The sequence below is a fragment of the Chenopodium album genome, chromosome 20 (assembly GCF_948465745.1).
Source record: "Chenopodium album chromosome 20, dcCheAlbu1.1, whole genome shotgun sequence".
Taxonomy (NCBI): domain Eukaryota; kingdom Viridiplantae; phylum Streptophyta; class Magnoliopsida; order Caryophyllales; family Amaranthaceae; genus Chenopodium; species Chenopodium album.
In genome coordinates, this window is record NC_137853.1 from 28,086,651 (window position 1) to 28,158,739 (window position 72,089).

General features: G+C 35.7%; 5 protein-coding genes and 1 long non-coding RNA gene across 6 annotated transcripts; 4 read left to right on the forward strand and 2 right to left on the reverse strand.

Moving 5' to 3' along the window:
* Positions 1 to 14,424: 14,424 nt before the first annotated feature.
* On the reverse strand, positions 14,425 to 14,847 carry LOC145596963 (uncharacterized). The gene has a single exon (XM_081653150.1). The coding sequence runs from the start codon at positions 14,845 to 14,847 to the stop codon at positions 14,425 to 14,427; it is 423 nt and encodes a 140-aa protein (XP_081509276.1).
* A 2,061-nt stretch (positions 14,848 to 16,908) lies between these two features.
* Positions 16,909 to 18,414, reverse strand: LOC145599279 (uncharacterized). The gene is made up of 2 exons (XR_014103719.1): positions 18,224 to 18,414; positions 16,909 to 17,406 (listed from the first exon to the last, which is right to left on the reverse strand). It is a non-coding gene; the product is annotated as an uncharacterized LOC145599279 (long non-coding RNA).
* Positions 18,415 to 27,311: 8,897 nt separating this feature from the next.
* Positions 27,312 to 28,983, forward strand: LOC145596964 (uncharacterized). The gene is made up of 4 exons (XM_081653151.1): positions 27,312 to 27,486; positions 27,622 to 27,756; positions 27,860 to 27,992; positions 28,053 to 28,983. The coding sequence occupies exons 1-4, from the start codon at positions 27,312 to 27,314 to the stop codon at positions 28,981 to 28,983; spliced, it is 1,374 nt and encodes a 457-aa protein (XP_081509277.1).
* Positions 28,984 to 29,007: 24 nt separating this feature from the next.
* LOC145596965 (uncharacterized) lies at positions 29,008 to 31,729 on the forward strand. Its single transcript, XM_081653152.1, has 6 exons — positions 29,008 to 29,164; positions 29,334 to 29,484; positions 29,578 to 30,973; positions 31,049 to 31,159; positions 31,298 to 31,362; positions 31,648 to 31,729. The coding sequence occupies exons 1-6, from the start codon at positions 29,008 to 29,010 to the stop codon at positions 31,727 to 31,729; spliced, it is 1,962 nt and encodes a 653-aa protein (XP_081509278.1).
* Positions 31,730 to 33,918: 2,189 nt separating this feature from the next.
* On the forward strand, positions 33,919 to 35,652 carry LOC145596966 (replication protein A 70 kDa DNA-binding subunit D-like). The gene is made up of 8 exons (XM_081653154.1): positions 33,919 to 34,171; positions 34,278 to 34,377; positions 34,459 to 34,589; positions 34,652 to 34,739; positions 34,854 to 34,917; positions 35,041 to 35,166; positions 35,256 to 35,423; positions 35,518 to 35,652. Exons 1-8 carry the CDS (start codon positions 33,919 to 33,921, stop codon positions 35,650 to 35,652), a joined length of 1,065 nt encoding a protein of 354 aa, XP_081509280.1.
* Positions 35,653 to 59,209: 23,557 nt separating this feature from the next.
* Positions 59,210 to 62,247, forward strand: LOC145597871 (lysine histidine transporter-like 2). The gene is made up of 7 exons (XM_081654129.1): positions 59,210 to 59,511; positions 60,369 to 60,752; positions 61,077 to 61,470; positions 61,549 to 61,654; positions 61,744 to 61,835; positions 61,924 to 61,992; positions 62,097 to 62,247. Exons 1-7 carry the CDS (start codon positions 59,336 to 59,338, stop codon positions 62,193 to 62,195), a joined length of 1,320 nt encoding a protein of 439 aa, XP_081510255.1. The 5' UTR covers positions 59,210 to 59,335; the 3' UTR covers positions 62,196 to 62,247.
* The last annotated feature ends 9,842 nt before the right edge of the window (positions 62,248 to 72,089 follow it).

Sequence of the window (72,089 nt, forward strand, 5' to 3'; positions counted from 1 at the left end):
GACCATGACAACCATCAATTACACCGTGACAACCATAAATTACCCAGATCTAATCATTTCAAGGTAGAGAAAGGCGTGAGAAAGAGAAACAAGTAGAAGAGAAGAAGTAGAGGAAAGAGGATAGGAGGGCGTGAGAAAAAGAAAATCGGAGTGGAAGATAGAGAAAGAAGAAGGGAGAAAAGAGGAGGAAAAAGTAAAGGAGAGAGAGAGAGAGAATAGGAGAGGCGTGAAATCTGAGGAAGAGGAGGAGAGAGAAAGAGAAGATAGGGTTTTGTTCTTTTTTTTTTTAAAGAGGAGTGAGTGCGTGATTTTAAAAGGAGCAGGAGAAATTAAAAATATATATATATATTCCGACGGAATTTTCCGTCGGGAATTTCCGGCGGATTTAAATTCCGTCGGAAAGTTAAGTTACGACGGAATATTCCGTCGGAAAATGCATATATTCCGACGGATTTATTTTCTTTCCGACGGATTTTTGACGGATTATTTGAATTCGTCAGAAATTTCCGACACAATAAAAATCCGTCGGAAATTTCGAATTTTCCGACGGAATTATGCGTCCGTCGGAACCAGCCCGTCGCTATTTGCCTGTTTTCTAGTAGTGTTTTGCGATGGATGATCATGTGAAAGTGGTGTTTGCTGGGGTGGACGAGGGTGTGAAAAAGCCTAACTTGGTAGCGCAGAACGTCTTCCCTGCTAAGGATGTTTATCCTTCCACCATCACGAAAGAGGAAGTTCAGAACATCACTGCTATTGCGCGATTCCCTGATAAGGTTGTGGTGAAAATCCCATCTTCTAGGGAGAGGGCTGACTGGACTGCCCCTGGTTGGGTGTGTTTCTTCGAGTATCCCTTTGTGATTGGGCATACTTTCCCTTTTTCTTCTCTTGTTCGTCAATTTCTTTCTAGGGTTAGGGTTTCACCTTGTCAGTTGTTGCCCCAAACTTGGAGGGTTTTGAGAATTTTGGATTTGCTGAGTGCAAAATTGGGTATAGAACTTGATGTAAGGGACTTGTGTTATCCTTACACTATTAGGACCAGTGGTAAGGGTCGGGTTGGTCTTCGCTTGAAAGATGGTTTTGGTCCTTTGGTGACTGACTTGGAGAAGGCGTTTGATAAGAAGTGGTATCACAAGTTCTTCTTTGTGAGGATTGATTCGTTGGGTGATGATTGTGATTTTTTTATTGACACTGTTGAGGCTGAAGGTATTTTGTTTTCTTAAATTCCTGTGTTCTGCTCTCCTTCTTTGTTGATTTGGGCTTATTTGCTTGATGGTTGCAGTGAGTAAATTGAAGCAGCGCTCTCAGTCTCCGTCCCTGATAGACAAGTTGTACGAGTTAAGTGCAGACGAGAGATCCTTCGTCAAATTGACGCAGCCAGAAGCAGTTATTCAGATCAAGTCTTTGGACGATTCTGATTCTGAGCAGAAAGTTGCCCCAACTATGTCTCAGGGTTTGTTTTTCTTTTTTCTGATGTGTTTGTGATGTTTTGCTGTATCAATCCTTGTAGATGTATTTAGTTGTTGCAAGTCTGTTTTGCCTTAGTTATGAATTTCGTTGGTTTCCAGTTTGTTTGTCCTTTCTGAGTTAGTTATGTACCTTGTTGAATATCCTTGTTGTGTTCCTTGCTGAGTATGCTCATTGTGTTCCTTGCTGTGTTCCCTTTTGAATTCTATCATGTTCCTTGTAGATACTTCGAGGTCACTAAGGTGTCATGACCTTCTTAGCTCGTCCTCTATCTTAGGTCGCCTTAAATCTCGTTCTTCTCCTCAAACTTCTGAGAATGTTCCCATCAAGATGGTTGTTCCTCCCCCACCTCCACTTCGCACTAATCTCAAGAGGAAGCTGGAGATGCCTATTGATGTTGATGCTGCTGGCTTCTCTTTTGATTATCTGGCTCCGCATGTGGACACTCTATTGTTTCCATCTTTCAAGGATCGTCAGTCATCGCTGACTTTTGCTGACCTTTCTCAGGAGGCTGCTGTGCAGTCCTTCCAGGTATGGTATACTCCAAATTTTTTTTTGATAAAACGACATTATTGAATTATGCTTCCCGTACTTAACTTCTTGTTTTGCAGAGCCTTCAGTCTTGCCTGGGTGTACTGGGTAAGGTGTCAGAGTTTACTCGGGTGTACGAGGCTATGAAGAAGGAACGTGATGCCCATTCTGTTAAATACAAGGCTGCTACTGATGCCCTGAAGGCTGAACGGACTAAGCATAGGGAGTGCATTGTTGAACGGGATGGGCTGAAAGGTACCTTGAAGGAGGCTGCGAATGAGGCTGTTGATGCTACAACATACTATTATGGGAAAGCACGTCTTGAAATGATGAAGGAGTTTCAGCAGGAAAAACATGAAGCCTGGGATTATGATGCTGACAAGGCTGCCTTTGAGAAGGCATTTCCTGAAGGGACTGCTGCTCCTGGCTCATTGTTGTTGAGCTTTGCTGATGAGGAAGTGAACTCTCCTCATAATGATGAGGTCAAGGATGCCCTAGAGAGCATGAAGCCTGTTGCTGAGGAGGTGGTCCCTGCTGATAACATGGGGGAGAATTAGCTTCAATGGTGCTGTGTCACCTTTAAAAAAAATGTTAAGTTTGAAGGATATTTGTTTTTACTGCCTTAGTGCAGCTGGATAATTTTTATTTTGTCTTTGTGCTACACTTTTGTAGCTGGATAATTTGTCTGTTTTGTTGCTTTGCAACTAAGTAATTCTGCCTCTTTTGCTGTGTTGACTTGTGTTTATGTTTCGTTTTGTGTCATTGTTGTATTACCGTCGTATTGCAGTTGTATTACAGTTGTATTACAGTTGTATTACAGTTGTAGTATGAATGTAGTGTTGCTTACATGTGTTTGCTTGTTAGTGAGGACAATTGGTTTGTTCCTTGCAGGAATGACTAGTCACTGCTCTGTGATGACCTGTTGCGCTTTTGCCTAGTAATGTAGGTATTGTTCCTTGCAAAACAGTATAAGGTGAGGGGTGGCCGTGGGTTTCCCCAACGGCCCTCCGATGCCAAAGTCAGTACTCGTAATGATCATAAATCAAATTGACAAAGTGTGAGTAGAGAGGAGTACCTTTCGTGCTGATTTTGGCTGTTGGAGATTTTTGTGTTTTTCTTCTTTTTTTTTTGGTTTTTTGCTTGTTTTTCTGTTTTTTTGTGTGTGTGTGTGTGTGTGTGTGTGTATGTGTGTGTGTGTGTAGGGAATATTTCAAGCATTATGATCCCAAGCTTGAACCCCACTGTGATCATACACTAAATTATGGTGGCGTCCAAAGGGAAAGAAAAGAGAGCAAAAGAGTCGCCAATAAGTTTTAGGAACTTGTAAACCAAAAACGATCCAGGAGATCGTCAACTCCATAAGGTCTTGAACCAAACAGGGTTCGGGGATGAGGGTACGAATCCAATTTATAAAAGAAAGGACCCGCCCTATAAAATAGGTCTCTACTTTGTTTTACTCGTATTCATGTGCGCTTTTCGACTAACATGCAAACATTATATTAATCCTAAACCTGTTTATCTATGTTGGTTGAATATTAATGCACAAATAAATCTATTATTGGCGATCACTTGTATTAAAATCATATTAGCCAAAACCAAATATTAATTATCTTATTAAGCGTGATTTCAAGTACAAATTCCTTTTAACAAGCATAAAAGGCGTGATCAAGCAATAACAACAAAATATAATATCAAGAAACATAAATCATAATCATAAATAATCATAATAACAATAACAATCATCATGTTAATAATAAAGCTAACATGGCACTAACATGCTATTAAAAATAATAAAAGGCATCCTAAACATGATACTAGAAAGCAATAAAAACATCCTAACATGATACTAGGAATTAATCAATAATAAACATGCTTTCTACATTGTGAAAGAAATAGAGAGTAAGCTAATCTACTTAATTTGAAGCCTCGTACCTCTTTCTAATAAAAAAATACACAAGTTAGTAAACTTCAATGAAAATAATAAAGAATAATTAAAGAATTAAATTGAAATCAAATTAAAGTTTTGACTAGATTTGGACCAAACCCTCAGAAAATATCAAACCTTGCACGTCTAGGGCGAAGGCAACTTCGAACTTGGCTAGGTGATTCTAAGTCTTGTGAATACGGTATATTGTTTGTAAAAAGGTTGGTTTAGAAAGAGGGAGAGAGAATAAGAAAACATATATTGCTCAAGAAAGAATAGAGAGAATTCATCAATAAAAAAGAGGTCGAGGACCCTATTTATAAGAAAACAGTCCGGAAAAACATAGAATTTGATAAGGAATAAAACTCCACTCTGTCGCTAACAAACCGACCTTGTCGCCAGAAATTTATCTTGTCGCAAGGCGACAGGGTCTGTCGCAAGGCGACAAACCTGTCGTTTGGCGACAGAGACAGTTTTTGCGGATTTTGTTTTATCATATCTTTTGATGTAGAAGTCCAAATAAGTCATATAATATGTCGTTGGAAAGCTCTTGAAGTCTACTTTCTAATGCAATTATAATCAGATTAAAATATTGTGTAGATAAAAAGATATGGCCGAAATAGTGAAAGGGTGTCAGTGTTGGATAAAGTTTCGTATTCCTTTCATATCTTTTTCGTTATAGCTCGGAATTAATATTATAATATATCATTGGAAAGATAATTTCAAGATCTATCCAACCATATTAAAATTTGGATAAAATATATGAGGCACGAAAATAATATGTGACTGTCTTTGAACATGTTTAAATTCAAATAAAATTAGGACTTTAAAAAAGGAAAGTTTTATTTAAATTCAAACTCTATGATCTTATCTTTTCAAAAAAGGATAATTAAGATATTTTAGAAATTTATAGAAGCTTCTAATCAATCCTAATTACTTTAGGAATAGGATTAAACCTTTGGACCCTCCTCATGATCATTGGGTCGTAGATAAAATCCGGTTTGGGCCCAGTTTAGTATTTTGGCCATAACTTCCTCATTATTCATCGGAATTGGGCATATAATATATCGTTGGAAAGGTCTTTTAAAGCCCCATCCAACTACACCATTATTGGACCCTTATCATGGACCAAACTAAACAATATTGGACGTTTTCATAAAATAGAGTGGGTTTTCGAAAGCAGAAAGAAGGATTTTAATAAAAACTAACCGCAACACTTGACTTTTCCACACTTTCACCTCATTCGATTATGGTTCGACGCAAAAGGTATTCATCACTGGGTTTGGTTTTGGGGATACACAAATGGGTGTCTACAGAAGCCCCCACTTTGACTGAGTTTGGAGAAACTTAGGTTTCGAAAACAAAAGTCAAAGTAGCGATAGGGACGGAAAATGATTCAGAACGTTCTGCGATCCCAAATCATTCTTATAACGCCGATACCTGTAAAACAATCATTAGTTAAAATAGATAAAAGAGTTAAGAAACGCGTATCTTGCACCGTCGAGCACACTTCTCTGAGGTAACCGTCTTGTTGTTGCATTTTGCTTTGACGACCTTCCACAAGCTAGAGAACGCCATCTTTGAAGGTAGCATTCCGTCGTCATCTTCAATATTTCTTGGTGACAATCCTCTACAGTATCTCGGGAACATCGTCGAAAATAACTGTACGTTGTTATCTTCAGGGTTGTGGCAGTATGTCGCCACGGTAGTACGTCGTCGCTATAGACAATCTCTTCTTTACCTTGAGGGACCGTTGAAGGTGACCATATCTTGTCATCTTCAAAATTTGTGACAACTCTCCACATCCTAGGGAACGTTGTCTATCATTGCTGCTACATCTCGAGCTTTTCTTTAAATCATGGTGACAACTTTCCCAATCATAGCGAAATGTCGTCGAAGACCGCCTCATCACAAACCGCTCTTCTCAAATATAGGTGACAACTTCCACAATCTTAGCGAATGTCGTCGAAGACCGCCTCATCACGAACCGCTCTTCTTAAAAATCGGTGACAACTTCCACAATCTTAGCGAATGTCGTCGAAGACCGCCCATCTCGTGCTATCTTCTCAAATCTTGATGACAACTTCCACAATCTTAGCGAAGGTCGTCGAAGATCGCCCATCTCGTGCTATCTTCTCAAATCAAGTGATAACCTTCACAATCTTAGCGAAAGCTATCAGAGACCGCTTCATCTTGAATCGTTCTTCTCAAATCTAATAATAACCTCCCCAATCATAGTGAAAGCTATTGAAGGTCGCTTCATCTTGAACCGTCCTTCTCAAATCCAAGTGAGACCCTTTAAATTTTAAAGCCCCCCTGTTGAAAGCTTCGTCTTCTTGAATCTTCAAATCTTCTTCCATCCTAGGAAATCGTTGTGAACCGTTACATCGGTGCTTGCGATGAGCCAATGCTTAGGCGCTTTAAGCTAAGTGAGACGATCTTTTGTCAGGTTGATCACTCATTGCGATTGTAATCGAGCCGACTACTTAATCATATCAAATTGCTTAGAGGGGCTAACTGGCATATTAAGGAACCCGAAATTGCTGAACCAGGTCTATATGACCACATCATGAAGCCACGTGAACTGTCGCCACACCAGCGCAAGCCAAAAGTGCTTGTCGCCACAATATCGCTCTGTCGCCAGGCGACAACCTTGTCGTTTGGCGACAGATTTCTTTTTCAATTCTGCTGCTGCTGTTCATTGCCTGGTTTCGCTCCGAACTTTCAATTTGGCCGTTTCCTTACAACCAAATCTGCTCAAATCTTTTGCAAATTAAAGCTCTTCATCTCCATATAATTTTGCTCAAACTTCTCTCATCTTGAAAGAATCTCATATATCTATATTTGCGATTTTTCGAAAAAATCCGGGAATATTGCTGCTCACTGTAATGTACCTGCATTTATATTTCAGACTATAGGACTTTGCTAATCTTTTATTATCTTAGGGTTGACCTAAGTCTTAGTGTCGCTTGACTCACTAACTTGACATGACTCGACTCAAAGCGTTTGACACATGTGTTAGACTCAACTCGATGTGATATGACACGACATGACTCAATGTGTGCGACTCATTAAAAATTTTCCGTCATTTTTGTGGAGGGTACCGACTTTCTCCCGAAAAAGAAAAACGTGATAAAGAATCAAAGTGTTTGATGGTGCATGTCGAATAAGCTTAGGCAAGTATATGCGTTCGATATTGTCCCTCAAGGTGCAAGGATTAATTCATCCTAAACTATCTTAGTTGACTCGATTATGAAAGCATTTAGGTAACTTAGGCACAGAGGCTAAGCACTTCATACTTTGATACAATGATGATTATAAGTGATGAGTGATGTGATATGACAAAGCATGCTTTAACGTTATGTTAAGATTTCATGACGAAAGGTTTCTAATTGGAAGTGTATTTGGTCATGTATCCGTGATGTGTGTGAAAGTGACACTAAGATTAGGCTGCAAAGGCTAACGGTGTGGAAAAGTATTATTTGATAAGAGTCAAATAATGATGACTCTTAGGCTAGGTAGGCTAATGATGTAAGGATCAAGCCCCCAAGTCTAGCTCTAAGTAAATAGGGATGAGCATAGGAAATCCCTTGATATGATCACAGTGTAAGTGTGTGAATGTGAATAAAAATGCATTTTTATTATGGCCGCACCCCAATATGAGGTTGCCTACGTATCCGTTAGGAATCAGGCCAAACGTAGCTCTAGCCGAACCTCGCACAAGTGTGTGTATACCTCAAAAAGATCTTTTAAGGGTTGTAACGTGGTTAGGCTAAAGGTTAGAGAAGAAGGGGATAAAGGCTCAAGACCCTAAATAAGCCCCCAAGGTGTGCAACCTTGCTTTTGAATCTTTTTTATTTTTATGCTTGAGTTTTCTCACTTTTGAGCTCTCTTTCTTTTTTTTTTTTATTTTTTTTTGCTCTTTTTATTTTTTTTTGCTTTTGCATTTTTTCATATTCGCATTTTTTTATAAGTGGGGGCAATCTCGATCATGCGGCTTATCACTCACTTGGCATTCATGTTTCTCAGGCACGGTACCGAGCACTCGATAAGAGACGTAATCTGAGACGTGTTCTTATCAAAGATATTTTTATATCAAAGACATTGGAACACTTGCCCTTTTGTACACTTTTATTATTTTTATATTTTTCACTTTATTCTTTTGAGATTACTCAAGCTTTTCATATTTGTAAATTGCATAAGTTACACACCATCCCATCCCAAGATGAGGTAGATGTGGGTTGAAGAAAGAAAGGTCTATCGTTAGACGAGGCTCAAAGTATTTTATCAAAAACGGATTGTATATTTGAAGTGTAAAAGGTAAAAGTGATAAGATATGGCTACAAGAGGTGCCTAAAATCATTGGTATACCTTGTGCTTAGTTCGACCTTGATTTTTTTTTTTTTTTTTTTTTTTTTTTTTTGACAATGCAATGCAATGATCATATGCAAGAAAATAAAATGCTCATTTTATTAAAAGGAAAAAAGTAAATGAAAGTCCTACAAAGTAAAAACTAGGGGAAAATGAAAGGTGCCTATGCTAGACTTTATTGGGGAAAGAAATAAAAAAAAGAAATAGAAAAAAGAGGTCACGAAATCTTGTCGTTGAAGCTCGCCTCTTGTCTTGTGCTTTATCATCACCCGGTCTTCTTGCCGACTGGAGGTATAGGAAGCTTGTTATTGTCGATCAAATATTGGATGGCCTCCTTTAGCTTCCAACAGCTCTCAGTAGTATGACCCCTACCTTGATGGTACTTACAATGTGCATCTAGATTCCAACTAGGCAATCTCTTTTCAGGTGCGGGATCTTGAATAGGTCCAATGGGAGTAATGAGCCCCTTAGTATGGAGTCGATCGAAGGCAACATCATAGCTCATCCCAATAGGAGTGAATTATTTCCTTAATTCTTTCTTAGATTCTTGGTTATTCATGGCTAAGACTTCATTGGGGTCAAAGGTACTAACATTGTTGCTAGAGTGGGTGTTTTCGGAAGAAGAAGGATTGTCGTTCTTCTTTCCTTTCCAGCCACTGTGGTTACTATTGTTAGTAGCTTTTTGTTTTGCAAGGTCATCTTCAATCTCTATGCCTATGTCGTAGACTGCCTTGAAAGTGTTCAAGTTGTGTTGATATCTCAAATGCTTCGAATACTTCTCTTATAAATTCTTGATAAACAACCTCACAGACTCCTTCTCAGTAGGGACTTCAATCATATTAGCGGATGTTTCCCTCCACTTGTTGAAAAAGGAAGTGAAACTTTCATTTTCTTTTTGTCTTAGCATCTCAAGCTGTCTATGGTCAGTTTCAACTTGAATGTTACATTTATATCTATTGATGAAAGCATTTTTTATTTCTTCCCAATTGGAGGTCTTCTCTTTGTCAAGAGAAAAGTACCACTGTTGACACACAACTTCTAATGATAAAGAGAATAAAGAATGAAATGCCTTCTTATCCATTCCCTTAATATTCATTATGGTTTCAAAAGCTCTTAAATGAAAATAAGGGTTGTCCATAGGCTTGAATTTAGGGATGTCATTGGCATTGAACTTCTGCGGAAGAAGATCCTTATCCACCGAGACCCCTTGTGAACTAATGCCCTGGAACCTATAATCATTAGATAGTTTACTCAAAATTTCCTGGATAAGGTTCATTTGTTGTTGTTTTGCAGGGTCATTAACTTGAAGAGTTAAACCCTTCAATATCTCAGCCAAGTTAGCTACCTCTCCCTTAACTTCATTGAGTTCTTCTTGACTTGCCATTATCTTCCTAGCTCTCTTTTTCCTACCAATGGGTTTGTCAAAAAGTGCTACTTGAATGTAAGTGTTGTCCTTTATTAATCGCCCTTCTCTCCTTGACCAAGTACTGTAGAAAGGGAAATTAGGGATAAGTTTTATACCAATTATTTTGACTCAAGCTTTATTCAACATGCAATAGATGGGAAAAGATTATGGAAGAGTGAGAAGTATGATATGCATGGGGAAAGAATTTAGTGAGTGGGAAGATGATGGAGATGGAGAAATATGGAAGAATTAGGAATAGAATGGACCACCAACTCAAATGACGGAAAAACGACTCATGCATGAACCTAAGACATGGTCATGGTGATATGTACAAAGTGTGTGCTAAGACTAATGAGTGTTGGTGACATGTTAAGACTTGTGTCATGACCATGTGGCTAGACTATGTGACTAGACTTAAGCAAAGACTAAATTAAGATTTCACGTATATGCATTAAACTGGACAGGCTGTGGTATTTTAGTCATAACTTTTAATCTGTGACTCTGATTGGGACGAAACCAACGCCAAATTAAAGATAAAACTCGGGGCTACAGATCCATAGGTTATACGACTCATGGTTCTTCTTAGAACTTCGGATATGACCAAAACAATTTGACGCATGTGCAGTATACGGGAATAAAAATCCGGGTTGACTAAAAGGAACTATGACTCGATTTTAGGCTTATTCATTAGTTTAAATTAATTAATTAATTAATTAAACAAAGTCTTTTAGTCATTAGTCAATTTTTTTAGTCTTAATCACAAGTCAAACAAACGGTTAGCACATATATAGTATGCACAAGCAAGGATGCACAAGTAGTTCACATAGTCACAAAATGATGCAATGAGTTTGCAACCTAACCATGGCTCTAGTTCTCTAAAGTTCAAGGATATGGGTTAAGTAAAAAAGGGTCCATGGTTATGAGTCCGGATGCATCGTGCACAAGCCTAACTGTGAAGGGTTGGCGCGGATGGATGGGACCCCGCGAGTTCGTGATGAAATCGAACTCGACTCCATGGTTTGGTGGATTCACAAACTTGCATGTACCCGTTGTTGCACATATAGTAGATTCAATTTGGCAGATGAAGCGTGAAACCCCAGAGGGTTATGTCCATATGTAGAACACATATGGGTTCAGAAAAGTGAGAAAAGAACTCAATCAATAAGTAGAATCGAGCCAACAGTACTAGAAATGGTCAAAACAAGAAGGCAGATCCCTGGCTCGGTATTGGAAGAACTTGGCGCCAGACTACAGGGACTGTCGCCGCAAAAGAACCCCTGTCGCCAAGCGACAGAACTGTCGCCAGGCGACAGAAGCTCTTTACAGGCGACAAGCCCTGTTTTCTAGATGCTAGTTCCTACATGCCTTGGCAAGTATCTGTGTTCTTAGAATTTTCCAGATTTCGCAGCGTTATTTCAATTCTAGTTGTGAAAGAAATTTCTCAAATTTCCTACGTGTAAAAATTCTATGTTTTGACTCATTGGTCTCCCCCAATGAGAACCTTTTAATGCATATGACAATAATGTTAATCAAATTACGCACATGAAATTCTTAGAATTTTTCGAGTCTCATCCGCTCATTCTAAACAATTGCCAAAATAAATTTCAGGAATATAAATAGAAATCCTCCCCAGTGGAGTCGCCAAAAACTGTAGGGAATATTTCAAGCATTATGATCCCAAGCTTGAACCCCACTGTGATCATACACTAAATTATGGTGGCGTCCAAAGGGAAAGAAAAGAGAGCAAAAGAGTCGCCAACAAGTTTTAGGAACTTGTAAACCAAAAACGATCCAGGAGATCGTCAACTCCATAAGGTCTTGAACCAAACAGGGTTCGGGGATGAGGGTACGAATCCAATCTACAAAAGAAAGGACCCGCCCTATAAAATAGGCCTCTACTTTGTTTTACTCGTATTCATGTGCGCTTTTCGACTAACATGCAAACATTATATTAATCCTAAACCCGTTTATCTATGTTGGTTGAATATTAATGCTCAAATAAATCTATTATTGGCGATCACTTGTATTAAAATCATATTAGCCTAAACCAAATTATTAATTATCTTATTAAGCGTGATTTCAAGTACAAATTCCCTTTAACAAGCATAAAAGGCGTGATCAAGCAATAACAACAAAATATAATATCAAGCAACATAAATCATAATCATAAATAATCATAATAACAATAACAATCATCATGTTAATAATAAAGCTAACATGGCACTAACATGCTATTAGAAATAATAAAAGGCATCCTAAACATGATGCTAGAAAGCAATAAAAACATCCTAACATGATACTAGGAATTAATCAATAATAAACATGCTTTCTACATTGTGAAAGAAATAGAGAGTAAGCTAATCTACTTACTTTGAAGCCTCATACCTCTTTCTAATAACAAAATACACAAGTTAGTAAACTTCAATGAAAATAATAAAGAATAATTAAAGAATTAAATTGAAATCAAATTAAAGTTTTGACTAGATTTGGACCAAACCCTCAGAAAATATCAAACCTTGCACGTCTAGGGCGAAGGCAACTTCGAACTTGGCTAGGTGATTCTAAGTCTTGTGAATGCGGTATATTGTTTGTAAAAAGGTTGGTTTAGAAAGAGGGAGAGAGAATAAGAAAGCATATATTGCTCAAGAAAGAAAAGAGAGAATTCATCAATAAAAAAGAGGTCGAGGACCCTATTTATAAGAAAACAGTCCGGAAAATCATAGAATTTGATAAGGAATAAAACTCCACTCTGTCGCTAACAAACCGACCTTGTCGCCAGAAATTTATCTTGTTGCAAGGCGACAAACCTGTCGTTTGGCGACAGAGACAGTTTTTGCGGATTTTGTTTTTATCATATCTTTTGATCTAGAAGTCCAAATAAGTCATATAATATGTCGTTGGAAAGCTCTTGAAGTCTACTTTCCGCAAATTTTTTTTTTTGGGTATTAACAACTATTGCCACCGGTTAACCGGTGGCAATGTACATGTAAATATATTTATATATATATATATATATATATTTTTGCTTTTATTTGGGTTTAGTATACTCAGAAATATCATAATCAAAATGTACCAAAAACACTCAAAATCAACAAAAATATAATTTTCATTTAATTGTTATTGTACAATACCAAGATATAAAAAAAATTACAAGACATAAAAAAAATTACAACATAAAAATCGAACAATAAAATTACAACTCAGAAATTAAAAAAAAAAAAAAATTACAACTTAGAAATAAAAAAAAAAAAAATTACAACATCAACATAAAAAATTACAACATTAAAAAACAATATTCCAAAATCAATGTCTTCAATCCTTGTTGCATCAATTAACACCTGCATCAATTAAATCCAGCAATTAATAAAACTCACAAAAAAATGCGAAAAAAACCACATTTACGAATTACAAAAAAATTTCGACAAACCCAGAAAAAACAGATTTACGAAACCCAGAAAAAACCCAGAAAATTTTCGAAATCAATCAAACACAGAAGATTTTCGAAGATTAATTAACCCCAGAAAAATTTCGAAATCAATTAAACTCATAAACCTAGAAAAATCCATTCCAATTTTGGCAAAATAACAAAAACCCACCCACCTTAAACCACCACCAAAAACCACCACATCCCACGAATTGGATTTAAAAAACCTAGGAAAATTCGATCTAAAAAACCCAGAAAAATTCAATTTAAAAAACCCAGATAAATTTGTTTTTTAACCTAGAAAAACCAAGAAGAAATCGAATAAAATCGATTAAGATCGAATAAAGATCGAATTTAAATCGATTAAAATCAAATTAAAATCGATTAAAATCAAACACTAACCTCGATTAAAGTCGGTTTTGCTCATGCATGTGTTTGTGGTGTTATTATAGCAGTGGTGGTGTTATTGTTTCGGTGGTGGTGTTATGTTGCGGTGGTGGTGGAAAAATTGGTGGTGGTCGTGGTGGAGAGGGTGGTGAGACGAGACGAGGGAGAGGAGATAGAAGGAGAGACGAGGGAGAGGAAAGGAGAGATAAGAGGACGGCGGTGAGACCGAGAGATGGAGAATGGAGAGGAGAGAGGAGAGATCGAGAATGGAGAATGCAGAGGAGAGATGGAGAATGCAGAGGAGAGATCGAGAATGGAGATGGAGAGGAGAGATGGAGAATGCAGAGGAGAGATCGAGAATGGAGATGGAGAGGAGAGATGGAGAATGCAGAGGAGAGAGGAGAGATCGAGAATGGAGAGGAGAGAGGAGGCTGCGTGAATGGGCTAGGTAGGGTTAGGGGGTTTATATATGGGTGTTTTTTTTATTTAATAAAAGGCCATCGGTTTGAACCGGTGGGAATAATGGGTTTCCCACCGGTTTGGTTTGAACCGGTGGCAAAAATCACCCATCAAAATCCCGCCTATTTTTCTCCCTATTTTCCCCACCGGTTTTTGAAAACCAGTGGCCTTAGGGCGGTGCCAATCTTATTTTTTCACCTAGTGTTCATTAGTAGTGTGGTCGATATCTGAATGGAAATCACACCATCTGGACGGATCTTTCTTCTCTCCAGGCTTGTCACTCCTCCTGGGCCATTGCACAGTATCTCCTGCAGATATGTCAGGAACTTAGGTGGGAGTTCAGAATCTTCCCTCCAATCAGAAAATTCTCCTTCGACAGCATTGACTGATCCCTCATCAAAGCGTGAACGCTGATACGACTTGAATCGATGATCTCTTCTAGGAAAATTGTTGCTCCTTTCATGGCTGGCGATCTGGCTCGGGGGTCTTTCTTACATACGCGTCTTCCTCGAATCTGACTTGAGCCATAGCTTTGGCTTGCACATCTTCAAAGGTTGTACAGGGATATTTGGTCAACTCCTTGTAGAGCTCACTATGGTCTAGCAGTCCTCTTCTGAACACTTCGATTGTTGTGGGAGCATCACACTTGTGTATCCCAATCTTTTCCCTGTTGAACTTGTTGAGAAAATCCCTCAAGGATTCACCGTGTCTCTGCACAACACGGTATAGATCTGAAGATTGCTTCTCTATTTTCTTGCTGCTGGAAAACTGGATCTTGAATAGGTTCACCATTCTTGCAAAAGATCGGATTGTTCCATTATCTAAATTAATGAACCAAGTTAGAGCTGTACCTGATAGTGTGGCTCCAAAGCCTTTGCACATGATAGCCTATCTGATGTCTCTAGGGATTGAGCTTGTCATCATCTTCTGCTTGTAAAGGGACACGTGCTCATCAGGGTCTGTTGTTCCGTCATACATAGCCATGTTGGGTGTGTTGAATCTCTTTGGCACTTCTACCATGGCAATCTCTTCTGAGAAAGGAGACTCTATATAGCCATCAGACGCCTCTTCCTCCATGGGCTTTGGCATTCTAGGAATCTTGGTGATCTTGGCCTCAATTGCTTTGAGGTACTCTTTGACCACCTTTTCTATCTTCCCTTCCTTGGCTCCTTCCTGACTGTTCTTCCTGTGAATTCCTGCATCCAAAGAGTCTAGATCCAGGGCTGTTTCCCTGGTGTTAGATCCTTTTTTCCCCGTTAGGGGTATGAAAAGTTCTTGACATATCAAGCTGCATGGCTATACTTTCAGTGCTCTTTCTGGTGTTAACGGTTTTAGATGCAACTGATTGTATTTGGCTACAGAGGGCTTCATTTTGTTTGGTGAGACTGGTAAGTTTGGCTTCGGTTTGAACCTTTTGGGCCAACAGTGTTTCAATTTGGCTTTTTTGCTGGTCTAAGGTTTGACGGAATGCATTCATTCCCTCATTGATTTCGGCCATGGTAAATGGTACTTAGTGCCCAGTCATGGTGTTTGTCTTGGTTTTTGGCAAATTGGTAGGTTAATTGATTATCAGCCCCACGGTGGGCGCCAAATTGTTTAGGCAAATCTCAGTAAGGGCATCTAAGAATTTGCTAGGATTGAGGGGTAATAACAATCATTCTACCAATAGCATATAAAACAACTAAGAACGATGATAAAACAATAAGTAATCAATAAGTAAGCAGTAAATATTCAATTATATAAAGAAGATGAGTTTAGAGATACAATACTGAGTAAGGGCAAGCCTCCTTGTTCAATAGGGATGCAATTCCGTAGATAAAAGTAGAGTAATTCGCTTATATTTAAGTATGTGCGTGCGTACATCAGTGCTAAAATGCCTAATTCTGCTTATTTATACCTAGGGATCTCTAGGGTTTACAAATATATTCAGAATATATTTGAAATGTATAAGATTTTCTTGATTTATCTTGTTCCCTGTTCTATAGGTGTATCTTTGGCAACTGTCTCCTTGATTGATATGCTTTGGTGCTGCTTTCCTTGTTTATTCCAGTCAAGCCGTTTTGCATATTCTTGCTGATATATTGATCTTGGACTGATACCCTAAGTATAATGGGTCGTGTGGTAATACGGGCCCAACACAAAATAACCATGATCCACCACCACGAACACCACGCGCCACTAAGGAAGGTGCGTGGATCTTAATTTAATCTACATTTAGAAATATCTTGTTTACTTTAACTACTTTCAATCTATCTTCCCCCCTTCTCTAAACCTTGCAAACCCCATATCCCTTAATACTTTCGTTCATCATGGACTCCTCTCTACCTTAAACCCTTTGCCATCGATGCCACTACAACAACCAACACAACATCAACGCTGCTAGCAGCACCCCTTACTCTCCTCTCTTCTAAACTGCACCACAATCTCCTCCTTGTAGCCCCACACATCTTTGAAAAGGACATTTTTTTCAAGATTAATGGAAGACTTATAAGAATAGCACGCATAGATTAGAATTCTTCTGTGAAAAAATCAAACTTATATACTTATATGAAATTTTGATCTACTTTACATAATTCAATAATGGAATGCAGCTCGAATTTGGTAATATCACGTTATCCATGAGAAACTGTAACCAGGAAAACAAATGAGGATAACTACAAAATAGCATACATCTACATTATTTACCCATCCATTCTTTATTGGTATATAATTGGTACTTTTGCCGCATTACTCAAAACAACAGAATGTAAGTGCCATATTCATATGAACAAGATGCTTGGTGCTTATGCTAGTAGTATGTGAGTACTCATATATCATAGACATTAATCTCATGAATCAGAAGCCAACTATATATATATATATATATATATATATATATATATATATATATATATATATATATATATATACACACACACGTGGTGGTTCCGCTGAAAACAGGGCTTATGCTGAAAACAACAAATCTCAACCATTCATTATTAGCACAAAAGATCAGACGGTTTAAAAGGTCACTATACACAAAATAAAGGTCATTATATACAAAAATAAGGTATCTACATGAATGTTACAATATTTAAATTAAGATTGCTATATACACAATAGTTACGCATTCCTGCAACAACCAACAGCCACCTTCATTCACCTAGCCAGCCGTAAGCACTCCTATTTACCACAAGATACTTATCAAGCATCGATCACAATTAGCCTTAAGCACTCCTACTGTAGGTGCCTTCTAGCTCTTTGACTTACTTCTAGGAGAGGGTTTTCTAACCCATAAATCTTATCAGAGTACTTATCAAAATCCCCCACAAGTCGTAGGGTTCTCTCAATAATAACAGGATGATGAGGAGTGTCCTTGTTATTGAATATCTTATCATTCCTACAACCCCAAATATACCACATTAGAGCCACGCCTTTTCGCACCAATTTGGGATTAAATTTCTGCAAGAAAACAGAAAACAATCATGTTTTGCTCCTTATGACAGCCAAACAATTGTGTGTAATTAGCTGCATCCCACAAGTCTTTGACAGCGACACAATCAAACACAACGTGTGTGTGTCTAATTCTGTCATTGCAAGCTGCATTTTGTCCAATTCTCCATTTCAATTAAAATCAACAAAAACAAATATGCTCAATTCAAATCAATCAAGCATCTTAATATCAAAAATTAAACGTGATTATCTTAATTTAAACTATTCTCATCATAATCAAACATCCATTTTACTAAATTTACCCAAACTTAATTTAATAAAATCAATAACACAAAAATCGCGTTACCAAGAAGGTGAAGAACAACAACAAGAGTAGAATTTCGAGCAAAAATTACACATAAAAACCTAATTTACTAAAATCAAGCAAAATTAAACAAAATACAGTTAAAAAATACTCATATAAAATTGAAACATCCAAATCAAATTGAAAATTTCTCAATAAAAAACGACCTAAATTACACAAAAATCATTAGACTAAACTCAAAATTACATTTATGCATCTCAAACTACTTCGACAAAACTAAAATTTAAATCGAAAATCAAAATTCAAATCGTAAAATCAATTTGATATCAAACAATAAATTATAGAAAATAAAAAATTTAAACGGAAAACCTAAATTTAACATGATAGCTCAAATACAATGATAGGAAGAAATTAATGAGATTACAAACATAAATTCACTAATTCAGAGCTAAAATAAAGAAAATTCACTCAAATGAGGCTAAACTGATAAAAGAATTAGCAAAATTATAAACGATTACTCACTTGAATTGATAGATAGTAGACGATAATCAACAAATTTGATGAAGAATCGAATTAATTACAAGATTTACAACTGTGATTTGAAGAAGTAGAATGTAATTTGAAGAAGAATGGGGAAATTAGGAGAGAGAAAGGTTGCGCATGCAAATGAAGGAGGAGAGAGAAACTATATGCTTTAGTCTGAAATTGTGGGAAAAAACCCATCCGTAAGATATGATTAGTCAAAGATTGATTATAATCTACGGTCAAGATTTGTTGTTTTCAGTTTTCAGCTTAAGTTTTGTTTTCACATGATCCACTCCATATATATATATATATATATATATATATATATATATATATATATATATATATAGGAAGGCTCATGTAAGAACCATCCTCTTTTATAAGAGTTAAAATTTAGAACATAAAGAGTGTTCTCACATAAGAAAAATTCTCACATAAGATAAATTCTCACGAGAGCCTCTCGTGAGAATTTTTCTTATGTGAGAATTTTTTCTTATGTGAGAACACTCTTTATGTTCTAAGTTTTTACTCGCATGTTCTAAGTTTTAAATCTAGTGTTCTAAACTTTTCCTTAGGTGTTCTAAATTAAATCAAATGTTCTAATTTATTACTCACATGTTCTAAATCATAAATTAGTCAAGTTTGATGTCATAAATTTTAAATAACTTCGTTCCAAAATTTTAACTTATATGTTCTAAATTTTAAAACGTGTGTTCTAAGATTTTTAATTATATGTTCCAGATTTTAAAGCGTATGTTCTCATTTTTTACACGTATGTTCTAAATTCTTTACTCACAATTTCTATATTCTATATCAATTTGTTCTAAATTTTTATTCACATGTTTATAATCTTAAATCAGATGTTATAAATTTTACTCATATGTTTAAAATTTCATAAAACAAATTTTATAAATTTTTAATCACTTGTTCTAATTCTTAAATCAGATGTTCTAAACATATTACTTACACAAATGTTCTAAATTATTACTCATGTGTTTAAAATTTTAATTTGAGTCACGTGTTCTAAATTTTAACTCGCATGTTCTAAATTTTTATTCACATGTTCTAAATTTTAAATCAGTTCTCATATAAGTATGAATTCTCACATATGGACCTATTCTCACCGGATCCCTCCCCTATATATATATATATATATATATATATATATATATATATATATATATATATATATATATATATATATATATATATATATATATATATATATACATATATATATATATATACATCTTTTATGAGTTTTTTTTAGCAGTTTTCTTCCATATTTTTTTTCTATCCTTTCTCGTGATGAGTGGGTGGTATATATGTAGGAGCAAATGGGAGCTAAAATACAAAATACAAAGAATATACTGCTTATACGAAATAAATACACAAGATACAGGAGTTAGGTAGAAATTGTAACCAAATTTCGTCTTAATGAGGTAGAGGACAAATAGAATTAGCCTACTACTTCATGCAAAACTTAATTATTAATTGACTAAACAAACAACAATATTATTAATGACTAAAAATGATTAAAAGTACTAATATAATTTTAATACAATTATTATTTGGTACTACTTTCCTTTGAAGAGTGTATTTCCTTGTACTTACTCTTCGTATTTCAAACTTACCATAGCCAAATCAGACTATTACAAAACCCACTTATTAGAAAATAATTAGGAGAAAATGTTGTTTGCCATTGATTGTGGATAGTCATATCACTTTACCTTTTGGGAAGAAACATAGCTCAGTGATACAACGTATTGCCATATCACACCATTTTCTGATTTTCGTTGCTAAATTACAACCATGGCTTACCATTTTCTTCCTCTGCATGGATTTGACATATCAAATGAGTGATAATGGCAGAGGCATCTTTGCTTAGAGTCACTCTTTTACTGTCGAATATTGTCGTCATTGCAATAATCAGGAAGAGAAATAGCATGCATACCTTACACTTATTATTTCTGAGTGTATGGAACAGAGAAAAGATGAGTCATGAAGGTATAACTGTAATGGTGTTTTGGTGAGGATTTGAAAGGAAGGAAGAAGATGAAAAATGAAGTAGTAGTACGTTAATCACAAAATTCCATCTAATAAAAAGACATTTTATGAGTAAAAGATAACAAATTAAATAAAAAAAAATTAAATAAAAAAATTGGGAGTGGGGGAGCCGTGACTTTAGTTAGCTTTGGTAATTGAATTTGTATGCATGCATTACATGCATGCTTTGATAATGTAATGCATGTTGTTTCATTATCAAAGTATGCTCATTTGTCCTTTATGGTTTTTGTTTTGAAACAATTTCCCTTTTATTTTTTTTATGTATCCCTAAACCTAAAAAAGCACCAAGCATCATTTTTTCCCCCTCCTTATGAATAGTGTTCTGACCATATTGCCCCTGTATTTGTTCTAGAAATTCCTTATTTAGTGCGTTCCCCAAATTACCCTCATAAATATGTCATGTGCTGCTGAACATTTCTGCCCAGAGTGCCCCTGCTTTTGTGTGAGGACTTTCTTTGTCAATAGTGTCATGCCCACATTGCCCTTCTGTATTTGTGCATGTGAGGGTGTATGTGGTCCCTCAAAAGTGTCCACGTTATATTTCTAAATCTAAAAGAAAACACGTGTTGCGGGCTGCGTCAGCTGTCTTCTTCCTCAGCCTGACAATGGAGGTTATTTGGAGTTCATAACTGCTTCTTTGAGGGCGAGATTGCTAGGGAGAGCAGGAGGTTAGTCTTAAATTAGTTATTGTGCGGAATAGCCGTGATAATTATGAAGCTCATTCTGGGCGCAATTTTGCTATTTCCAAGTACACGGGTAGTTGATGCTTGGTGAGAAATTGGTGGAGTAATTAGGAGTTAATTCCTTGATTAGTTTTGCGAGCGTTGTTGTTGAAATTTACCCAAACAATTGCGAACTTATTATGTGCGCAATTCTACCATTATGCAGGCCATGTTCAGTCCACTTATTGCTGCTTTCTAGCCTTCTTCATTGGTTGTCCAATTTATTCAGATTTATTAGTGCATGTCCGTTTATAAGTAAGTTCCCAATTGCTTAGTGACCCATTCTTTTACAGCTTTGTTAGGTGTTACTCTGCAAAAGTGGGTTGCTAATGTGCTGCTTGATTAATTACCTGTAACTTGTTTAACTGTGTTATTGGTTTTGGAAGGGGTTAAAATGGGTAATTGATAATTAGATTATTTAAATACTTATTAAGTTATGAGAGTGTTCAGTTAATTATTTTAAATAAGTAACACTGACATTTGATTCTGCCTGTTCAGCAGAACATTCTTTGGACCAGTGGGTTTTCGATACTCATTTTACTTGGACTATGAAGCTGAAGCATTGCATTACACACTGGTCTGTCTTTGTTTACAATGGGTAAGAGCATTACTCTTTTAAAGAAGCTTATTTGGTTTTGGGGCAGTGGGTCTGGCTGCTTGTTTAGTGATAATGAGCTTGTAAGGTTGTCATTAATCAACGCATGCTTACTTTATTGTAGGCTTTAATAGGTGAACTCAATTACCTGTTGTGTTTTGCTGAACCTTTTTCTCTTTATTTTGTCTTCTACTGCTTTGCTGGTTAATAAATACAGGGGGGTTTATTTGGTTTCCTGCATATGCATTATACAGCTCAGATTTCATGGGGATTGTATTAGAGGTAATGCAGAAATTAGATCTACAATTTGCTTGTGTTGGTCAAGAGAACTACAACATCCAAGATCTGACTATGAAAACTGAACAATTAATAACTTGCTTTGGAACATTGATCTTAGATTATGTGCACTGAGAACAGTTACCTTGACTTGCTATGCTATCTTGGTTGGTGGTTCACTGATTGTTAACTATTCACCCCAAAAATTGAATGTTGGACTTGCAGAAACTTACTCGTAGATCTATTTTTTGTGTAATTGTAATCTTATTTTGCTAAAGACAATAATTGTGTGGGTACAAGATTGGCTACCATATGCTACCATATGTTGTGCTTGCCTCTTGATGAGTTATTATGGCCTTGCTAGGGAACAATTACAAGTTTACTGTTGTTGCATATTTTTTACAAATATCTTTTAACTTAATTGGTTATTATTTTATTTTGAGAAAAAGTTTTTTTTTGGAAAATAGATCTATGTTCATGCATGGATATAGATCTGCTTGCAAATTTGTTTAATCGGTCAAATTAGTTGAGAAAATTAAAGAAGCAGTAAAAGAGTTTGGGAGAATCATGAGTTAGAGTGCTTGCAAATTGTGCATTATTTAACAGTCTTTATAGATTATTTTGATGAAATGCTAAATTTCCTGTTTTGGTTGTGGCTTCATCTTGTGTAGAGTTATGACCTTGCAATGGCTGCAGATGAAGTTCCTGTTGTGAGTATTTCTGAAACCTTTCTATGTATACCTGATTTGGCTCATGTGTTTGTTTAGTTGTTGTTTTAAGCTGATGCTAAATTTGCTATGTTCATTTCACATTTTTTCACTTGTTAAATAAGCTAGCAGTATGCCTTGTATGAATGTGGTTTTATTGTCCCTATTGATGCATTGTGTGGGTTCAAGATTGGCTATCATGGGTTTGTTGAGGGGATGCATTGTGTTAGCAAAGTGATGCTAAGATAGGTAGCTTGATTCTGTGTTATGCTACCTTTATTGTTTTTCCTTATTTGCTGGATCATGTTGCATGTCTTAGCTGCTTATAATTAGCTGAATATATATGAGGTAGCTGTTTTTTTTTAAAAAAATGCAGTTCCTTTGGCTAGTTTAGCATGATACCGTGTTCTTAGATGCTTTTATAAATTGCGTATGTGCTTAGTTTATTATGGCTAGGGTATAGCATTACAGTGTTCTTGTGGAATGTGTTTGCCTTTTAAAAAATGTAGCTTAGGTTATTAGATGTCTACGCTAGAATCAGTTGCATACGTACTTTTCTCATGTCATGGGTGTGCACACAGGTGGGTGGGCATGAAACTCGGAAAGTTTCTATTTCTTTTACCCACCTCCTCCATCAGGTTGTTGCGTACCTGAAACTTCCTATGCCAGCTTACTATTTGGTGGATGTGGGGAAGAATGCTGTGAAGATTGTCATGGAAACTGATCCAAGTTTAGGTCCTTCTGTGTATGAAGGCGGTCCTGCTACAACAGTAAGGGAATCCCGGGAAAAGGCTGCTGAAAATGTTGTCCGTGCTCTTCGGATGGAATTCAGTATTCAGGTTGAGGACTTCACTTCTAGGAAAATCAGAAGACTCGAACGCGCTGAGTTTTTGTATCAGATGAAGCGTATTGAACTAGAAGCAATTGAAAGAGGGACAGGGCAGGTTCTAGTGAAGTGGCCGGCTGTACCTGATCATAAGCGTCGAAAGAAATATGTTTGCATTTATTACATGGATGTTTTGCACACCCTGTCTTTCGAAACCAAAGCACGTATTTCTGAAGTTGACACTTTTAATGTTGGCCCTGGAAAATTTGTATCATGGGTGACAGTTTTGGATCTTCTGTTGCTACTGGAGTGGAGTGTTTCTTTAGTGCTGTGCGTGCTAACTTGAAAGCAACTAAGCAAGATGCAGCTAGGAAGGCTGTTGATTTCATACGTACTGCATAGAATCTTGACATGGTTGATCTGAATTATGGAAATGGGATTTATGCTGGCATAAAATGCTCCCTGGCTAGAGAGAGCTATTTAGCAGCCAAAGAACGTGTGTTGGGAATTCAAGGTGCTCTTCAGTTAGCTCCTTTTTTAGTCGAGGAAAGTTGTGTTACACCTAAGTCTGCTGTCCATAGGATTCCAGCACTTACTCTTCCTCCACCGCCACCTCACAAGCCAAGATCAAGGCCATCCTTCAGCGCTCGCTATACTAGCCATCTCTCACCTACACCAGCTGAGTTAGACAGCTTCTTCAAGCGTAGAAAGTTTGAATAGTGTGCTGCTGCATTTCACATAGAGCATAGCTTTGCATTCTCAGTTTTTAAGTACGCTTTGTTTGTTAAGGTTTATAGTTATGGTCTGATTCTGTTTTACTGTACTTCTGTGTACATGTAGTTGGCAAAGACTGGTATTCTATCATTTTACCATTAGGTTTATAGTTTAAATTGCTCTATGTGTACCTGTAATTGGCAAAACTGTTGTACTGCTTTTGCTTCGTATAATGTATTGCAGACTTTTGTGGTTAATCAATGATATAAATTTGTTTTGCCATGCTTTACAATATTTGAGTGCTTATTTTAAAAGGTTACCAGAGTATTTGTATTTAGTACTTTGCTGTTTATGTTTTTGGTTTGTTGCTAAACCATAATACGCAGACACTGGTTTTGGCCAAAATAGATGGCTAATGTGACCAATTTGCATTTCTTCCCAATCCCAGGTTTAATTAGGTGCTTTCCTTCCAGCACAGTTTGTTTGCTTCGCAGCTAAACTCCTGCTTTCAACTGTTTGTGGTGCACCAACCTTTTACTGCTACCATGAGTACTATTGCTATCTCTTGCTAAATCTGATAGTTATTTATATGCCTACACCAGCTCATCAATAAGACAATACACCTAGAAAGAGATTTTTTGGGGAGTGACTCTGAATATCTTAAATTGTATTACAGATCGCTGCTTAGTTGGTAAGAAGGGTCCTGCAAAAACTAGGACTAGCAAACGTTTACAGGGCTTACAAGCTCTGTCTGGGACACCTATTTCAATAAGGTCATTTGTTGTTCTGGTTGCAAATCTACCCTGCTAATTTACTCACAGTGTTCGTTCAAAATTTTTTCCCCATTCATTTAAATTCCCTATTCTCTTGTATCATACAGAGAACCTAATGAGGCATGCTTAGCCAGAGGTGATCAATTGTCTGCCGGGTTGCTGAACAGAGGTAAAAGTAAGCACAATTATATATTTCTTGGATACGTGCTATGGCTCTGAACTGTAAAGATCTTAGATTGATACTCATAGGACATGCTAAATGAACACTCCTAACTATAAACCACAGTCTTGAATTATGCATTGCTTTATTGCTGTACTTAGATAACATGGTCTTTTGATTACAGGCCCTCATGTCTTGCCTGTTAATGCACCTGAATTGAATAGTGCACAACCTGCCAGTGAGGTTACTGGGAGGCCACTTTTAGACCGGTGCATGCTGTATCAGAATACTACTAATAATCCGAGAACTAGCAAACGCAAGCGAGCAATTGCTTCTATGTCTGAACCACCTGTTCCTATAAGGTCTCACTGCTTCTATTTGTCACTAAGACACATATTTTTTTTCTATTTAATTGTTAACAACAACACTTCTTTAGCATTGATTGGTTGCTGTGAATATAGGGAAATAGGTGAAACTAGTGAACAAGGCAAAACAAGGAACCCACAGTTGAAGAGATCACAAACTAAGACAACCAGTAAGTGTGCATGGTATAGTTCAGAATAGCATATCATATGGACTTAATAATAACCTCTTCAGATTTGCATTTGTGCTGTTACAACAAATCGAACAATTTTCTCCTGGCAACTCTATAACCCAGCATCATCAAGATCTAGAGTAGAGGCTATTCATACATTATAAAGTAGCAAAATCTAAAATGGCTTACAACATAACAAAAACAAGCTAAAATTAAGAGTGCACAATTCCCTGCCAACATTAAGATCATAATAACCATTCTTCATTGTTAAGGCATTTACATGAAGATCCCATAAAATTCTTTTTTTGTGTACTATATCACTGTTCGCTTCATTGGCTTCGGCAATGTCTTTGTTCACATTTTCCTGAGCTATTCCAGCATCCTCATCATTAACAGCAATGGTAGCATCTTCATTGCAGCTTCTGTTCAGCATTTCGCTATTTCTTATCTGCACAGCAGGTGCAAATTCACCAGCTTCGCTTGCAGCATTCTTTCTAGCTTTTTTCCCTTTACCAAGCTTCCTGATCTTTATAACCTCAGCTGATATCTCATTTAATTTCCTCTTTAGCTTTGTTATCCTCTTTTCTGCATCAGAATGAACAGACATGGCATTAGATAATTTGCCCTATATATTAGCTTCCCTTAACTCTAGCACTCGAAGCCTAGCTTCAATATCATGATTCTGCATTATTGGAAATTTATCCCCATCTCCTTCCATATTCATTTTAATTTTTTTTTTTTAAAAAAGGGTGATTTTAAATCTACACCACAACTAGCTCAGCCAAAGGTCAGTAAGTTAGCCTGTGGAAACAAAATACAATTTAAAGTGACATCTTCCCTTTTATAATGAAATTCATATTAGGTGTTAATACTGAAAATAGACTTCTGCAGTATAGCTTTTTAACAGCAAGCTAAGCTTTGACACAACAGCTATTTAATGATTGTTGTCCATGAGACAAAAGGTTGACATACAAACACTTTATATATGCAGTGACCACTATTAATGCTATCTTAACAACAAAAATGTACACATCACCTTTTCAGTTAGTTTTTAGATGCCTAATTGCTTAGACCTTGCTTCTGACATTTAAATTTCACAGAAACTGCTGCTGATCTTTCTCAAAAGAAAGTGGTGAAGAAGCCCACTGTTAAGAAGACAAGTAGGTTTTCCTGTCCATATCTTCTTAATTTTTTTTTGTACTGTTACAAACCAATACATTGATGTGGCAATTGCTCCATGCATAGCAGAACCCCCAGCTTCTATGGTTGGTCTCAAATTACCAACTGCTCCTCTGAAGCTTAAAGCACCTAGGTATTGTGGGCACTGTAATGCAAAAAAATTTCAGCATGAGTCACTGCATTTCTGTTGTGGAAATGGATCAATTGAATTAGCAGCTAATGAGTATCCTCCTGCATTATATAGACTCTTAACATTTGATGAAGATGATGCACAACACTTTAGACAATATATCCGCTTATATAATAACTTATTTGCATTTAGCTCATTGGGTGGCAAGTATGATGCAGATACAAACAAAGGAATTTATGTCTTTAAATTGCATGGCCAGATTTACCATAACTTGCCTGATTTTAATCCCTGGCGATAAAGGCCCTAGATATTTACAACTCTATTTTTATGATGGCCAATTTGAAGCAACTGCTAGGAAAGACTGTTTTAAACAAATTAGACAGCATATTATAAATATACTTATGGAGGTAACTGAGCATAATCCATACGCTCGTTTTTTCAGATCTTTGAGAGAAATTGACATAGAAGAAGACACACAAATTTTGATCAACAAAAACACTGTTGTAGACCAACGCACCTATAATGCTCCTACAACAGATGAGGTGGCTGTGATCTGGCCTGACGATACATCGTCAAGTGAGTCCAGCAGCCCATACATTGTTGTCAGAGGAAAATCAAACGATCCTCATCGTATATACCATCATTACGGATGTTATGATCCTCTGTAGTACCCACTGTTATTTCCTTATGGTGATTGTGGTTGGAGTCAAGGTATAGCTAAAGGTAGAGGCGCATCTCAGGAGCAAGCAAACTCTGCTATGGCTTCCGCAATACATACAGAGGAACATGTGCTCGAACAGGCTGCAATACACACAGAGGAAGATGTGCTTGAACAGGAAGCAACACGTAAGCTTTTAAAATAAGTGATAAACTTGCTTGTTTTCATCATACCTCTTAGCCTATCATTGTGTGCCTTATCTGACAACCATTGCAAACATCCTGATTTCAGGTCTGGCAGATGCAAGTGGCACTTCAGCTAGGCATGTTTCACCTCGTGAATATTATGCTTACAAGTTGCAATCTCTGACAAACAACATGCTTCTTAGAGCAGGCCAGTGTCTTCAGCAATATATAGTTGATATGTATGTGAAGATTGAAAATACTCGCCTAGATTTTTTCTGACATAATTAACATGCAATCAGAGCTGATTTGTACCAGGGGATCTTAGACTCAATTGAGAGTGGCGAAACAAATCCCATGAATGTTGGCCGGCGAGTTATATTACCTCCAACTTTTATTGGTGGTCCACGAGACATGAAGTGCCGCTACTTAAATGCAATGGCTTTGGTTCAGCGATTCGGTAAGCCAGATCTATTTGTCATAATGACTTGCAACGCTAATTGGCCGGAGATTAAGGCAGAACTGGCTCCTGGGGAAGCAGCTCAGAACCGGCCAGATCTTGTTGCTCGTGTTTTCCGGGCAAAGTTGATCTGCTTGAAAAAACAAATAATGAAGAAGCATATTTTTGGAAAAGTTGCGGCTATGATATATGTGGTTGAATTCCAAAAAAGGGGACTGCCTCATGCACACTTTCTCATTATCTTAAAACCAGGCTGCAAGATCCAAAATCCTACGGATTTTGATCGCTTTGTCTCTGCAGAGCTGCCACCTCACAGCTCCCCAGAACTTCGGAAGATTGTGGTACGGCATATGATGCATGGGCCATGTGGAGAAATTAACCCTGAATGTGCATGCATGACTACAAAGCTCAATTCTCCCCTGTCTTGTAAATATGGTTATCCGAAGCATTTTTTACATGAAACAACGAATCACGATGATGGATATCCCATGTACAAAAGAAGAGATATGGGAGAAAGTGTCCGAATAAGGGGTGCAAGCCTTGATAACCGCTGGGTCATTCCATACAATCCATACCTTTCAATGTTATTTGATTGCCATTTGAATGTAGAAGTGTGCTCATCCATTAAAGCTGTGAAGTATCTGTACAAGTATGTTTATAAGGGTCATGATAGGGTTTCTTTCAATGTAGTTGGTACAGAAAAAAATTCTGAAGATGAAATAGAGAGGTTTCAGTCTGGCCGATGGGTGTCACCATGTGAGGCAGCTTGGTGAATTTTTTCTTTTGATCTCTTTGAGATGTACCCACCTGTGCAACAATTGGCAGTACATCTGGAAAACATGCAAACTGTTCAGTTACGTGCTCATGAACAATTAGATTCTGCTATGCTAAATGAACGCAGATCAAAGACTCATTTGACAGAATTTTTTAAAGAAAATGCAGCTTCTCCTCAAGGTACATGATACCTTTACAGCGAATTTATAGAGCACAACAGATGGGATACCGGTAAGAAAAGATGGCTTCAACGGCGAAACAAGAAACTTGTGGTTGGTCGGCTGGCAAGTGTGACACCAGCAGAAGGAGAGCGATTTTTCTTAAGGTTGTTGCTGATTAATGTACGCAGCCCTAAGTCATTCACTGGCCTTCGTACTGTTAATGGAACTTTGCGCCACTTTTCACGAGGCAGCTATTAAACGAGGCTTATGTGAAGAAGACAATGTTGTTCATGCATGCTTGGCTGAAGCAGCAGAAATACACTTGCCAGGAGCCTTACGGCGCTAATTTGCAGCTGTTTGTGTGTTCTGCAACCCCACTGACCCAAACAGACTGTGGCAGCGATTCTACAATGACCTATCTGATGATTACAGGCATGCTGATCCTGGGAACGAATTCCGTGTTAGGTTGCTGACTATACAGTCAATTGAACGACATTTAGAGTCTATGGGAAAATCATTAGCTCATTTCCAGCTTAATCACTTACATGAAGAGCTGCCAGCAGACCTGAACAGAACAAAAGACATCATTGATGCCTTAGATGCACCTATTCCTCAGGAATGTATTGATTGTAGAGGCAAACTGAACTCAGCTCAGCAAATTGCATTTGACAGGATTATTTCTCAAGTCCAATCAGGAAAGCCTGGTTGTTTCTTTGTTGATGGTCCTGGAGGAACTGGCAAGACATTCTTATACTATGCATTATATGCAGAGGTCCGCATGTCAGGAAAGATTGTTCTGCCAACAGCTACATCAGGGATTGCTGCAGCAAACATCCCTTCTGGAAGAACATCACATTCAAGATTTAAGATTCCCCTGGATTCAGAGACATCTCTTGCCTGTGATGTTCCCAAACAAGGTAGCCTAGCTGCTTTAATCAGAGAAACAGCTCTTATTATTTGGGATGAAGCTTCAATGGCTATAAAAGAAAACATTGAATCAGTTGAGCTTTTGCTTCGTGACCTTTGTGACACAGAACAACGATTTGGTGGAAAGGTTATAGTTTTTGGGGGAGATTTTAGGCAGGTTTTGCCAGTTGTTCCTCGCAAAACTCAAAGAGAAGCTGTTGCAGCAAGCCTGGTAAACTCACATATTTGGCCTTGGCTAGAGAAGCTACACCTAACTGAAAACATCAGAGCAAGAGAAGATCCCCCATATGCTTCATTTCTGCTGAGTTTGGGCAATGGCCAGCTGCAATCTAATGGAAATGCTTATGTTCAGGTTCCTGCTCACATTGTGAGTTATTATCATGAGAATGATGATCCTATCAATCACCTAGCTACTACTGCATTTCCAGAATTAGAACATGCAGCATTTTCACCAGATATCTTCATAGAGAGAGCAATTCTTACACCATTAAATGATGCAGTTGATGCTATTAACACAGTTCTCATAGACAAATTTCCAGGAAACTCTGTAATTTACAAGAGCTTTGACAGCATGCTAGATGACAATTGCGCCATTTACCCTAAAGAGTTCCTAAACCAGCTAGCCCCTGGTGGTATGACTCCGCATGAACTTGTTCTTAAAATAAACAGTCCTGTGATATTGCTCAGAAACATTGATCCAGCAGATGGGCTTTGCAATGGAACGCGTCTTATATGCAAGTCTTTCAAAAGGAATGTAATTGTTGGTTCTATAGCCACTGGTCATCGTCGAGGAGAGCTTGTATTCATTCATCGTGTTAATCTCCGACCTCCATCATCAACGAAATATCCTATTCAGTTTGAGCGAATTCAATTCCCTCTGAAACTCAGCTTTGCAATGACTGTAAACAAATCTCAAGGCCAGACACTAAGCCAAGTGATAGTTTACCTCCCACATCCATGCTTTTCCCATGGATAGCTATATGTTGCCTTGTCAAGGGCAAAGAAGTCAGCTAAAGTGACTGTGATCACACCATACCCAAATGAACAACACACTTCACCGGTCTTGAAAAACGTTGTAGCATATGATGTCTTGCGATTATCTGGCATAACATGATACAGGAATGTAAAGGTATATCTCCCTAATTATTTAATCTGCTAGCTTAATTTTAAATCAGTTATTTTACATGCTGTAACTAATATAATATTCACCATGTTACAAATGCAGGTGCTTTTGCTTCTACTATATATCTATAATGTAATTGAGCCTAAGGTTAAGCTTCCTAAATTCTTGTAAGCTCATTTGTGTAAAACCCCCATGAAATGGTGCTACAGATTTGTTTGTTTACAGCCATGTATTATGTTATATGATATATAAAATTACTTTTGCACCTATTGCATGTGATTGGTTTTTCCCCACTTTTCTATTTTAAAATTTAAAATACAAGCTTAAGTATATTGAAATTGGTAACACAAAAATGGAAATATCCTAGGTTTTCCAACCTTATTATGCTATAAAGATTTGCTATAAAGACAAAATCTTATTTTTGCTTTTGTATTACATCTTTGCTTTTGCAGCTGTATTGCAGCAAAACATGATTCATTCTATTACCCACAGTACAAGTTACAACATTTACTTTTCCCACACACATCTTATTGACTGCTGGTCCATACTATGCTCTACTTTATTTTACAGAAAAAAAAGACTTACTGCACATCCGGTTTCTAACCATTGTCTTGCTTAATGCACTTCTAAATCTGCTGGATAATAAAAAGTACCACACCAAAGCAAGAAACCTTGAATATTTCATGTTAAATCTAGAAGCCTCTGATCTATTTAAAATCATAATATTTCACAGAGAACATTTACTTCTAGCTTTTCTCTCTGTCACTTTAGTTTTCTGCTGCTGTGATCTAGCAATAACTGCTTGCAAACCCACTCTAGCAAGGTACGTTCATAAATGCTTTTCCTCTTCAATTTAAACTCAGTTTTCCATTTGTAATTTTGTTTTTGATTCCAAATTAGCAATGCCTTGCTGTTGTCTTGATTCAATTTACAAGAATAGGACACAATAACTCACTCCATCTTACTTGCTAAGCCACTTAACAAACCATGTGCTTAAAACTTCATTTGTATAATTCTATGACAGATGATCATGCTTTGTTTTATAGCCTAATATTATTTTGAAATTTATCATTTGCTTAATTTATACAGGGTGCATTACCTAGCTTTCAAATTTGCATGTACACTTTAAACAACTTTCACAGGCCATTCTCCTGGACTTATAATTAGTGCCCTTTATCCTAGCTCTGACTAGCATTTTGACACTCATTATGTAGATGCTAAGCTTATAAAAGATGCTCTTTTTGGTACATTTACCTGTAAAGCCTTACCTTACTAAAGTTACCACTTCTTTTTATACAGGCCTTAGTTAATATTATGCTGACAATTCAAAAAATTTACAGAAGTTGCTTAATTAGAGCTCAGTATTAGCTAGCCATATTCAGACTTCATTTATCTGGACCACAATACACATTCTAAAAATGGTAGACTTTTCTTTTTCTTCAAGTTTGCATGGAAACCATGCCTAAAATTTCAATCTCATAGAGGATTGCTTAGTTCTGCATTAGTAAAGATAATAAGTCTTGCATGTGCAATTGGAAAAAAAAAGGACTTATTTTTTTTGGTAAAAACAGACATAATACATAATCCACACAACACCAATAGATAGCCATTAGTACTTATAAAATACAACTTATAGCAATAATAACTACTACTTGGGAAATCTAAAGACAAAGTACAGCTGATAAAAAGCAACAAATACCTACTCCCACTTTGAAAATCCAACTTGAAGCTGGTATTACATGAAAACAACAATAATAAGGCATTTTTAGTTTTATAGCCTAAAAACATACAACAAGTGTGGATATAAATTAATAACTTCCTTAGAAACGACCACCATAAGAAGCATCACTCTCAGGTGAATATTCCGGGCTTGAATGGTGGTGGATGTCATCCAAGCCAAGAATAAACTTAGGCTTGCTGGTTCCCTCTGTTGGAGTTTCTTTCTTTGGGCTTGGGTGCTTATCTTCTGGCTCAAAGCAAAGTGCTTGCATAACTGCTTCCAGATTCTCCACCTTCTGCTCCAAAACAGCAACCCTTTCCTCCAGAGGGCTTGACCTTTGCTGGTTGGAGAGGTCACCTTCTTTGCTGCTTTCCATCTTACTCTTTCCTTTGCTTGACATTGCTGCCTACTTTGTTCTAAGAACACTAAGCTACAACACTTGAGGGAAAAAATGAAAAGGAAGGCTTGTAACATTGTGAACACTTACCTTTCTTTAATATATGGTTAAGGGTCACTCTATTGTCTGCAAGGTAAAGCTGTTCCTGCCAAAATAATAATTCATACTAGATTCCCTCATGTGCCTTACCATTCAATACAAGTGGCAGAGCTAATTAATAAAATAAAACAGATATCATCCTAGATTATTTGTACATTTGAAAATCCAGTTATAGCATATTAGATTGTTAGCTACAACAAATAATGTGTGACTATACAAAATTAAACAATTTAGACCCATGCAACGTTTTCATTTAAACTCATGTCCACAGATGAAACCTGAATACACCCCTTTGGACAAGCTTTCACCTATAACAAAGGCATACAAAGTGCGGGTTATCGTGAAAGAAAAGTCCCCTATCCGATCTCCTCCTAACAAAAAAAAAAATTCCAGAAGCTGGTATTCGAAGACGATGAGGTATATGTTACCATTTACCCTTCTTCTTTATAAATATATAAGCATATGCTGCTGCACATCAGCTTAATTTTTTGCAATGCAGGAAACAGCATGAAAGCCACTTTGTTTGGAGATGAATGTAATCACTTCAAGAGAGTCTTTGAACACAAGAAAAAGTATGAAATTGCTAATGCTCCGGTCAGAGTCGTAAACCCCAAGTTCAGTTCCTTCCCAGGCGAATGTGAGCTAGCCTTTGGAGGCATGACTAAAATCCAACCTTTTGATCGTACTGAAGGACCTGTATTGCCAGAATACATCCCTATTGCTGATGTCCCTAAGACCAGTGGTCAGGATGATCGGTTTGGTAAGCTGCTTGTATTGTCTTCATTGCATGAAAACTTCTTTGTGTTTATTACCTAAGACCACATCATCTCTTACTCATAATGAACTCATTTGCTTCCGTTTGCTAGATTTGCTAGGCATAGTGGTCCACATGGAAGATGTGCGCCAAGTGACATACAAGTCAGGCAGAGTTGCTGATGTGCGCGATATAAGCATTGTTGATGAAAGGTAACACCTCTGCTGCACATTAACAGCTACACTACCAATATACTAACCAAAATACAAATTTACAATTCGTTGCCCTTGCAGCACTGGTACTAGACCCATGATCATCTCTGCATGGGGTCAGCTTGCAACTTCTTATTGTGAACTCCTTAAGGATTGGTCATCCAGCCCCTTGGTTGTAAGCTTAACTTCTCTTAAGCCTGCAACTCACAGAGGTTATACACATTTACACCATCTATTATTTTAAATGTTCTGCAATATCAAATTACTAATGCAGTCTTCACAGGCTTTTCTCTGCAATCGAGTATGTCTACAGAAATTAACCCAGCCCCTGTTGGTGAGAAAGTTGAAGCTTTAAGAGCCTGGTAAGCACACAACCTTAGTGTTCCTGGTCAGCACTAAGATCACATTGTATTATGGAATTATATTTAGCTTCCTCAGTAAGATTCACATCATCCTGCCCTTTTTGCTGTCAATAGGGCTCATGCACATCCAGATGTCATTAATGACTATATGGCCAGGCAACTCGAATTCATGATTGTTGTACTGAACCAGTTCCTACAACACTTGATCTGATCATCAAAAAAAATGTGAGCCTCTTTGGCAGCTAATCCCTATCCCATTGCCACCAACACTTAATTTTCTAACCCACCCTAAACATTCCAGGTTGACAACACTGTCCAAGAAGAGGTATACACAATCACTGCCACAATTCCTGATGCACAGCTAAGCAATGTCATTGCTTACATTGGCTGTGATGGTTGTGGTAAACGCTGTGGAGTTGCTGCAAATGTAGCATTTTTTTGTCCACATTGCCCTAACAAAAAATGCACTTCCACTGAAAGGTGCACTTTGCTTTTCAACATGCTTATTTTATGCAGCCAACTACTACGCTGAATTTTAAAACACTAACTCCAGGCCATTGTAGGGTTAATTTCACATTTGATGCAGCAGACAATACTGGAACATTCCGCCTGACTGCCTTTGGTCCAGTATGTGAGAAAATCCTCCAGCTGCCTACATTAGAAATCTTTGAGAGGAAAATTAAGGTGCCTAATTAATCAAACAAGTGTCTTATTAAATAAAATCGCTTATATAAACCTATTCTAGCCATGACACTTTCTTCTATTCTATTTATCTCAGGATGATTGGAGTGACTTTGATCACCTTGCTGCAGCACTGAAGAACACACCAATGCACATCATAATTCACCCAGCACAGTCCTTGAACAGGGTAGGGGTACTTAGGTGGGTAGTGCAGTCAGTTTCCCGCCAGTGAATACTAAGTCTACTGATCCACGGGCTCACATCAGAACACATCGTTCCCGATGAGCGTTGCTTATCATTTTGAGTTGTGTTCTTGTTTGAGACCTTGATAATTTATGCTAGCAAGTTAGCTATTATCTAATCAACTGCCAAAAAGACTTGCTTTTGATTGGCACTTAAATCTTGCTTTTGTTTGTATGTTCCTATTTTGTCTTGCATGCAGTTCTGCTCACTTCGTAAAACAATTTATCTGCTGCATACTAAACTAAAGTTTCAATTCAGAAATTTTTTGTACTATATACTCTAATGTTTCACAATCAATGCATGATTTGTGTCAATTAGCAGCTATTTCTACCATTTTTAAAAAATTTCTTGCTAATAGTAAATCTTCTTGCCTTTCGCCTTCAAATATCACACAAAACCACTCATTTTGTTTTAGTTCTTTCGAATTAATGTTTAAGGCTTTCTAGCAATTTTTCCCTTTGTTTTTACGTGCTAGAGCTCTCAAAATGCATCGTCTAAATATTATTATTACCTCCATTGCCGTATAGCACGCTAAAGCATCAAATTTCGGTAGAATTTTTGTGGGACAAGTATTTTTTAGATTTTACAAAAAAACCAACATTAGTTAAACAAGTCTTGGCTATTAGATATTATTATTAAAACTACGGCAAAATAGGTTTCCTAATATGTACGGTTTCTACACGGATTCGCAGCGCCAAAATTACGAAGAATGAGTAATTTGCTTGTCTAACTAATGAGCGCACCAGCAACACCATTATCAGAATTACAGCTCAATACATTTTGCCAGAAATACATAGATTGAAAGATCAAAAACTCTTTGTCTGTGTATGATTTCAATGCTCAACTGATTTTCCCTGCCAAACATCCTACAACTCTGATAATTCACCTATATTAAAATGGATTGCTTCCATGCTTACCGTTCTACAGCTAATAATTTGCTGGTGATTCAGCTAATAAATAGGTTGGTAATTATTGATAATTTGACAAAGTAGTTGAACAGCTTACCCTATCCTTCAATCCATTTCAAATAAGCCATTTAAAATTGAAATGCATACAAAATTCTGCAGCAGAAGCTCATTGCCAAATTTATCAGACTAAATTAAATTCTAAGGATTTTGAGTGACAAGAAATCTGGTAATTAAGTTACACTCAGTAACCCTATCACTGAACTCCACAGTTCATGTGAAAGATAAACCCAGAGCTTAGCAATTTATATTACATAATGCATCACAGGTTAAGTTCATTTTTCGCATTCTATTGCAGACAAACTTCCCTCGCACAAAAAATGGGTAAAGGTTAAAATTTGCAGACAGTGCTGAACTTAAACACATAACACATATTACTAACTACTTAAGAAGCACACACAAAGTGGCAAACAACAGCAAGTTTATACTTACTCAGACACAATGACCAAAAATTGACAGCAGTTATACTAAACTCAACAATCAGCCTATTTAATTTCTTCTCCTATTCTTCTCCAACAAAATAAAGGCCAATATATCAAAAAATGCTGCTCAGTTCTGTCCTTCCTGGTCATACAACCAGACCCAACACCCTAAACCCCACAAGCCTTATTTCTAACACCAACACATCATCTTGTGCCCCAATAGCTCTCTTGAGTATTCGCTAGCTTTCATACATACAACAGCAATGTATGTAATTATACAAAAACTCCTCGAATAAATCAAAATAGGCATGTGAAATCAAGCATAATAGAAGACCATGGCATACTATACTAAATATATGTCTCCCTTAATTACCTAAGAATATGCTATCAAAACCAATCCCAAAAAATCTGTCCTAAGTTTTATCATCAAAACACAGCAAAGCAATATGCATTTGGCCATCAAACAAGGGTTAATGCTTGCTATTTTCAGCCCAATTCAAAACCAACCCCAAACCTGTACTTGATATAGAGAATACAACATTGCAATGCTCAACAACTATATCCAAATCCCAGAACACTTAGCTTAGAAACCAAAGGTATCATTGTAATAAATAAAATCACATTCAGTCAATATATATGACTTAATCTTTTTCTAAGAATTTTATCAATAGCAAAGCACACTAGCAACACCCTGATTGCAGCTACAGGGCTAAGGTAAATGTTCAAGACCAAAGTAAAAATGTCTATTTACAACAGAGTTGGATCTAAGACAGTTAGCATAACTACATTGTAACTATTTGGCTCAAAATAAACTAACATATGTCATTCAACCACAATCAACAATCAATGTCTTAAGTAATTCCAGCATAATCAATAGTATTATACCTCCAACCCCTGTCCAACCACCTAATTTCCATTTTAGTATGTCCCAAACTTTCAAAGAATTGTCCAATTCCTTCTAGAGTTTAAGTCCGATCAATTTCAACTATGAGCAATTCTTTCTTTCTTTTTCCTTTTACAATGTCCCCATTCTCCCTCTCTTCAAAAAGAATGAAACAAAAAATTGCATTTCACTCATACTTCAATTAGTTTTTCTATCTTCATTCACTCAATGGCCCACCAAACTACATTTCCTTATCTATGTGCCCAAATGGCCAAATGAAATAGGCAAGTTTTTGCAGGATTAAAAGAGTAGTTTATAAAAATGTTTTCAATATACACTTTGAATGTATGCAATTTGAAGCAGACTAAGGAAGGCTCCAAGCATAGCAATTATAAGGAATCAGAATTAATGGGGATTGAGGTTAAGGCTACCTATTAGACTGCACTTGAGTATAATGATTATGCTAATAGTCCTCTCTACACATTTTTGATTATGCATAATCATTATACTAATATTAACTAATAGTCCTCTCTACACATTTTATAGCTAACAACTATAGTACGATTCTAACAATAAAGCCTTATACATTTTGACATTCAACACATACTTTATACATGAGAAAGAAGACAGATTTATAATAAAATATGGTAACATTTTACCATGATTAACACCACATTTAACAATCAACACTTTAGATCAATATTCAATAATGACACCCAAATTACCATAGCATGTTTTGTGAACAAAAGACCACTACAATTAGTACCAGTACATCTAACATAAATACATAACTTAGATTTAAAATAGATAATGTCTGAAAATAACTAACAAAGACCTAAAATAAAACAACTTCACTGAAAAAAAAACAGAAAACCTTGAATCTTAATCAGAATCAAATCCATGAGCTTCATCATCGCTCTCAGACATATCTGGAGAGTAATAATGGTAAGGATGACCATTAGCTGACTCGGAAGTATCACCTTGCTCCTCGGCCTCCTCTTCCTCATCTGCATCCTCCTCCTCCTCCTCATCCTTTTACTGCTGCTGCTGTGGGCTATGTTGCGCTGCACCAACACCTTGAACCCCAACAACAGGTTCCTCATCCTCTGCTTCAGCAAACGCACCCACCATTGTGTCAATAACATGCTTCACTATACCTTCATCCTCGCTGATATCCATATCAGCCTCCCCTCCTTCAACCCCAGCACCAAACACCAACTTAGTACCGTTGCACTGACCTCTGAATTTAGACGGCTCACCCTGCACACCAACATATCTTATCATTCTCATTGGTGTTTCGTCATCATCAGAATCGCTTTCGACTTTGATTGGAGTTTCATAGTTGCTTCCGGGTTTAGGTTTCTTGCCCTGCGTTCCTGGCTTTGTCTCTGTGGCCATCCTTTTTCTCTGCGCCACCTCATCACACTTTGCTATCTGCGCATCACAATCCTTCATCTCATCAAGCAATTCATCCATCCTCTTTTTTTCCTGTGTTTGAATTTCTCCCCAGGCCCCAAACTGACCACGAACGCTGTCCTTGTACTTGACAAGGAAATTCCGGTACACTATCATCAAATCCAGCCATGGTACTGTTCAGATCTTTCAATTTGGTGTGCAGATAGAGAAGATGAAACGGGAGAAGCTGAGAGGAAGGATATTCAACTTTCAAGAATGCAAAATGAGTTTTGGAAAATGTGAGAAAATGATGATGAATTTCTCTGTTTTCAAGTAACGCAAAATGGGAAAATGTAAAATGTCTTTTCAGTTGTCTATCATACCATGCAAAAGAAGAAGAAAAATTGCACTGTTTCATACAACGTACCTATTTACGAAAACACTCGATTATAAGAGTAAATTTTTTAAAAAAAAAAAAAATTTTGTAAAAATAAAAATCTACATATAAATAATCCCGGATAATATTTTTTCTCTTCACACAATGTCAAAATCCCTTTATATTAGAATTAATTACAATTTGTTATTAGATAATCCAAATAACTCATGAAATACATATCTAAATTGATTTATAATTTCTATTGTATAACATATTAGAATTGATACAATAAACTTATTCTAATTGTTATTTCAATAACACTCTCATTCACACTATAAGAAGTTATTATTCTACAAACACACTACATTAAGAATCAGCACTCAATTGTAATGTGACATCAAACTATAGGATTTCCATGAAAATAACTAATAATCGCTCCTTCATCAATTTGTATTTGATAATAGTCAATCGCAGCATCAACTCCATTTTTGATGAAACATTGAATAAGCTTTTCATCACGCCTATTGATTTTCAGTTGAGCATCAAAGCGAGTATCATAAAGTTGCACAACAACATCCGTTGATTTTGGAAACAAGCCAAAGTGTGCTTTAGCAAACCCCAACGGAACATTCTGCATCAAATCATCAAACACGATTAACAACACAACAAAAACAAAATAAACCATGAAAAATAATCACTATGTAAACATAATCTTACAAAAACCTACAATAATTCCTTGCGCATGATACGCTTTAGAAAACACAAACTTAAAAAACATCCCTTCCCAATCGGTTGCCATATCATTCAACCACGCATGTGTCTCGGCTATTGTTTCACGAGACCCTTGCACAAAAGGCTTGCGCCCATGCACACCACCTCTACTAGCCATCACATACCAAATAATTCCCTTCTTCATGCAAACTACTACACTTATTTAGCCAGTATTTATACACAAATAAACACTATGAGTACAATGTTCAAACTTAAGTCAAACTACAATAAATATCGTTTAATAATTCACATTAGTCACCATTTACTCCAAAACTAAATAGCCTTTTTCAATACATACACAAACTCTAACATCTACCATAACTAATATTATTCCAAAATCAACAATAACCATCCACCATAATTAAATGCCTAGCATTCTAATCTCCAAACAACAACACATTAGTGACCCATAACTCCAAACTCTAACATCTACCATAAATAATTATATTCAAAAGTCAACAATAACATCCAACCTAATTCAATACCTAGCATTCAAACTCCAACTTATAAATTTAAGTGAATCTTTAATAGATTACTTGACTTCTACATGTAATATAGATTATCTATAATTTTAAAATAACATATACATGCAATTTTTACATCAATAATATTCTAACACTTCGTATAAATATATATAATGTATATACATCACTTTGTTGATGATACACGCGGGAAAAATGCATCAAATCTAAAGTATATTATTACGTATACTTATTATTTTTTTTCCCTAATCCTCAATACTCCCTTACATTACAATTCACAACTACACACTTTGTATTTTATCTAAAAATCATAACATACATACATTTCAATTTTGTAAAACCCCCAACATTGCCCCATTTCTAAACACGACAAACGAACGTGATTTACAAACCATAAGCGCGCGTAGCGCGCTCTAGCTCCCTAGTGTATTAAAAGGTGATTGAAAATATTAAAATAATAATAATAACAATAGGATACAAAAAATCATTAGTACTAAACTTTTATCCGGGTTAGAAAGTGATAATATCGAAAGGGTCGCGGTTTTAAAATTGTACTGATTAGAGGGTCAATATTTAATACTTCTGAACATGATATGTCAAACGGAATAATTGTTACATACGTCAGTGGTAACAACATTATTTTTATTTCATTTTTAAAAGATAAACATACTACTATTATTAGACTGAACGATTACACGATTGGGATATGATAAAAATACAAATAAGATTTACTCCCTATAAAAGGGAGATTTCCCTTATCCGAAATCACCATTCACCCCTTATCCACCCAAAAAACGCACACCCCTTGCCTTTTCCTCTTCGGTTTCCATGGCTCCCGGCAACCAAACCCTTTAGGCCGTTTCTCTGTTCGAGGAGCATTTTCGAATGCTTAATTTATATTTAGCTTTGTTCATGGTGTTAGTGGTGGTACTGATGGCGATGATGATTTTCATAACCATGAATAAATGACGATTTAAAGTTCCGGCACAGAGTGTACAAGATCCGAGTTGCGCTTCAAATTAATATCGTGTTTTGTTCGTAAATTAGGAGTAAAAATCGTAAGGATTTTGTGTACTCCGAAATTTTAAATAAACATTACTTGAATTTGTCACTTATGTCTATTACTGCGGTTGTTGTTAGCAAAATTAAATTTGTTGTGAAATTATGCAAAATTTATTAGTTAATTGAAAGTAAAAACAGAAAGTATGGAAAATAGGGATCAAAATTTGGTGTCTACACCACCACGAACACAGCCACGTGACGCGACCTAGCCCAAAAAATCGATCACCCATCAGTCCTCCATTAAACCACCATGAAACAACCAATAATCCCTTTTCCCCACTTGGAAACGACCCTCTCTTGCCGTTTCGAGCTGTAGGAAAGGGAGTTGAAGGTTGTTTCAGGTGGGGGAAGGAAGGAGGAGTGTTGTTGGGTGGTTGGGGTTTTGAGAAAGAAGGTAGATGCGAGTCATGCGACGGGGGTTAGGGCAAAGGGAAGGGGTCGGGGTGGGTCAGATGGGGAGGTAGAGTACCGACTAGCCGGTTTAGGTGGTTAAGGTGGAGTACTGGCCGATTTTCCGACGCGTTTAGGGGAGGGGTTAGGGTTTGGCGGTGGGGGGAAGGTGGCTGGGGAATTTTGGGTTTTTTTTATTTTTTTTTAATGTTTTTATTTTTTGTTTTTTTTTTTACGTTTTTTTTAATTAAACAATTTTAGTAACGCCACTTAACACTCTGTAACGTCTGTTAACTATTGTGGCTGTCAAAGGTTATTGGTGATACAATAACGTGAGGTAGGTGGAAGGCGCAACTTATAACTTTGAAAAAAGCATGGGTACAGCTTAGAAACTCAACAATTCGAGGGGCATATCTTAGAAAAACCCTTTTTTATTTTGGAAAAGTAATCTAATAGAGTATGATTGTTCAAGTAGGCGATCCCCTTCTTTTTTTTTTCCTTATGCTGAACAACACGTCAATTTGAACAATGCTTTGTTTTTTATGAGACCATCTCCATTAGTGAGACTCAACTTTGAGAATTGAAATATAAAATGAGTTATTATACCTCCAATGGTGATACCCATTACCCAAACCACTTTTCAATTTAGCAACTCATATGAAGTCTAATTTCTCAACGGTGAGACACTCTAAAGTATACTAAGGTCACTTTCAATTTATGGCCCACCAAATCTATATTATAAGTTTTTCAAAAAATAAAAAAAAGTAAAAATTAGATAATAAATTACAAATATATTATAATATTGATAAAGAGCCCATACATTTTGTCAAATAAGACTCAAAGTTGAGTATCTAAAAGTTGTTAAGTTTAGATACCAACTTTTTGTATCCTTTGCAAAAAATATTCTCTCTTTCATAAGAAAACTCCTCAAGTCTCACCATTGGAGATGGTCTGACATTACCTAAGAAAACCAGTCTTTTTTATCAACAGTTTGTTTTTAATTTTGGAAAAATGGAAACTAATAATCTCACCTTTACTCCATCTTCCATAAACAATCTCACCTTTTGATATTCTAGAAACAATGATCCCACCTTTCACCCTAATCTTCTTTTAACAATCCCTTTTACCTGTAACCGGTTAAATCGGTCAATTTTTTTTAATTTTTTTTATTGAATTCATCTTCTCCCAGCCTTCCCTTCCATGGCACCACGTACAACACCACTGAGCTATAACCCCACCAAATTAAACAAGCCACCAGTCCACCACCACCTCACCTTCACTCCAACCCCGAACCACCACCCCAACCACTTTCCTTGAATGCAGCCACCACCTTAGTTGAAACCCCAACCCCAGCTGATATCCTAACAATCACCCAAAATCTCCACCATAGACCGAGTCACCCGACGCCACCAATGTAACCCCTAGAAAATCCTTTCCTTCAAAATACCTGTTTTGCTATTTTAAAATCTCAAAATAGGAAAATCTAAGATATTATTACCACCGTGAAAGCGGCTAAGGCGTTTATCAAATACACACAGCGGAAGACTATCTTTAAAACCATTCAAAATAAGTCAACCTTAAAAGTTAACCAAACGAAAGTAAAGTTAAACCAAAGTCAAACGAAGTCATCCTACAATTTGGAACCATTGTAGGCCCTTATAAAAACCGAACAATACTTAAAAACCTTTGCGTTAGTCTCAAAGCATAATATATTAAATCAAAGCAACAAATTACATCATAGTCTTATGGAAACTAAGCATGATTCGCTCTTCACTCATGCCCATCATGAATATACTTCATCACCTGAAAAACTCCTCTCTGCTTGTCCCTACTACTCTCCATTAAAACTGGGTCATCGTAGGGCCAAAGTAAAGACAAGGCCAAACAAACATACATATACACAATCAGCAATGCTGAGTACATAAGGTAAATAAAACACACAAAACACACTAACATGCTTTCATCATATCATAATACAACTTACCTTGTTGCACCTGTTTACAAGTATACAACACACAACATGACTTTCTAAATTAATAACTAATTCATTTATTTAGCTTGATTACGCATCGAATGGGTTTTCCCCCTAACTTTCCCCAATAAAGGGGTACTAACACGGGAGCTAACCCTGCCAGTATAAAAGAACCACTCGTAAGTGGCGGAATTCCTGCATATGATAATTAAAAGGAATATACGGCGTCTTGTACTCCCAGTAGAAGTTATGGTTAAATATAAAACCCCATAACTTCCCTCATGTGTTCATACTCAAGGTATATACGTTCCAAGAGTTTTGATGCGTAATCTCTTTCACTTTACGTTATTTACATATTATTAGACTTGGTGATGACTCTCAAACCATAATCATTCAATCATAATAATTATTCAAACAATCAAACATACCAATTTAATTCTTGAATAATTAGTGACCACATAATATTTAATGTTGAACCCTTTTTAGATCTACCTCGGTGTCAATGACACCTTAAACGAATAATGCGCCACAAATCCTATCCCGCGGTGTTGAAAACACCTTTAATTGCACTAAGGCACCAAAATATAATTTATTCCTCGTGTACAAAGACACTTAAATAACTCCTTCCTCATGCTTATAGCATCAATAAAAATTATATGAACCATAATAAAATTCCTTTTCAATATTCCAAACTTAATTAAACATATAGTTTAATTAAACATGCTTTCTATCATACCATAAATAAAAGTGTATATGTGTTTCATATACAACATGCCAAATCAATTATTTCAATCACCTATCCAATAAATAATTTATTTCAACCAATCACGCTTCACAAATAATTCACCAAAACTATTCTCACTTCAATTATCCAATTCATATCACCAATCTCATTTCAATTCAACCATTTCAACCAATTCCTAGCATGACCTACACTAACTTGGAATTACTTAAATAAATCCTAGCATGTTTCTACATGCTTAATAAATTTCCGAGTACGCGTATGTACTTCAAATGAGCCATTAAAGTAGCCGAATACACTACAACAATTTCCGAACCAAGACTCCTATATAAAGGGACAATAACACTATATTACTTCTCCTTGTATACACAATTTCCAGCAACTAAAATTCACTTTAGACTACTTAAAATAAGCTGAAAGTTATTTTAAACCCCTAATTAACTCTTCTTTAAAGGGTAATTAAACTATTTTCATAAAACCATCAAAAGTAGTACTTTGGACAAAATTCCAGCATTATAATTTAATCAAAAATCCATTAAAACTTCATCAAAACATCACTTTTATGCTTAATTAACAATTAGAAACTCTAAGTATACAAAAGCACCAAATTTATTTAATATAACAACCCTAAAAAAATCACGTCTTGATAATATAAAAGCCCTAACTTATAATAATATCAAAATCTGAATATAAAATCTATACTTATATATTATAAAGCGTTCCTAAAAATGTTTATGTGCCACATGGCACCCTCGCCATGTCATCTTTCAAATATGAGCATATTCTAATAAAAATGTCTACCATGAGATTCGAACTCACAACCACAAAAATATGCATTAGATGTCTTACCATCTCATCCATATATTAATCATGTTTTCAATACTCGACTCATAAATATATAAATATATGGATTAGATGGAGATCTGAACATTTAATAATTGCAATTCTTAAAAAAAAAAAATCCATCCTATTATTTGCTAATTATGATCATCGAGATAATACATACGAGCAAGAAAAATTAACTATCGTTATAAATTTTAGTTATTTTATTATTTTGATATAAATTATGTCTTTAATTTCATTATATTATAAATTATATACAAAGGATATGTCTATATAATTTTTTTACAAGAACATGTTTATATAATTTGTCAATAGTTGTTTCATAAATAATTTATTCAAAGGTTTAATGAGAAACTATTATAAATTATAGACAAATAATAAATAAATAAATAATAAAGAATGAACCTATTTATTCAATTACAAGTGTTAAAAAAACCCTGGAGCATCGCTTGGGCCACACACTAGTAAAAATTATTAAAACATGATTTTAATACTACTCAAACATACTTTAAACAATGAAAACCAAAACCCATACATATATTATCAAGATAATTAAAATTAAAGTGAGGGGAGAGAGAGAGAGGATGAAGGTGATACGGTGGTGGCCGACTGGTCTCGCGGGGTGGTCGCCGGCCGCCAGTGGTCCGGTGTCAGTGGCGGACTCCGGTGGGTGGGGCCGTGAGGAAGAAAGCACCCCAACTCCTCCTTGTGTGAATCTCACATGAAACAAGGGAACCCAAAAAAAAATGAGAAAAAAAAAGAAAAAAAATAAGAAAAGAAAGGAAAAAGGGGAAAGAAAATAATTAACTTACTTGGACCATTTGAATTTTTTGTGGGAAAAATTTTGGGGATTGAAAAGGTATTTATAGAGAAGGGTAGATTTAAGCTATTTGGGCCTTATAAGGGATAACAAGAGGGAGAAATAATTTGCCTAAATAAATAAAAGAATGATTGAGCTTGTTGTAGACATAAATTGTAATTTGGTAGAGTAATTATATTTGAAACTCATTATTTAAAACCCATATTCCCTAAAAAAAATATTAAAACCCATATTTAAAATTATTTGGCCCAAAATATATATTAAATAAGTAAATAATTTATAAAATACATTAAAAATACGGGGTATTACAACCAAACCTCCATCAACAAAACCAAAGCCCCAAACCCCACCTGGACCAAACACCACCCTCACTTAAACCTCCCTCACCCAAAATCTCCATCACAGACCCGACATCATCCAACCTCCATCAATAAACCAAACCCCCCAACCGCGCCTGAACGGAGCATCACCTTCACTTGAACTATCACCGCATACCCGACACCACCAAATCCCATCAATGAAACCAAACCCCCCACCCGAAACCTAGAGAAATTTGACGGAATTGTGATGATTTTTCAGCAAAATTAATTAATGTTTGAGAAAGTGAGCTAAATATTGAAGATTGAGGATGAGAGAGAAAGACTAGGCTAGGTTGTCGGGGAAAGTAGAGGCGGGAATGGGGAGAAGCTAGGAAGGCAGTGGCGGGGGTTAAGGCTAAGGTTTTGGGGTTTTTTTTTTTTACTCTCTCCGTCCCCAAAACTTTGACCCTTTTGGGTTGATTTCGTGGTTATTAAGAAATTTTAATAAAAAGAAATAAAAATTTATTGGAAGGATAAATTTACGTGGGGTTTGTAAAAAACTAGAGAGATAAAGTATTAAAAATACATGAAAAAACAAAATTTTACATGGGGAAGCTAATTTTGCACAAATATTGTTGTAAATTGATGAGTATTTTAATGCAAATGGGTCGATCATTTTGGGACTAAAATTAGGCCAAAAGGGTCGAATTTTTGGGACGGAGGGAGTATATTATTATTTTTTGGTTTTATTCAATTATTAGAAATTAGAATAAACCTATTAAAATCCGACACGTGGCAAAAAAAACCTACGAAAACTGGTTACCAAAACACTCCAACCGGTAAGGGATTGTTAATGGGAGATCCTTGTCAAAGGTGGGATTGTTTCTGAAATTTAAAAAAAAAAAGGTTGGATTGTTTATGAAAGATGGAGTAAAGATGAGATTATTAGTTTCCATTTTTCCTTTTATTTTTAGTGTATGTGCAATTGTACCTCTATGCATCCACCTAGCTAGATCCACCATTGAGTGCAACTTATTTTAGGGTTTAATCTCTATTATATTTAGTGAACCGATAGGCCAGATATACTATCTATATAACCCTCAAATATTTTTGATGACTCTTATTATCACCACGACACCACCCACCACGTTATTGGAACACTTCTTTTATGCGTTTTATGTTATTTTCAACATTGTATGTATGTGATTTATCCAACATGGATAGAATAAGGAGGATGTGAGTTGTTATATCGTAAATACTTGAGTATGAGTTATGAAATACAAGTACGAAGTAAGATTCAAGAGGGGACAACCACTTTTTAATAAGAAAAACAAATACAAATGGTCTTTTTTATTTATTTATTTTTTTTTTTTTCTGGAAGCAAAGCTTAATTATTTATGAATAATTAGAGTATAAATAATTGACGAGGTCATGGGTTCAATTGCTTTAACTACCATTTTTTTTTTCCTTTTTTCTATTTAAAATTTTTCCATTTACCTTTCTTGGCTTTTTTTTTCAGCTTCCTTACTCATTATCAAGCGATTCATTTATAAAATTATATTATTCTCTTCTTTCCCTTCCTTCCATATGTAATTTATTTCACTTATATAACTTTCAAAAGTAATTGTTCCTTTCTCGATCCTCATTTATTTAACTATATATAAGGGCATGTTCTGATTGACTGCACTGAGCTGAACTGAACTGAACTTATTGGAGCTGAATTGAATATTTTATGAGAGAAGGAAATTAAGATAAGAACTGAACTGAACTTATTGGAGCTGAGCTGAGCTGAACTGAACTGAAAATAAGCTGAAGAGAACATGCCCTAAGTAGTACTATTTAATCAAATTATGTTCTAACTTCTAAATTACCTTAGCAATTTACAAAATTTATTAAATAATTTCTCAAATTGCAACCACAATTCATTGGTTATAATAGTGATTTTGAGCAAAGTCATTTGGTCTTATTTATATATCTTAATATAAATTAAATTTTCTAAGGGTTTTTGTCAAATTATAAAATGAATTTCTTAATTCGTCCCCCTGGCTATGATAATCCTGGCTCCGCCATTGGGATTAAGTGTGGATTTGTGATAGTAGACTAAGTGGTGAATTATTAACATATACTTCCGATCCTCCTCTTTCATTTTTGTTGTTCTTATAAAAATTCCATAATTCAATTTGTTTTTCTGTTTATATTATCTAGCATTAGTTCTTACCACTATTATATTTTTTTTTTAAAAAAAATACTTTTCAAAAATTATATTTTTCGAACATTTATTTGGATACCTATGTTTTTTTAAAGAAACAAAATTTTATTTGGTTTTATTTATTTATTTTTTGTATGTTTTAAAACAACAACATGTTGTTGTTGTCATATTTTAATTTGATAACTTCACAAGCCTGGAATTAAGCTCTTACTTTAGGCTCTTGATATTGATTTTGTTGGAAAATGTTGAACCAAAATGGGAAAAGAATAGACATTGCATTCTCACAATCTCACTGCACCCATTCAAAAACAATGACTAAGTTCATATTTATTGGAATATAATTGTACATCACATTTATCCTATATCTAATAATAAACAAAGAAGTAGAGAAAGTGATGATTATGGTTGTCACTATAGAACCCCACTATTCACTTTATTAAACACATGTTAAGTCAAGTAATTAAATTCCATATGACTAATTTAAATTGATGCTGTACTAATTTTAGGAACCATTATTAATCATACTTAAATAGTTGTTGAAGCACGTTGCTTGTCATTATCAACAACAAACTAACTTTTAAGAATCTTCTTTCCATTGCGCACTTCTTAACACAATTCTTTAAACAACGTGTTTTTTCTTAAATAACTTATGCCATTGTTGTTTATTTGTTTTCGTATATTATGTTTTAAATCATCAATCAATTACATTATACTAAAGGCGAATAAAACATGACACTTATCGAAATCTTGTTAAATAATTTCCCGCCCTTTTTTTTTTTACTTTTTTGCCATATTAATTAAGGAAATATTTACTCATTATAATTTGTTTTCCCTACTTTATTATTTCCCTCCTAACAAATTCAATAAAAACATTTTTGCAAAAACTTATAGAAAAATTAAGCGAAGTATTATTATTATTAAAAAGATATGCATAATTTCTAATATAAATTTGTACGTAATATTTATTTATATATATATATATATATATATATATATATATATATATATATATATATATATATATATATATATATATATATATATATATATATATATATATATATATATATATATATCATACGGGTAGTATATACAACCTAAAATGTAATAAGAAGTATTTTTTTAGTAAAAAAATATTGACCTTTGTCATACTTTTTATAAAGAGAAAAAAATTATAAAAAAAAGTGTTGAAATACATCTATACTTATATATTAAAAAGCGTTCCAAAAAACGTTTATGTGTCACATAAATCTGCACCAAATTGCGCCACATCATCATTTAACTACCACTATGCCATGTCACTTCTAGCATTGCAACATTTATTCCGTGCCATTATTAATAAGAAAAAAACATCCCACAAGGTTTGAACATTATATCTCATGGTTACAAGATCGCACACCTTACCATCTGAGCCACAACCAATTTATGTTCTTCATATACACATAAATAAATATATGTATAAGTAAGCACAAAAAAATAAATATGCAGTCTGAAAAAAAAAAAAATAAATTAAAGAGGAATAGCCTCAACAATTCCTAAACAATGGAAATGTAATATCTTTAACAATGGGATTTTGGATTACATTTTGTTTTAAAGTAGTTTCCCGGTGCAACGCCCAGGGTACACACTAGTTTTCTTTTAAATCCGTGCATTGCACGGGACCATAAACTAGTTATTGTACTAGATTTAAGCATGTTATGTTATATCCTTTTAAAGCAAAAGGTCAAACGACAATTCTTTACTTATACAGCTCTGATTTTTTAAGTCAACTGATCAATTTTAATTATATGATGTTCATATACGCTTGAATAATGCGATTCTGAAATAAATTATATACCTTTAGATCTTTTATTTATTACAGTAAATTTATAATTTCTATTATTAGAAACTATTTTTTTTTTTAAAAGTAAAATTAAAATTTGTGAGTTTTGTAGTTTTATTGATTGATACCTATTTATTACAATTGTAATTTTTTTTTCACAAATTCTTATATGTGGTTGGCCACACAATTTGGTTAGCAATTATGAGGGTACTTCTTCAGTATTGTTGGGGTTATTCGATATGATTTGTAGGGCAGTGTTGCAAGGGTAACTCGACCAGTATGATAGGATTACTTAGTTTATTTTATAGGATTTACTTTATTCTTATCCAATAGAAAATGCACTTCAATGAACTCATTATGTGACTAATCTTAGGATAATAAATTGTAGAATCAATTAAGAATAAAATGGAGGTGGGGAGATGTAGGCGACGAGTCCGATGGGAGAGGGGGCTGCTTCTGGAGTTCTGGGGAAGGAGAGAGAGTGGTTGGCTGGTGGTTTGGTTGTTGGTGATTTTAATTTTATATAAATTAAATATATTTATTAAATAATTAGGTGAGTTAGAGGGTAATTATAAGCAATTGGAGGAAATTAGAGAGTAACTAAGTACATTAGAGAGTGATTAAGTAAACAGGTTTCTTTCCTCAAAAAAAAAAAAAAAAAAAAAAAGTAAACAGGTTTCTACTTGTAAAAAAAATGAACGTGGTGATTTTTTTTTTTAACCAAAAAGCTTTTAAAAGGTTTTCTTTTTGCAAAACGGTACTTTTAAAAGAATTTTTTGACAAATTTAAATTACAATTATAATTTTGTTTGACAATTAACATTTTAACAAATGCCTAACAGTTTGGCATCATTAGAACTTCTTATTACCAATTATTTTCATTTTAATTTTGGAAGATTACCACCAATATAATAGCAAGTAGCAACTAATTAACAAAACAAATAACAAATAATTCTTATTAGGAAAAATTGACGAAAATAACCCCAACTTTTGTCCGTTTGCTCAAAATAATCCCAATTTTGGATTAATTTTAAATAGGAAAATTTGCCAATAATAATATCACCTTTCGCTGATCTTCCAATAATAGAACCATCTTTGGATTATCTCAAAATAACACGACCTTTGTCACAAATCCGCTCAAAATAGAACGTGACCTGTTGGTAACCTGTATAATAGGTTACTTGTGACACGTGTCACAATGTGATTGGTCATTTTTTTAAAAAAAACCAATTTTCTTTTTTTAAAGCCCCCTCAACCACCAGCGTATTATTTCCGGCAACCGGCCCCCTGTCTTGTCCTCGTCCCCATCCCTGTTTCTGCCCCCCTCCCCTCCCCGTCCTCGATTTTGTCCCCCCTCCCTAACCCGTCCCCGATTTCGACCCCCCTCCCTTCCCCATCCCAAATTTCGGCACCTCCCTTCCCCTTCACGCAAGCTTTCTCTTTCTTTTCAGGTTGGTAGGGGATTTTCAATCTCTCTCTCTTTTCCGGTAGGTGGTGGAAAGGGTTTTGATCTATCTCTCTATTTTCCGGCAAGTGAGGAAAATGGTTTTGGAGGCGATTTCGAGGGCGAGGCGGTGGTTTTGGGGCTGTTTCGAGAGCAGGTCAGTGATTTTGAGGCGGTTTCGAGAGCCAGTCAGTGATTTTGAGGCGGTTTCGAGGGCGGAGTGCTGGCTTTGAGGCGATTTTGAGGGTGGTGGGTGGGGATACGTGGCTGTTCAACTGGTTCGAGTGTGGGGGTGAGAGGGTGGGCGGTTTCGAGCGTAGTAATGGGGAGGGGGGGTTGTTTCCAGTGAGTGGTTGGCTGACAGGGGAGGATCTGGACGGGGAGGGGGAGGTGGAGGAGGGCTGCTGAATGGGAAGAGGTTTTTTTTTTATATAAAACAATAAAAAATTAACAAATTACAACGCGACCCGTGTCCAATATAACCTATAAAACAGGTTACCGGTTTTTTATTCTATTTATAGAAGATGTGTGTCAAAGGTCGTGTTATTTTGAGATAATCCAAAGGTGGTTCTATTATTGGAAGACCGATGAAAGGTGGTATTATTCTTGGCAAATTTTCCTTTTGAGTGACACATGTCAGCACATTATAAGTTGAAAAAAAAAATAAATAAAAAACTTTAAAAAATAAATAAAGGAAAGCTTAAAAAAAAAGGAAAAAAAAAAACAAACCAAGCCCCACCCACAAGGCCACGACCACCCTCCCCACCGCCAGTGAGCCATAACCCCCTTCCGAAATCCCCCATCATCGTCGGCGCCAATGACGCACTCCCTTACCCCCTGAACCGTCGTACCTGTACACCAACCACTGAGCCGCACCACACCACAACAAACCCCCAAAAAATCACCACGAAATCACCGTGCCGCGACCAGCACCTACCAGCCCACCATGAAACCACGCGCCACCCACATCTTCTGCCAATAAACCACCACCCAAAACACCCATATGGCAACCCGAGCCCTGAGGGCCGATTTGGGGGGTTCAATGTGGTGGGGGAGGGATTTTTTGGGATTTCAGAGGTTGCGGTTCTTAGGTGGTTTGGTCTTAATTTGGTGGTCAGGGGAGGGGCGTCGCCGGCGCATGTGTGGGGGAGGAACGTTTAGGCGCCGGCGGGGATGGGGTTTCGGGAGGGGGTCATGGCTATGTGGTGGAGAAGGTGCTCGTGGATGGAGGTTCCAACACTTAGTTGTTTTTTTTTTTAAATTTTTTTTTTATTATCAGCCAATTAAATAGCGACACGTGTCACATTAACCTGTTATAACACGTTAAGTGACTGATTGGGATCATTTTGAGCGAATGACCTTCAAAGTTGGGATTATTTAAAAATAATCCAAAGTTGGGATTATTTAAAAATAATCCAAAGTTGGGATCATTTTGAGCGAACCGGCGAAAGTTGGGATTATTTTTGTCAATTTTTCCTTATTATTATCATCCTTAAATAAAGCATATATTATGACGTGTTCGACATTTACTTTTCTTTTATTTTGTAAGTAATTTTTTTTTGAATGTAATTTTTAGTGCGTGGTTTGACTTATTTAAATCATTACTTAGTAAAACACACGAGTGTTTGGCAATATAATGGTGAGAGTAGAGTTTACAGGTTGAAGAGCTTTTGTGAAAAGTTAATATTACTTAGCTTTTGTGAAAAGTTAGGTAGCTGTTGAATTTTAATCTATAGTTTTAGAATTTTATAGCTAATAGCTAGCCAACTATGTTTTTACCAAACAGTCATACTTAATTATTTATTTTTCTACCTAACAGCTACCACCACAGCTAGTTAACAACTACTTGTGCATCTACATTTTGCCAAACACGCCTTTAGATATTTCGTCAAAAGTGAGATACAATTCATACAAGCAATTAAGTATATGCATCATGAAATAAATAATGTTTTTTTTTTTGGGGAAAGATTAGATTATAAAGTAATGATTTGTTTTTGTAATCAATTAACTTATGGTTTTATCATGTACAGGTTGTAATAAAAGAAATGATGATTTATTTACCAAAGCAATGATTTATTTTACCAATTATGATTTGCAAATGTTGTTAAATACTTCCTCTGTTTCTTTTTAGTTGACATGTTTCTTTAGTCACGTTTGCAATGCACTTATTCAATCATTAATATCTTTAATAATCGATAAGCAAAAATTATGAAAAGTTGATACTTTGAAAATACATAACGTGACGAATCTAACAAAATCCCACATGACTATATTTTTCATTACGTATAGAGCACAAAATACGGTCAAAGGGAGGTAGATGAATAGTGCTAAAGTCAAAATGTGTCAACTAAAAAGAAACGGAGGTAGTGGGTGATTCTATACCAATTGGGAAGACCATCTATTAAACTAATAATCAATTGAGCTAATAATTTATTATGTCAATAATCTCTTTTTGTCTTGCAATCAATTGGGATGATCACTTACCAATTCAGTTATCCATAAAAATTGCATTTGCCAATTTAGGGCATGTTCACTTCAGCTTAATTTCAGTTCAGTTCAGTTCAGCTCCAATCAGTTTAATTCAGTTCAGTTCAGCTCCGATCAGTTTAGTTCCGTTCAGTTCAGCTCCTAATTTCCTTCTCTAAAAAAATATTCATTTCAGTTCAGTTCAGTTCAGCTCCAATTAGTTCAGTTCAGTGTAGCTTGGTTCAGTAAATGTGAACAGGCCCTTACTTATCAAATTCATTTACCTTTTACCAATTTTCTTATCAAATTATATCGCCTACCAATTGATTTATCAATCATGATAATGATTGACTAGTTTAGATATGAACTAGGTTAGTTCTCGTGCCTTGCACAAAAATTTTCAATAATCATTCTTTAACTGTTATTATAATTAGTTTTTTTATAAACAAAATAAAATCTAAAAATGCTTTTCCTCAAAAAAAAAAATAAAAAAAAAATAAAAAAAAAATCTAAAAATATAATTGACAAATTTTGATCAAAATAAAGGATAACGAAAGATATATTAAGTGTAAAATAATGTAAAAAAATTATCAAATTTATGTTAAGAATGTTTTTTTTATAGCTATATGATTATTTGTGTTTAAGATATGTTAATTTTTTTTTATTTTTTTTTAAGTTTTTATATTGTATAAGTTTAGGGAATTATTTTTGTATAAGATTTGATTTGTTTCTTTTACTACCTCCGGTCCAAATTACTCGCAACTTTGGAATATTTTAAATTGATCTCACAAATAATACCCCAAAATTGCGAGTAATTTGGACCGGAAGTATTATATAATTTTATTAAAAAAAAAACCTAAGGAGCAAGGATACACTAGGAGATGACAGGTTTCATTGCTGATGTGTCTTTTAGTATATAGTTATTGATTGATGATTAGGATTGTCGGTAACCAATTAACTTTTCTTGAAAGTTTTTTACTTAATGGTATCAGGAATTCTAGATTATCGCATAACGATATCATGATTTTATACCAACAAGAGTTGGCTCAAGTGATAAGCTACTTGATGTCGCTTAAGGGAGGTCTCGAGTTCGAGCCTTAACAAATGCAAAAATCTCTTGTTGAAAGACTCACCCACCATAAGCCAAGTGTGTAACCTGCATCAGATTCGGATGTAGGGCCTGTTCACTTCAGCTTAATTGTTCAGTTTAGTTTAGTTTAGTTCAGTTCAGTTCAGTTCCTAATTTCCTTCTCTCATAAAATATGCATTTTAGCTCTATTCAGTTCACTTCAATTGAGTGAGACATACTTATAAAAGAAAAATCAAGTTTATCATATATGGAGTATTACTAATTAGTTAAGGACTGTTTACTCATTCTTATTAAATACTCCTTTCAATTTGTTTTTTTAAAATTTGTTTGATTTTGATCGACACGTTTGTCAAGATATAATTTTCACAAACTAATCCAATGATATGTTACATAATAATATTTACATGTTTTTGTTTCAAAAATAAAATTACATATTTTATACTCCCTATGTATTTTATTACTTACTCCGTATTTCACTTTAATTTTCTTTGGTGGACGTATTTTATTACTTGCTCCCACATCTCCACTAAATTATACTCCCAGGCCTTTTCTTTTTTAAAGATTTTTTTTTAAAAAAAATTTCAACTAATCCCACTTCCATCGCATTTTAGTATTTTCTTTCATTCCACCTTAAACTCTGTGTATGGAGAAATTAAGCAAGTAATAAAATAAAAAAATAGATGAGGTTATAATATTATTAAAATTAAGTCAAATAGAGTTGGTGCACAAAATGATGCAAATATTAAAAAAATGAAAGAAGTAGCATTTTGGGTCATGTAATGTTCTTGCTATTAACATTATCAGTAAAATAATCCATATATATTTTTTAACTTATGCTTTTAAGGGTAACCATATACATATAATGAATGAAAAATACCTGTAATTTTTTTTTTTTTATTATTTGATAAAAAAAATTGTAAAAGGAAAAAAAAATGAAGGGTGGAAGGGAAACGGTACTAATGACAGCTCAATTGTAATTATTTTCAATTTTTTTTAGGGAATTTCTCAACGGTAACCCCCAACTTTTGCTACGCACCAATGGTAACCTCCCCTTTTTTTTATTATACAAAATAACCTTAGTTAAAAATTTCATCTCACTTATAACCTAATTTCATTAAATATTAACTATAGTTAGATTTATATTAAAAAAAAAAGAAAAATTAAAAAAATTAACCCTAACCACCAAAAACCACCCACAAACTGCCCAACCACCACCTGCCCAGCCACCATCTCCCTTCCGGCACACCACCCCAAGTTCCTCCGATTGCCGGCGATGCTACCAGACTCCTCCGACCGCCAGTGCGCCAACTCCACCTTAAACACCGCCAAGCCAAATTCCCAAATCCCATGCCACAACCCTCCTTCTCTCTCCTCCTTCTCACCGTCACCTCATTAGAGCGCCGATCTCGGAACCCCGACCACCCCCACATCGCTGAACCCCAAACACGAATTGGATTTTGTAGATCAAACTAGGAGCGACCGCTTCAATGGAATTAGCGCTCGCTGTGAAGGGTACGGTCTTGTGGTGGCTCTGATGTGGACTGAGTGCGATGGTGGATGTTGTGGTCAAATTGGAGGTGCGGTGGTTAATTCGGTGGCTAACGGTGGAGGTAGGGAGGTGGGTTGGTCGCGAGCTGTTGTGCGAGGGAGTTTTCGCCTGGGCTTCGGCGGTTTGGGTGTGAGGTCGGTGTTTCAGACGAGGGGGTTGGGTGGGATGTGGCTCCGATGAGGGTGGAGGTGGTGGTGCTGGGTAGATCTGGTGGGGATGAGGGTGGAAGTGGTGGTTTTTGTTTTTAGTTTTTTTTTTCAAAGCTTACCATAGTTAGTTTTTTTAACTAATTAACTCTCATTAATGTCATATGTGAGATAAAGTTGTTAATTGGGGTCATTTTGTATAATTAAAAAAAGGGGAGGTTACCATTGGTGCGTAGCAAAAGTTGGGGGTTACCGTTGAGCAATTTCCTTTTTTTTTTATTACCAATTGTGATTACAAATTATTGTTCACATATTAATAACTATGTTTAATAAAATTCATAATTACAATTTTACAATAAATTGAGTACATCCTTCGTCCCTATATTTTTACTCCAATTAACTTTTCAAAATCTTGTGAAAAAAAAAAATAAATAACTTCGTTTTCATACGCGTAAAAAAATGAATATTTATAAAAATATAATGAGCCAAATCCAACAAGATCATAGGACTATATTATTTCGTAAAAATTAATGAGAATTGACTGTTGAAATATTTGAAGTTTGACCAAATATTAGTGAAATTTTTATTATACAACCATTTGTACTTAAAAGCTCGGTACAACCACACTCATTTCTTTTGCTCAATTAAAATACGGTTTAAATTAAACAAATTACCATAATTTGTGATACTTGAAGGTGATTCTATGAATGTGGTGCGTACTATAAGAGATAAGCAAGAAGGTTCAACCCCGATTTTTCATTTCTATGAGAGTATTTATAGAATTAGTGCTGAGTTTGTTGATTTTAGGTGTGTTCATGTTAGACGGGCGGGAAATACCGTAGCTCACTTAGTTGCTAGAAGGGATACGAGTGCTAGTACTGAATACATTTGTATGGATTTTATACCCCAAAGCGTTCAAACTTTGGCGGATCTTGATTTAATAAATTGATTCCCCGTGTTTGTTTTCAAAATAAAAATAAAATTACCTTAATTTTAACCAATAAATCAACCAAACATTTAATTTTGAACTCCGGCATGTATAGGTAGAAAATCATGCAGGTTTAATATCTTTTGACTTATCAAAAAAAATTATTAAAAAAAAAATTCCAACAAAATAGTACTGTAGAAAAACAAGTTGATAGGTCAAAGTCAACATATTCACATGGTAACATCCAAAAATCACTGAAGTATTCCGTGTATTATTTTCTTTTTTAGCAAAACTTTTAAAATAGCATTTTAATTAAATAAATTCACACTACCACCCCTAGTCATTTAACCAGGACTCAGTAGTGTTAATGTAACGTCTATTATTTTTATTTCTATAATTCATTATTAATTATTATAATATTTTTCGAAATGGAAAGAAATCAACAATATCTATCCAACAATAATAATTATAAATACCATCTAACTCACACACTAAAGTTGTCCTAGAGTGGCAAAGAAACAAACTCTTTGCTGCTCAAATTCTGAAACTTATACTCCAAAACATAAAACATAAAAAACACTAGAAAGCAGAGAAATCATGGAGACAGTAGTGAAGAAGGAAAATGGTGACAGTAGTGACAACAGCCTTAACGATTGGCTTCCGGTCACGTCGAAACGTGAGGCGAAATGGTGGTACGCTGCAATTCACAATGTGACTGGTATGGTTGGTGCTGGTATTCTCGGTTTACCATACGCTATGTCTCAACTCGGATGGTATGTACACTTTTTATTCCTATGCCCATGTTTATTTTTGATCTATAAGAAAATTTTAATTTGACGGATTGTTATAAATTAATTCACATTTATCCCATGTCCTTAGTTATAAATGTACCGTATATTAATCTATCATGTTAATGAAACACGGATGATATTGATTTTAGGTGAATAAATGTACAATATCATACATTTTTTCATGTATGTACATATAAGTACGTTTTTTGTTCTGATTATAAAATTGATTAACGAGTCAAATAGTCAATGAAAACTTTGGAAAAAGATTTTAATAATAGTCCGAATTAATTTGGTTAAGAAACAGAAGTTGATAGTATTGAAGTGCATGATGAGGAAGTTATATGTTCCTTTGCATTTATTTTGTTGTTAATTGTCCTTTCAAAAAAAAAAAAAAAAAAAAAAATTTGTTGTTAATTGTTAGCTCAATCAATCCGACAACTCGCCAGGCGATTTGATCTGAAGTTGTGGATCATCTGGTTGTTCCCGGTGGCGATCTGTAAGTTTAAATCTATGTATATGTAGATGTATGGTTGAATCGTCATTCATCAAGTAAAACTAGTTTCAATATGTGCACTTAAAAGTATTTTTGTATTTGTAATATTGTGTATCTTTAATTAATTATGAAAATTTTACAGAAATTATGTACATTGAATATGTATTAGAGTTTTAAATATAATTAGGGAGCATTTTTTTTATGACTCATAAATTTGGCAGAAATCTTGTGGTTTAATTTGACTTGCAAGATAATTAACTAAATAATGAAATAATATATCACGTTAATTATATAATTGTGTGTTATGTTTAATTTGCTGAATATATGACACATTAATTTATTTCAGGGGTCCGGGTGTGACAATATTAGTATTGTCATGGCTTATAACACTATACACCTTATGGCAAATGATTGAGATGCATGAGATCGTTCCCGGTAAAAGGTTTGATCGGTATCACGAGTTAGGACAATACGCATTTGGGGAAAAACTCGGGTTATGGCTCATTGTTCCCCAGCAATTTATGGTTCAAGCTGGATGTGACATCGTTTATATGGTCACTGGAGGGAGTTCGTTGATGAAGATATATAACATCATTTGGCCAAATGCCCAGCCAATCAAACTTACTTATTTTATCATGATGTACGCTTCAGTTCAATTCTTCCTATCCAACTTACCAAACTTTAACTCCATTGCTGGCATCTCTTTAGCTGCTGCTATTATGTCTCTTAGGTAAGTTTTTATGCTTTACGAGAGAGAAAAAAAAAAAGCTTATAACATGGTATTTAAATTAAGTTTTGTGGAATTATGTTGCATTCAACACACTACGATGGATTTACGTTGCTATTGAAATGCCCGAATACTCTAAAGTTTAGATTTACAGTTTTTTGCAATTGACTAATTATTAATGATAAAATAGTAATGAACCTTCAAACCATTAGCACTTTTGTATTTTCTTGAGACCGAACAGTTTCATTGAATTTATCTGTGCTTGGACAATGGTATTTTTAAGTATAGTTTGGTTATTAACTTGGGACGTCGTGATTTTCACTTCAGTTATTCAACAATGGCATGGATAGCTTCGGCTATAAAAGGAACAGAATCTGACACGAGTTATGGGAGTAGGTATCCCACCAATGCCGGACATATATTTGGTTTTTTGAGTGGATTAGGGACGGTGGCATTTACTTTTTCTGGGCACAACATAGTGTTGGAGATTCAAGCAACTATTCCTTCAACTCCGGATAAACCTTCTAAAAAAGCCATGTGGAAAGGATCTCTACTCGCTTATATAATTATAGGGTTGTGTGATTTTCCGGTGGCATTTGTTGGTTATCTAGTATTTGGAAGATTTGTGGATGATAATTTGATGATCTCCCTTGAGAAGCCTATTTGGCTTATTGTCATTGCCAATTTATTTGTTGTCATACATGTTATTGGGAGTTATCAAGTAAGTCAAGTTTTTTTTTTTCAATTGTAATGTTAGACATTTTTTATTATTACCACTAATATTTTCTTATAATGTTAGGTTTTCGCAATGCCAGTTTTTGACATGCTCGAATCATTTTTGGTGTTGAAAATGAAATGCCAACCTAGTAGAATGCTTCGCCTTGTGACTCGTACTACCTATGTCGGTAAGTTGTTTTATAAAACTTGTTTACCTATAATTATTATAATTTAAAACTAATTTTTAAAGTAAATTTAAATATACTGTTCTATACAGGAATTACTATGTTCATAGGTATAGCATTTCCGTTTTTTGGCTCTCTTTTAAGTGTGATGGGAGGAATTGCTTTTGCACCAACCTCATTTTACGTAAGTTACATACATATTTTTAAATTTACAATAATGAAATGAATGAATAAAATTTCTTAATATTAGTTAAATTTAATTTGTATTGCAGCTTCCTTGCATAATTTGGTTAATAATATGCAAACCAAAAAAATACAGTTTGTCATGGCTCTTAAATTGGGTAAGTTTTCAACTTTAAAATTAATTTAAATCCCACAAATGTTTTTTTTTTTTTTATCGATATGAAACTTATGAACCTATGTTGTTTATATATATATATTGCAGGCGTTTACCATTGTTGGTGTGATGTTGACGATTTTAGCTCCTATAGGGGCTATAAGAGACATAGTCGTTCAAAGTGGATCATACAAATTCTTCTCCTGATCAATCAACCGTTTTTGTGAGGAGTGATTGGGGTGATGATAGGATGATCATAGGTTTCAATCCTATCATTTTTTTTAGTGGATCACCTATGATTGCTATTAAATTTATATGAACTATGTTATATGAACTATTGTTTAGACTATTGAGACTCTTTCTCATAGACAAACCTTTTATATGTTTAATTAAACAATAAATTAATGATGGGTGTTATAATCACTGCCTTTTATAGTTTTAATTTTTTGTTATGTTTTCTGAGTAAAGACAAATGAATTTCGAGCATAACAATTAGAGCTTGTGTGGTTTAACAACAGTATCAAGCTTATAGGTTTTGGTTCTAAAGGCAATTTTTAGACTGTTTAAATTATATATATACCAATATACCATGGTGCTTAAGGCATAATTTGCTAAATGCAGGATGACTTTTTTATAATCAAATTATATGCCCAAATTTGCCCTTATTTTAACATCCTAACATTAGTATATATATCCTACTGTCTTTAAGCTTCTACCTAATTTCAAAGAATAAATTGTATATTACAAATTTATGGACAAATTAAAGAATATATTTGTCTTTAATGGACAAATGGAAAATGTATGTTTCATAGAGTGGTATATTGTGTGAAACTTAATTTTTTACGCAGAATTTATGACTGCATGTGTGTCGAAATTGTAATTACATACTGTAACCAATTCTGTTGAATCTCTCCACACCATTGAAACAAAAATGTTGATTTCCTAAGTTAAGTGTCAAATGTGTTTTTCGGACCGTCCCTTCGGGGACATCTGATAAAAATGGGAAATGTGTTTTTCGGACCAAAACAAACCTATCGGATTTCATTTTCTGGGGCTTTAAAACCTTACTGCCGGTTGAGATCTTCGGGACATGATCTTTACTACTAGTAAAAATTTGTAATTAAGGCTTTATGCTTACTACTTGTTGAAATTTTCGGGGCATGAACCTTACTATGTTTGAAACTTCTGGTGTATCATAACTTTACTTTTTGTTGAAATTTCCGGCACCTTAACCTAAGCAATTGAAATTTGCAGGACTCTTACATATTTAGTGCTGTAAATATAGAAGAAATCTATGTTAATAGTATAAAGAAATAACAAGTAAGACCGGAAAAATGATCTCATAAAACAAAGGAACAAATGGTGTGTCGTGATGCAAATCGCTGACTTGAAAACGAAATTCCGGCGCAACCACGGTGCTCAATTGTATTCGCCGGCATGTTCCCTAAGGTTAACACACCACTTCCACACAAAGGCACTTTTGGGTGGAAGGTTAGAGTCAAGTATCTTATGCCTAAAGAGAGATGTGTTTAAGACTTTAAGCTATTGTGCATGATTGTATTTTTTTCAAGTGTATGAAATCAGAAAATTAAGTCTTCCATTTATAGAGAAAGATGGAAGAACATGGAAGATCATAGAAGAATCTCTCGCATCAATGAGGGGTGAATAAATCAGAATAAAGATGAAGATTTAATCACCATAATCATCTTCTTAAATGTAGGGGTTATAAGGAATCAAAAGAGAACAAGAAAGGAATCCAAGAAGAAGGCAAAAAGATGCTCAAGAATTCAGTATCCCACTTGCCCGGACCGGGCGCCCAACCGGGCGAAATCGCCCGGCCAAAAGTGCTTCTCGCGCCCAAACGGGCGAGCTTGCCAGGTCTGCCCAGGCACAAGAGAATTTCCGTTTTTCTTGAAAATTCGTTTCTACCTTCTTCCGCCCTACTAGGGCAGAATTGCCCTGGCAGCCAGGGCAAGCAAGAAATCGGAAAAAAAATACATTTTTAAACTTGTTTTTTCTTTCCTTTAACACAACAATCCCCCATTAAAGGGAGAGAAAAAGACAAAGAAAGATTAGAAGCAACATATTGGGCATAAGATCAGGATATCAATACATAACACGAAGATATTACATAAGTAATTTGAAATCTGGTGCTTAGCAACATGAGGTAATAAATTACAAGTATAAGGGTGGACAAACCTTGAAAACCTTAGACCCTTAATCAAAGAGTGGACGGACCTTGAAACTCTAAGAGTTAATCCAAGACCCCCACATTACATACATTACTCCAAAATATACTTGAACTCCGCGAAGAGATATATACTTATTTATAGCCAAGCACATTCACCTTAGGTTTAGTGGAAACTCTAGCAAACCGGCCAAGGTTTCCATAGAAGATGGCTAGTCTTCACAACCACATAGGTGAGTCCTTAAGAGGTGCGTTTCAATAGCACAAGGACCCATTAAGAGTTCAACAACTCAACCTCACAAACAAAACAAACATTACAAACAACATCACCATAGGAATTAGGACAAATGTCATGTATCATATGGCTTATGTCCAATTCCCCTCGATGATTCATCAACTTGCTTTCTTGCCAATCCTTTCCTCAAAGGATCCGCCAAGTTCTTTTCCGACCTCACATAATCCAAAGCAATCACTCCATTTTTGAGAACTTGCCTCAAAACTTTGTGTCTCATACAAATATGTCTCTTTTTACTATTGTAGTTGCTATTGTTTGCCACTCCAATTGTCGCTTGAGAATCACAACGTATAGACACTGGTGATGAACTCTTCCCCCACAATGGAATGTCGGCTAGGAGGTTCCTAAGCCATTCCGCTTCATGACCTGCCAACTCAAAAACAATAAGTTCAGATTCTATGGTGGAGCGAGCTAGCCATGGTTGTTTTGAGGACTTCCATGAAACAGCACCTCTACCTAAAACAAAAACATAACCACTAGTAAAAGAAATTTCATCATTATCGGTTATCCAATTAGCATCACAATAGCCTTCCAAAACATCTGGAAAACGATTAAAATGCAAACATACATCCATAGTACCTTTGAGATACCTTAATAATTGACGAAGTGCAATCCAATGACTTTGACTCGGATTGTGAGTATATCTACTAAGTCTACTTACCGCATAAGCAATATCAGGTCGTGTGCAATTCATTAGAAACATCACACTACCAATTACCTTTGCATTGAGCTCTTGAGATACGCTTGCACCCTTGTTTTTTTTGAAGCTTTAAGTTGGGATCATATGGAGTAATGCTAGGAGGAACATCAAAAGAATCAAACTTCTTGAGTATTTTTTCCACATATTGAGATTGACTCATGGAAAAACCACTCTTGGTCTTCCTTAAACGAATTCCAAGAATAACATTGGCTTCTCCCATTTCCTTCATTTCAAACTTAGTGGAAAGTAAAGCCTTAGCATTATTCACAACATCAAGATTAGTACCAACATTAAGCATATCATCAACATATAAACAGATTATAACACATGATGATCCAAAGTCTTTAGAATACAAACAAGAATCCGAGGAATTGGCCACATAACCACAGCTCCTAAGGTTACTATCAAACTTCTCAAACCATTGCTTAGGAACTTGCTTAAGACCATAGAGAGACTTTCTAAGCGTACACACTTTATGTTCTTGTCCCTTCACCACAAAACCTTCCGGCTGGGTCATATATATTTCTCCATCAAGGTATCCATTAAGAAAAGCCTTTTTGACATCCATTTAGTGAACAACTAAGTCATGAATTGCCGCAAGGGCTACCAAGGTTCTAATGGTACATGGCTATCTTAGTCACGGGGGAATAGGTATCAAAGAAATCTATACCTTCTTTTTGGGTGAAAACTCTAATGACAAGTTTAGCTTTGAACTTCTCTATGGTTCCATCCGGTCTAAGTTTCTTCTTGAAAATCCACTTACAACTTATAGGCTTAGAACCCTTAGGCAAGTCACAAAGATACCAAGTGTGATTGGACATGATAGAATCTAGTTCACTCTTAATGATCTCGTTTCAAAACCTAGCATCTATGGACCTCATTGCCTCATCATAAGTCTTAGGGTCTTCTTCTAAAAGAAACAAAGACACAACATGCTCACTTAAAGAATCCACATCAAAGCCTTTTATAAGAAAGGAAGTTAAGAAATTCGGGTCCAAAGGAAGACTCTACTCTAGGTCTCTTACTTCTCCTAGGTTCAACTACTACCACTTTGGTAGAGGAAGATGCATGGGAGACTAGAACTAGGCATAGAATCAACTAGGGGCACATCCATACTTGACTTATATTAATAGCATGCATAGCTACATTAGAAGGCAAAGATTTGTTCATAGGAAATTTTGCTCAAAAAATACCGCATCTCTAGCTTCACAAATAGTTTTATCACTTAATAACATGAACCTATAGGCTTCACTATTATGAGCATATCCAATGAACATACAATCAAAAGTTTTGGACCCGATAGTGGTTTTTGTAAAGTTCGGTAAAGCCACCTTAGCCAAACACCCCCATACTTTTAAAATACTAAAATTTGGACTATAGCCCTTCCAAAGTTCAAAGGGGGTTTTATCCAACTTCTTATGGGGCACTCTATTGAGTACATAAGAAGCAGAAAGAACCGCTTCTCCCCACAATTTATCGAATAAACTGGAACTAAGAAGCATGGCATTGATAGTCTCTTTTAAAGATTTGTTTTTCCTTTCAGCAATGCCATTTGATTGGGGTGTGTATGGTGGACTAGTTTCATGTATGATATCATTGGCTTCACATAAATCTTTTAAAGAAACTCCCTCTATCGGTTCTAACTCTTTTGATTTTAAGGTCCAATTGATTTTCAACTTCGGCTTTGTACATTAAAAATGAACTTTCGGCTTCATCTTTTGTTTGAAGCAAATAAACTTTGGTATAACGAGAAAAGTCATCAACAAAAGTAATATAATAATTTTTACCACCCCTACTAGTGCCTTTTTTAAAGTCCGCTAAATCCGAATGAATCAATTCAAGTAATTTGACTACTTGATTAAAAGGTTTCTTAGTATGTTTGGCCTCAACACAAATATGGCATTTGTCAAGTTTGTCATCCATTGAAAAATTAATCAAATTCATGTCCTTTAACTTTTTCAAATAAGAAGAATTCAAGTGTCCCAAACGGTTGTGCCAAACATCCAAAGACTCAACAATATAAGCAAAAGAAGTACTTCCATTCTCATTCATAACATTCAAAACAAACAAGCCATTATTAAGGTAACTTTTCCTAACAAAGTCTCCATTCTTAGTCATTACAATCTCGTCGGCCTCAAAGACAAGTTTTAGGCCGGCTTTGTTGAGAAGGGCTCCCGAAGCAAGATTTCTCCTAAGAGAAGGGACATACAACAAATTATTTAAAAATAAATTAAAGTTTTTCTGGAGATGAGTTTGAGATAGACCTTTCCTTTGCCAAGGACTCCCGCGGTGCTACTATTGCCCATGTAGACATGATCACCATCGGTAACAGCTTCAAACTCGGTCATCAAGGCCTTATTAGTACAAAAGGGCCTAGATGCTCCGGTGTCCAAAATCTACTTCACTTTGTTCACCACCAAGTTGGCTTCTACCACCACCGCCGCAATGATTTCTTCCTTTTCTACAACATTGGCTTGGGAGGTGTTGCCATCTTTCTTTGCACCATGTCTCTGGTTGCATTGACATGCTTTGTACCTAATGATTCCGCACACATAGCAAGCACCCATTGGCTTTTGGATTTTGTTGTTTGGAGTGAGATTGTTTTTGGACTTGTTGTTTCCCTTCTTCTTAGAATTGTTCCTGTTTTTAGACACATTCAAAGAAGGCTTAACAAGATTAGCTTTAGAAGAATTAAGAGACAAATTCTCAAAATTATCCTTAAGGTGATTAGCCTCTTTGGTTCTCATGTGACTAATGAGATCTTGGAGGGTCATGTCCTTCTTCTTGTGCTTCAAAGAGTTTCGATAGTCATTCCAAGAGGGAGAGAACTTCTCCAAGAGGAAATTCGCTTGAAGGGTCTCACACGTACATCTTCATGCCTTCACCAAGAATTTCAGTCACCATGTTCTCATACTCATGGACTTGAGACATGATAGGCTTCTCATCGTCCATCTTAAAGTTGAGCCACTTGCCCACCACATACTTCTTTTTCCCGTCATCATTTGCTTCATACTTCTTCTCCAGAGAGTCCCAAATGACCTTGCTTGACCTGAAAGTCACAAACAAATCAAACAAAGAGTTGTTCATATGGTTGAGGAGATGACCACAAACAGGCTTATTGTCCTTCTCCTTCTTCAAGGCATCCGTGATGGCTGCCGAGATGGGTTCCGTTGCAATTTTGGCCGCTTCATCTGCCTTCTCCAAAGTTTCAATGACATCTTCGTTCAAGACATAATCTATTTCCATTTGTTAAAAAAAGATTAGTAGCTTTTGTGACCATCTCTTATGGTTGTTACCATCGAGAGGTTCCAACTTAGAGAGGTCGGGAAGAGACTTCATAATACTATTACCAATAGAAATAATTTTGTTTTCAAGTTTTTGTAAATATAGAAGAAATCTATAGTAATAATATAAAGAAATAACAAGTAAGACTGGAAAAATGATCTCACAAAACAAAGGACCAAATGGTGTGTCGTGATGCAAATCACTAACTTGAAAATGAAATTCCGGCGCAACCACGGTGCTCAATTGTATTCGCATGCACGTTCCCTAAGGTTAACACACCACTTCCAAACAACGACACTTTTGGGTGCAGTGGAAGGTTGGAGTCAAGTATCTTATGCCGAAAGAGAGATGTGTTTAAGCTATTGTGTTTGATTGTATTTTTTTCAAGTGTATGCGTAGGCGTCGTTCGAAGTGCGCCTACGTAAAAGCATGTTGTGAATATGCTTGACACTCATAGGAAGTGGGAATTGACATTACGATTAGGGACACGATTAGGGACAAGGAAAGTAGGGAGCCGCAAACAAGTTTTTAAGGAACTTGTAAACCGTTCACGGATCATTAAAAGGCTACCACGAAAAAGGACAACGATTGACCCGTGAAGGTTACACCCCATTCATAATCCATGAGATTACTAACTCCATATGTTCGGAACCACGAAAGGAGGATCGGGGATGATGGTACGAAGTGAGTCATGGAGTCACATTTGCCCGTATTGGCCTCTACTCGATTCTTATAATGAAAAGCATTCCTGCGATCTTAAAGGCATGCAAACAAAATATTCAATTTGCTCCAAACTATTATTATGCTAAATTGGTTGAAAATGAATGCACACATTGTTCTGTAATATTGGTGATCACTTGATTTAACAACAAGATTAAAGGAACCTAAACCGGTCGTCCAAATTATCTTATTAGTCGTGATTTTCAATTACATATTCCTTTTAAACATGCAATATCATGATCAATAAATAATAATAGAATAAACATTAATATTGAAAGCAATTTAACAATAAATCGTTAGTCAAATCAAATCATAACCCTAATCATGATAGTAGCAACAAGAAGAAAACTAAGAGTAATTAAGTGATTCATTACTCACTTTCCACGTTTCCTTGAATTACTACATCATGAATAAACTGTTAGTAACTTCAGTAAAAAATAAATCAAATAAAATTAAATTAAATAAAAGTAGAATTGATTTGGTCCAAACCCTCAATTATTTGTACTTTTCACGCCTTGGTTTTAAGGACGGAACCTCGGGTTAAGTATGGACTCCTTGGAATGCTTAGGGGAAGAATAGTGTTTAAGAATATAGGTTTAAGGCTTAGAATATGAGAGAGAGAGAGAGAGAGAGAGAGAGAGAATGATCTTTGGTGTAAAAGAGAGGAAGAGAGAATTATTTTGTGTCCCGAACTGAAGAAATGAGAGTCTTATTTATAGGGCAAATGAGAAGAGGGAACACACGGAACCCTAAAAAGATAAAAACCCTAAAAAAGACTACCACCACACGGTAGATTCTACCGTGTCACGGGGGAAATTGGTGTGACGCGGGGAAAATTAGAGTGACGCGGGAAATATTTGACCTACGGGAGTAAAAACGCGTGAAGGATTTACGCGGAAAAGACACGAGAATATTTCGTGACACGGCACACGTAAAAATATGCGGAATTTACACGGAACATCCCCGTGTCACGGAATGAGCACCGTGACACGGAAAATTGTACCGTGGCACGGTGCAAAATCCCGTGGCTAGGCAATATTCCTGTGACACGGTAAGAAGAAAAGGCAGAATTACACAAAGGGGGCACTGTGTCACGGCAATATGCCCCGTGACACGTCAGCATTTGCCGCGTCGCGACATTTTGGCTGCTGTGCGGTTATTCAAGTTTTTTGCGCGTTTTTAAAATCATCATAACTTTTGATAGGTAACTTGGAATAAGGAATATAATATATCATTGGAAAGTCTATCAAGTCTACTTTCTAACCCAATTAGAATCAGGTCAAAATCATTTGTAGATTTTAAGTTATGATCGTTTTAGTAGAAGGGTGTCAGTTTTGGGCCGAGTTTATTCTTTGGCTCTTATCTTCTTCGTTTCAAATCGAAATTGGGCTTATGATATATGGTTGGAAAGCTTATTGAAATGCCTATCTAACCAAATAATAATTGGAACAAAATTATGTAGCCATAAAATCAGTTCAGCTCGGTTTTGAGATGTGGATACGGAAAGTGGAAAGTAAGTTATGGTTTAGGGAAATGAGCTAGGAAATGGATTGGTTTATGAAATAAATTGGATAGAAACATGGATTTAAGCACTCTAAATATTAAGTACTCAACCCGACCAATAACGACGGTGAAAGGTTGTTCATCATCGGGTTTGATTTTGGGGAGACATTTTTAGGTGTCTGCAGTATGAAATCAGAAAATTAAGTCTTCCATTTATAGAAAAGGATGGAAGAACATGGAAGATCATAGAAGAATCTCTTGCATCAATGAGGGGTGAATAAATCAGAATAAAGATGAAGATTTAATTACCATAATAATCTTCTTAAATGAAGGGGTTATAAGGAATTAAAAGAGAACAAGAAAGGAATCCAAGAAGAAGGTAAAAAGACGCTCAAGAACTCGCTATCCCACTTGCCAGGACCGGGCGCCCAACCGGGCGAAATTGCCTAGCCAAAAGTGCTTCTTGCGCCCGACTGGGCAAGCTTGCCCGGGCATAAGAGAATTTCCGCTTTTCTTGAAAATTCGTTTCTCCCTTCTTCCACCCTGCTAGGGCGGAATTGCCCTGGAAGCCAGGGCAAGCAAGAAATCAGAAAAAATACTCCTTTAAACTTGTTTTTTCCTTCCTTTAACACAACATCTAGTGGTTAGTATGTCCAAGACTTTTACATATTCACCAATTGAAATTTTCAAGAATAAAACATCAAGAGGAAGAGATACTTCACTATTTACCTTAGAAACTTTGATCCGTATTTTGGATAGCCAATCCACTTATTTTGTGAGAAACTATCAAAAAAAAAAAGTTAGTAAGAAACTACCTAATAAATTAAAATAAAAGATAAAGTGTTATAAAATATTAACTAATCCCATAAACCATCGACTACTTCTTCTGCACTAAATGGGGTTCTAATCCCCTCCTTCACGCCCCATCACCATTAAGCATCATCAAAAATCAAGCTTAAATTGCAGTCATCTGATTTCAACTTAATTGAGATCAATACCTAAATTATGAGGGTAGTGCATGCGCAGCCCGTGGCTATCGAAATCAACTTCCTGCTTCAAATTCTGCGCGTGAGCTGCGGTTGGGCTCTAGGTGTTGCGCAAGCAGCAGCTGTACTGGGATGTTGTTGGTGGTTGTAGCTCAATTTGGCGTAAGATGATGCGCATGGGCTGCAGCAGCGTGTTTGGTTGGGGGAGAATTAAGGGTGTTACTGCTTTGGGCTGCTGCATTGGTAGGTGCACCGGGTGGCGAGGTTGGTGATACGAGGGGGGAGTGCAAATGGTTGATTTGGGGAGTTATGTGGCTGGTTTGTGGGCAGGGGAAGAGCAGGGGATGCGACTCATTACATAAGGCCATTTTATTATATTATAGAGTAAACCTTATATTATTTAGACCTTGATAAAGGAAATATT

What these genes read in the sequence shown, in the direction of transcription:
- LOC145596963 (XM_081653150.1), bottom strand. Translation starts at nt 14,847, where the DNA reads ATGTGCAAAGGCTTTGGAGCCACACTATCAGGTACAGCTCTAACTTGG.
- LOC145596964 (XM_081653151.1), top strand. Translation starts at nt 27,312, where the DNA reads ATGGAGGTAACTGAGCATAATCCATACGCTCGTTTTTTCAGATCTTTG. An exon ending in GCTTGAACAGGAAGCAACAC is followed by an intron (nt 27,757 to 27,859) that starts GTAAGCTTTTAA and finishes TCCTGATTTCAG; the next exon opens with GTCTGGCAGATGCAAGTGGC. An exon ending in CAGCAATATATAGTTGATAT is followed by an intron (nt 27,993 to 28,052) that starts GTATGTGAAGAT and finishes ACATGCAATCAG; the next exon opens with AGCTGATTTGTACCAGGGGA.
- LOC145596965 (XM_081653152.1), top strand. Translation starts at nt 29,008, where the DNA reads ATGTACCCACCTGTGCAACAATTGGCAGTACATCTGGAAAACATGCAA. An exon ending in CACTTGCCAGGAGCCTTACG is followed by an intron (nt 29,485 to 29,577) that starts GCGCTAATTTGC and finishes TGATGATTACAG; the next exon opens with GCATGCTGATCCTGGGAACG. An exon ending in AAAACGTTGTAGCATATGAT is followed by an intron (nt 31,160 to 31,297) that starts GTCTTGCGATTA and finishes TTACAAATGCAG; the next exon opens with GTGCTTTTGCTTCTACTATA.
- LOC145596966 (XM_081653154.1), top strand. Translation starts at nt 33,919, where the DNA reads ATGAAAGCCACTTTGTTTGGAGATGAATGTAATCACTTCAAGAGAGTC. An exon ending in GCTGTGGAGTTGCTGCAAAT is followed by an intron (nt 35,167 to 35,255) that starts GTAGCATTTTTT and finishes TATTTTATGCAG; the next exon opens with CCAACTACTACGCTGAATTT. An exon ending in TCTTTGAGAGGAAAATTAAG is followed by an intron (nt 35,424 to 35,517) that starts GTGCCTAATTAA and finishes TATTTATCTCAG; the next exon opens with GATGATTGGAGTGACTTTGA.
- LOC145597871 (XM_081654129.1), top strand. Translation starts at nt 59,336, where the DNA reads ATGGAGACAGTAGTGAAGAAGGAAAATGGTGACAGTAGTGACAACAGC. An exon ending in GCTGCTATTATGTCTCTTAG is followed by an intron (nt 60,753 to 61,076) that starts GTAAGTTTTTAT and finishes TTTTCACTTCAG; the next exon opens with TTATTCAACAATGGCATGGA. An exon ending in TTGCACCAACCTCATTTTAC is followed by an intron (nt 61,836 to 61,923) that starts GTAAGTTACATA and finishes TTTGTATTGCAG; the next exon opens with CTTCCTTGCATAATTTGGTT.